The sequence below is a fragment of the Urocampus carinirostris genome, chromosome 20 (genome assembly GCF_059441175.1).
Source record: "Urocampus carinirostris isolate Australia breed hairy pipefish chromosome 20, RoL_Ucar_1.0, whole genome shotgun sequence".
NCBI lineage: Eukaryota > Metazoa > Chordata > Actinopteri > Syngnathiformes > Syngnathidae > Urocampus > Urocampus carinirostris.
The window spans coordinates 1,463,671-1,531,819 of record NC_142368.1 but is presented as its reverse complement, the minus strand read 5'-3'; the positions used below and the strand labels follow the sequence as shown (position 1 = coordinate 1,531,819).

Genomic DNA, 68,149 nt, shown 5'->3' with positions numbered 1-68,149 from the left:
TTCCGCCAAACCCTACTTCAATCTCGGCTATTTTCATTTCTTCTCAACCGTGAAAGCATTTCGCACGATGGTCACGGAACCGGTGGAGCGTAAAGCGGGAAAGAGCTTTCTTTCCGTGCGAGACAATGGCGGCTCACTCACCGGCTTCCCTTTCAATCATTTATGGAGATGAAGCAAGATGGCCGGCAAATGGCAGAAGATGGACACGTTGAGCGCCGAGACTTGACAGGGAGATAATGGATCGGGCCCTCGGAACACAGAGGCACTAAGTGGCCCCCTTGCGAGACAATACTTTTAGCGGCTGAGCAGAAAAGTCAAGATATTTATGTCCCGATTGTGTTTTTGCTCTATCCAGTGCAAAGTGCCCTTCTTTTTTGCAAAACAGATGGCGCTATTTATGGTTGGGATGGGAAAAGGCCATCATAAATATGACTTGATGGTTTGTCTAGGCCACAGGTGCGAAAATGGCGGCCCGCGGGCCAGATCGGGGCCAGCGAGGGTTTAAATCCGGCCCGCAAGACAACAGTGAGAGAAGCGCAAGAGGAAAATGAGCTGTCGTCAGCAAAGCCGGTGAACACTTGCAGAACAATTGTGGTCGTAGTTCTCCGTTTCTCTCTGACTCACTTCTTTTTTATTTATTTCTCCCTCTTTTTCTTTCTCCTGTTCACTCTCTCTACCTCTCTTTCTCTTTCGCTCACTCTCTAACTCTTTCTTTTTCTCTGTCATGCTCTCTTTCTATTTTCTCTCATTTACACTTTCTTTTTCTTTCTTTCTCACCCTCTTTCCCTTTTTTGACCTCTCTCTCACCTCACTTTGTCTCTTTTTCTCCTGCTGACTCTTTTTCTTTCTGTCGTTTCACTTCTCTTATTTTTTTTCTCTTTTTCATCACTTTCTTTTTCTCTCTATATTCATTTCCCCTTTCTTCTCCATTCATATCTCTATTCTGCTCTTTCTCTTTTAAGTGTCTGCTTCTATCTTCGGTGTTTTTCGTCCCGTTCGACAACTACCCTACTTTCTATCCTATGGTTATGGGTTTTAGCGAGCAAAAATGCGTTTATTCCTGGAATCAACTCCTTGCCCTGAAGCTAAGGCTAAGCGGCTAGCGGCATTATAAGTCTTCGGTACCATCTGTAATCATGGTCAGGGTTGGGTAGGGTTACTTGAACTGGATTACTTTCAATGACTTTTGGATGACTCCAATACCGAATATGCTAATAAAAGACAAAAGAAACTGAATAGGAATCAAATGATGACTCACAACACGTGGTAAGCTTTCTCTCCTGGCTTTGATCTCTGGCAAAACGAACATAAAATGCGACAGGAACAAAATGAAAAGAAATCCAAACATCATTTTTGCCGTTCCATGTGTTCCATTACTCCCCACGCCTGCACAAAATTGAGTCATTTGATTCATTTTTAGTTTCTTTTAGTTTTTATTAGCATATTTGGTATTGGAGTCATCCAAAAGTCATTGAAAGTAATCCAGTTAAAGTAACTTTACCCAATCATGGTAAATGTGAACTCTCTACCAAATAAGACTGACAAACTGGCTGTGCTGGTGAAAAACATCAGGGAGTGCCGTTTGCTGTGTTTTACGGAAACGTGGCTCACGTCTAGCATCCCGGACGCTAACGTTGAGCTACCCTTCAGCGCTGTTAGGACAGACAGAGATACGAAAGCCTGCGGGAAGCTGAGAGGAAGCGGACTCGAGGCGGTGTAACCCTGGGCACAAAGATTTCCATCTGCTGCAGGGATGTGGAACTTTTTGGCTTAGCGTGTGACGTCATCCACTCCGCTGTGGCTAAACTACAACACAGCACCCCGAGGCCATCCTGTTCATCTGTTCATAAACAACAAAGGATACTGCTGGAAGTGTGAATAAAGTATCTATCTGTCTAACATGTCATAAAGCTAGGTCGCCGTATCCCATGGGGTCTACTGTACTTGACAGCTGTTGGAAGATGAGCCTCCATGATGTCCACCAGATGCCAGTCCCTTCATGGCGTCCTCATCCGAAATGTAGGACACGCGAAAGAAGACGTCCGTCTCCGGCTCGATTGCCCGTGCTGTCTTTTCACGGCAGCTTGCTTCCGATCATGCGCTCCCGTGGGTCTATTTGCCGAGTGCAGCAAAAGGACAGCCAGTCTTTCCTTTTTTTTCCTTCTCTTTGATGCGGCGAGGTTATTTCCCCGGTCGTGGCCGACTCAGCAGCAAAAGGAGGAGCGGACTCCAGGATTTCCCAGCATGCTCGGGTTCGAATAAACAGGTTTAACCCTTGGATACATGAACTACGAGTTTGCATGTTCTCCCCGTGCTTGCGGGAACTCTGGTTTCCTGCCACACTCCAAAAACATGCATGTCAGGTTAATTAGCCGTTCCAAATTGGCATAATGGCGTACCGGCTCCTCCCGTGGGCGTGCCAAGAAAGCCCCACGGCCTGTAAACAACATTTTTTACAAGGTTCCCCTTACCTCGCACCACAGCCCAGCCAGTGAATATCTTTTTCATTAAATGTAAAATGTATTCAATTGTATAAAATCCTTTATAGTCAAATGTATAAAATCCTTCACTACTTTGCGAGAATTCAATGAATACAGGTGGTTATCAAATAAAGGTAACACAGTTTTCAGCGTCAATAGGTGGGAATGAGCGAGTGAATTGTCTGTCCCTGTGTCCCCTGCCCACTGCCCGAAGATAGCCGGGATGGGCTCCAGCACCCCCGGGACCCTACTGAGGATAAACGGTGCAGGTAATGGATGGATGGCGACATGTCATAAACACGTTTTATGAGGAATACCAGGAGTATGACAATATTACAACTTTTTTTTAAGGTTTTAAAGATTTTGAAGAATAACAACCCATGGGGTCATCCAAGGGTTAAGGCAGGGGTGTCAAACTCCTTTGAACTCGGGGGCCACACGATAGAACAGACATTCTAGTAGATTCAAGAGAAAGAAAAAGAGAGTAAGAAATAAGAGAAAGAGGGGGGGGGAGAGGGCGGGACAAAGAAAGAGGGAGAGAGCGTAAAAAACAAAAGAGATAAAAAGAGAAGTCGTGAGAGAGGGGGAAAGGAAGGGAGCGAAAGAAAGAAATCCAAAGAGAAGTAGAAAGATAGAAGGAGAGAAAAGAAAGCGCGAAGGGTAGGAAGAGAGAAAGAGAAAAGGAAAAAAGGAAGTTAGAGCAAAATAAGTTAAAAAGACAGAGAGAGAGAGACAAAGAGCAACGAAGGAAGAGAAAAAGAGAGACACAGAGAGTGAAAGAGAGGGGGCTTCCCTGGCATGCCCATGGGAGGAGCCGGCACACCAGCTTGCGGAAAAAAACGAGAGAAGGAAGCGAGAGATTGAGAGAGGAGGCTTGACAGAGACTCCAACGACACTAACTCGGCCGTTTTCGATGGAGTACACTTAATTAAATATTTAGGGAAAATAAATAGAATAGAATAGAATATGCCTTTATTGTCATTGTTACAACATGGGATATGCTGTGACAACGAAATTGGACGACTCCAGTTCCACATTTACAGTGTGGATAAGGAAACAAAGAACTAACTGTCTTTGTTGTAAGTAGGCTTTGTTTTCCTTCGGGGGGGGGGGGGGGGGGGGGGTGATGAGCGGGGTGAGGGACAAACAGAGTTGGTGGATACAACCGGAATGTTTGATGTTTGATCTTACATTACACATAGTCCAGTGTTTTTCCCAAATTGCTCAGTCCACATATTGAATGGATTTGGGAATGCCCCTGTGCGGAAATGTCGGCTTTCTTGTTCATCTTTTCCCTCAAGAAACAAGCGCGCATGAATGAATGTAGGTTGTGTTTGGTGAATGGAGTCAGATAACTCATTCCAACAATTTGGTAAACGCTACATTTTGAAATATAATTCCCAACATTTTGGAGCAGATTAACCGCAAAAATTGAGTTTGCGTCAATTATTTATGTCTGTACTACAAGTCCCACGGTGCTTTGCGGCATCAAAATATCACAAATGAGCGAAACTGCGTGTTTGAAGTCGGATATTAAAATGTGTTTACAGGTTCACACACAGGTAAACGGATTGTGTTACGCTATTATGGTTCCTACTGTTGGGAATTAAATATCAAAATGTACCGTTTACCAAATTGTTCGAATTGTTCGTTTAACTAAGTGTACTCCATCGAAAACAGCCGAAGTAGCGACATTGGAGTCCGTGTGAAACCTTCTTCTGAAGTCCTTTATCCCTTTCCTATTGGCCATCTTCTCCCCTCATAATGGCGTGCCAACTCCTCCCATGTGTGTGCCAAGGAAGCCCCCCCTGGGCTTCACCCTCTCGTCGAAGAGCGTCGCGATGTCTGGAATACTCAAAACAACACCGAGCGATTCTACCTAATCAGGGCCTTTCTGGATGTGCTGATTATCTTATCAGCCTTACGTCCCGTTCCCGCCGTTCCTGTAAACAACATTTTCTACCAGGGTGCCCTGACCTCGCACCACAGCCCAGCCACTGAATATCTTTTGTAGTCAATCGTATAAAATCCTTTATAGTCAAATGTATAAAATCCTTCACTACTTTGCGAGAATTCAATGAATACAGGTGGTTATCAAATAAAGGTAACACTGTTTTCAGCGTCAATAAACGCGATTGAAAACCGTGTGGCGGTCATTTTAAAATTCAATTTCTAGCGCAGGGGTGTCAAACTTATTTAAGCTCGGGGGCCACACGATAGAACAAACATTCTCTCGGGGGCCGGTTTAGTAGATTAGAGAGAAAGAAAAAAAAGAGAGAAAGAAATTAGAGAAAGAGGGAGAGAAAGGTAAAGAGGGTGGGACAAAAAAGACAAGGAGAGAGAGAGAGAGAGAGCATGAGAAATAAGAGATAAGAACAGAAATAGTGAGAGAGGGGGAAAGAAAGACAAAGAATGAAATCCAAAGAGAAATAGAAAGAGAAAAAGAGGAAAGAAAAGGGAAAGACTGAGGGGGAAAGAGAGTATAGGAAAAATTAAGAGAGAGCAAAAGAAGGTAAAAAGACAGAGAGAAAGAGACAAAAAAGAACAAAGAGAAAAAGAGACAGGGGGGGTGAAATAGAGAGGGATGGAGAGAGTGAGAGAAAAATGGAGGAAGAGAGAGAGAGAGAGAGAAGTACAAGTGCAGCGTTTATGAGAGGCACCTGGCTCTAGCAACATCAAGTGGACATATTTCAACCCACAGCTCTCTTTCTCTTGCGCTTCTCTGAGCGTTGTCTCGCGGGCCGGATCCAATCTCCTAGCGGGGCTGATCCGGCCCGCGGGCCGCCTATTTGACACCCGTGTTCTCGCGGAAAAGTGAAGCCCGCTGCGGAACTCTACATCGCAGCAAGTGTTGCGAGGGAAGAAATATCAGGGGGCACCGTCGTCCTGGTGCTCCGTTTCCTTCGAAGACTGCAAATCGACTTTTAGCCGTCACGTCGAAGCGGTTCCGCGGAGATCTCCGACCAAAACCCCGCGTCGACTGGAGGGGACGTCGGCGTTGGACGTTTATTCGACGGATAATGACGGCCGCTGCTGCTGGTGAGCTCGCAAGCTAAGCTAGGCTAATGTTGTGCTAGCAACGAGCTAGCTAAAGTTTGAGGAGATTGTTTTAAGTCAAAATCCAAATGGAGGAATTTGAGGGTTCTTGGGGATATTGTATTGAATTCTGTTTAAAAGTATCAACGCGTTACTTTTTTATGTCTTTCTCGCGGGCGACTGAAGCGTCATACCCCGCTGGGAAGGCGCGGCCGTGTTTCTGCACTCTAGCTTTTTTTCCTGTTTTTTAATTTTTGTCATTTTCCAAATGTAGCCATAATGAAATTGTGAATGTATTAAATTGCTGTTAAAAGTGTCGATAAAAACTCACATTGTTGGGATATGATATAATGAAATTGTGTGTTTTATTGCTGTTAAAAATGTCGAAAGAAATGGTTCAAACGTCATATTGTCAGATATAACGAAATTGTGAATATGCTTAATTGCTGCTAAAATTGTCGAGAAAACTTGTTCAAACCTCATATTGTTAGAATATGATATAATGAAATTGTGAATGTATTTAATTGCTGTTAAAAGCGATCGTTATAGGATTAAGGGATCCAAGTTCGAATCCCGGCTCGTCCGTGTAACATGTCGAAGTGTCCTTGGGTAAGACACTGAACCCCCAATACCCCCAATAAGCAGGTTAGCGCCTTACATGGCTGCACAGATCACGGTCACTATTGGGAAATGTGAAGCACAATGTAAAGCGCTTTGGGAAGTCATTGACTTGAAAAGCGCTATAGAAATGCAGATCATTTCATTTCATGTATTTGCAACTGTATATTTTTTTAATGTATTTATTTGTATTTATTTTGGACACTTATTCTGATATTTTTCGGACGGGCGAATTAAAAAGAAGGGGCGTAACAAACGCGGGCTGACAGGAAGAGGGAACCGGTAAAGGTGAGTGTTTGTGGACACGAAATTGTGAATATGCTTAATTGCTGTTAAAAATGTCGAAAAATGAAATGATCTGCATTTCTATAGCGCTTTTCAAGTCAATGACTTCCCAAAGCGCTTTACAGTGTGTTCCACATTTCCCAATAGCAGCCTTGCAGCCATGTAAGGCGCTAACCTGCTTATTGGGGGTATTAGGGGTTCAGTGTCTTACCCAAGGACACTTCGACATGTAACACGGAGGAGCCAGGATTCGAACTGGGATCCCTTGATCCCAAGACGAGCGCTCTACCTTCTGAGCTACTCATTTTTTAAACCCCGCATTGTTTATTTGCTATTAATAGTGTCAATTAAATTATTTAAACCCCCCCAAAAAATGTCTCTCCACAGCGGCTGGGCGGCTGACGTGAGCGATTATGTCGTTAGCATCCAGCGACATGCTCGAGACCCCGCCGGGTTATCCCTTCGAGGAGATTGTTTACGAGGACATCGAAGTCGAGGAGGTATGAGGCCGCTCGGCTGGGTTTCGTTCCTCCCCCGATGACGTCACCAACATCTGTTTTGCAGGTAGTGGGCCGAGGAGCCTTCGGAGTTGTTTGCAAAGCCAAGTGGAAAGGGAAAGATGTTGCAATTAAGACCATTGAGAGTGAATCGGAGAGGAAAGCTTTTGTTGTGGAGGTACGTGTTTACAAATAAAAGCAACATATCTGCCATCTCATGCGCTTTTTCTGCTTGCAGCTCCGGCAGCTTTCCCGTGTAAATCACCCAAATATTGTCAAGTTGTATGGCTCCTGCAGCAATCCCGTAAGTGAACTCGGAACAGTGTTCCCTCTAAGCTGCGCACGTGCGCAATCGCGCACTGCTCGCGCATTCTCAGCGCACAAGAAATCGAGCCAGCGCACAAAAATCAGGGCTGAAAATTGCTAATTAAGAAGCGACTTAAGTCAAAGTTACAGTGCATGAAGGTCAAAATACACGGGTTCCCCTGACGTTGTGTCTGAAATGCGGTATTTTGAAGTCGAGTCGAAGTAGAACAAAGTTAAGTAAAGTCAGTAGAGTTTGTCGAGAACCGGCTTTTTCAGCTCGGCTCACTCAAAGGAACCGGGTCTTTTGGGTTCTAAACGGCTCTTCGGGTTGTTTTTGCTTCTTTAATCCCAACTTGACCACATATTATGTAATTTTTTATGCACAAAATGACTTAAAGGAAGGGGAATAGAACAAAAAAGAAAAAAAATGCCAAAATGAATAAGTAGTGAAAAGCTGAGAAAAAAAGAAACAAAAGGAAGAGGAAAAAAAGAAGAAAAATTCACAAAAAAGCCATAAAAAAAGAAAAAGAAATGAAGGGAAAAAGTAAATAGAGAACAAAAAGAAAAAAGTAACAGCTGGGAAAAAATAAACAATGACATTTAAAAAAAATAATAATTTTAAAAAAGTAGAAAAAAAACCGAAGAAGAAAAAGTTTGTGTTGCATTCAAATAATTTCCAATGATATCAAGTGAATCTTGTTGCCAACATTGTACTTCCACTAAAAAATGTGATTAAGTACAGTTCTGTATCTTACAACCGACTCAATAATCCCCCAAAAATGTTAATATCATGCGACAAAATATATCAGGAAATAAAAAGAAATGGATATCTTGTGAAAGAATTGTAAGAACAAACGAAGTTTGTAGGCATGAGTCAATTCATTCAAAAGAGAAAAATAATTTTGCATTGCCGGAAACAAAATGTAACGCCAAGTCAAGTTTTGAACATGTTTGATCATGATTTAGTTGCCACACTTGGGATTGCCGTTGCTCACTGTTGTTTCAAGCGTTGCTCACCGACTTAGAGTGAACGCTCAGACCCGTAAGGAAAATGACAGGGAACATTGACTAGGAACCATCTACGTTCCTTGTTTCTTCGTTTATCAAAGTCCTAACGGTAGGAACGCCTTGACAACTGGGCTGAGTGATAGTTGCACAAAAATGCTTTCTCAGTGTTAGGGAAAAAAAACTATCATACAAATGTAGCGTTTACCAAATTGTTCGAATGAGTTATCTGACTCCATTAACCAGACACAAACTTTATTCTCCTAACAATGCATGCTCTTTTCTTGATTTTAGGGAAAAAATATTGACAAGAGACAGGCATTTTCACACGGGGGCAGATTTATTTTCTTAAATTATCTATTAAGTGAATTCCATCGAATTTTGCCGAATTATTGTCGAATTAGAATGGAATCGAATAGAATATACCTTTATTGTCATTGTTACAAAATGGGTTAACATATTGTGCGGCGAAATTGCGCATGACACTCCAGGTTCACACATTCACAGTGAGGTGAAAAAGCCAAGAAGATAAAGGAACAGAGAAGATAAGGTTTTAAAACAAGGAGGATAAGGTTATAGTCATAATTTACACAATATTTACACAAGAAATGTACATACAGTATTGTAAGGGTTTGTGCAATATGCATTTGGTGCAAAAAATAGTCAACATATGTATGTAAATCATATAGTATTGTGATTCTAAAGGGTCCATAGTCATTTTAATGACAATTTTGTGTCAAAAAAGTTGCGTCCCGGGGACACACGTTGATTTGAGACTATGCGTCCACAGCAAAAATGATGCGTCTAGGACGCAGGGACGCGGGCAAACCAGCACACTGCTATAATATTGTCCGCATCCAATGTTGAACTCTGAACTCGCCAGCATTTGATGATAAATGTCGCATTTCTAATCGTAGGTCTGTCTTGTCATGGAATACGCGGAAGGAGGGTCACTGTACAACGGTGAGTCTCATTTTCTGTGGTCTTTAATGGAGCATGGATCGCTATCGCGGCAACCTTTTCGTCTCGGTGGTGATGACCAAACTTTGTGGTTTGTAGTTCTTCATGGTGCCGCCCCGCTCCCCGGTTACTCGGCCTCCCACGCCATGAGCTGGTGTTTACAGTGCTCCCAGGGTGTGGCCTACCTCCATGGCATGAAACCAAAGGCTCTGATCCACAGGGACCTCAAGCCACCTAAGTATGCCGACCCTCATCCCATTGGATTGTCTCCTGTACTAGTCTTGTCACACACAAATAGGGAATCGGTTAGAAACCTTGACCTCAAGCTCTGGTCTAAACCAGGCGTGTCCAAAGTCCGGCCCGTCCATCTTCCTCATAGCGTAACCAGGAATATAATGGAGTCCATTTTGGCAGAAAAGTCCTTTTCTTGCTAGTATTCTTTTGTTTATTTTCTTTCGTCGAATCGTTCGCTTCAACACACGTGTTTTCCTTGCCTCCGCGATCTTCCGAAGAATTTCTCCGCCGTTTTTTCGTGCCGGAATAATTGCCGTTGTTACCACTTTCTGTATTATGTTTCGACTTCTTACCGACACTGAAGAAATGACAATTTTTTTTTTGTTGATTTGCACCTAATACCAACTGTTTTTTACGGAGGCATACTTCCCTTTCACTCGACAACCAGCAAAACAATGACGTCATCTCGGAGTAACGAGATCTCGTTTGCCGAGATCGGAGCGAGACCGAAACAACAATGGCGGATCTGCCTGACGAAAAGTTTGGAGTGCGGTAAATCTTTGTTAAAAAAAAAAAAGTAATTGGGTAATAATGACAATTTGGTGTCAAAAACAATGCGTCCCCAGCAAAAATGATGTGTCTAGGACGCAGGGACGCGGGAAAACCAGAAGACCGTAGTCGGCACTCGCACATTTTTAGGCTACCAGATATGTCCCCGCTTTCTGAAAAGTTTGGACCCCCCTGTCTTTGACTCTGGTGCTTACGAGCTGGTTCCTGAAGGGAGTTTGCGTTTCAGTTTGCTGCTGGTGGCCGGGGGCACCGTGCTGAAGATTTGCGACTTTGGAACCGCTTGCGACATTCAGACCCACATGACCAACAACAAAGGGAGCGCGGCGTGGATGGCCCCTGAGGTCTTTGAAGGCGAGTTATTTTGCGTTGCATTTTTAAAAAATGATTTATATCATGAGTTTCTTCCTCACGACTGGCAGGTAGCAACTACAGCGAGAAATGTGACGTCTTTAGCTGGGGAATCATCCTGTGGGAAGTGGTCACACGCAGGAAGCCTTTCGATGAAATCGGAGGACCGGCTTTCCGGATCATGTGGGCTGTGCACAATGGTGAGTCGCATAGAGCTCCCGTTAATTCCGACGTAACCGATTTTAACATCACCCTTCTCGAGGTTTCTTCATTTTCCTCATGTTGAGGTTTTTGAGTTTTTCCTGGCCCTCATGTTGGTTCCAGATCAGGGGATGGTGTCATAATAGTCTGTGCAATAACCTGTGCAGCCCTTTGAGACTCTTTGTGATTAAGGGCGTCACAAATAAAAATGACTTGACATTTAAAAGTACTTTCTCCAACTTCTTTTTCTCATCCAGGCACAAGACCCCCTTTGATCAAAAATTTGCCAAAGCCCATTGAGGATTTGATGACCCGCTGCTGGTCCAAAGACCCCTCGCAGCGGCCCTCCATGGAGGAGATCGTAAAAATCATGACTCAGCTCATGCAGGTAATCTACAAGCAAGTTTTAAATTCTTCCAACAACTGGATTGGCTCTTTCCTACTGTTAAGATTTTAATATTAAAACGTACCGTTTGTTCGAATTAGTATTCTGACTCATTAACCAAACACCACCTAACAATGCGCGCTTGTTTCTTGATGGAAAAGATGGACAAGAGAACGGCGTTTCCACACGGGAGCAGATTTAATTTCTTAAACAATTTAACTAAGTGAACTCCATCGAATATGGCCGAATTTTTGTCACTCGAGTCTCCGTCAAGCCTCCTCTCTCGATCTTCCCGCTTTCTTCTCTCGGCCCAATTTTTTCCGCAAGCTGGTGTTCCGGCTCCTGCCACGGGCGTGCCAGGGAAGCCCCCCCCCCTGGGCTTCACCACCTCCTCGCCGTAAGGTGTCACGATGTCTGTCCTTGTGCGTCTGGCCTTCTCCGTCAGCACTCACAGGAATTCTGTCATCAGAAATATGTCTGATGCATTCCAGACAGCCTAACCTTCTAATGTACCTTGAAGAAAAACAGTCAGTGAATATCTTGCATTAACTCAACTCAATAAATGTAACTTGTATGCAATCGTATAAAATCCTTTATAGTCAAATGTATAAAATCTTTCACTACTCTAATGACTTGACCACATGAACTAAAGTTGGACTCAATTTGGCTTATTTCTTGTTGCAGTATTTTCCAGGATCCGATGACCCCCTGCAAACTCCCTATCAATATTCAGACGATGGACAGAGCAACTCTGCCACCAGCACGGGTATGTGAAAATGGTGCGACCTAGGACTGGGTGATAACTATAATTATCGTGATACTGTTTTTTTCCACGATAAATTATAAAAACGTTCGATAAATTTGAGCTGTAATTACACCAGAGAAAATGGGGTCACTAATGCAAGGAAGAGGACAGGAAGGTGACGGGAACCAGCCAATCATTTTGCAGGAAAATGTGATCAAAATGAGCGAAAAAGCAACTAAGAACACCGGTATACCTACTAAAAGAGTCTGAAACAGGAGAGGCCCTTTTTATTTATTTTTTTGGCGGTATTATGGAAACGCAGAGACCGATTAAAAAAAAACGGGGCAGTAGTGTCTATATTAAACTTTGCCAACCATGTGTAGGCACCCAAGACGATACGACAGATTTATTTCATCCATCCATCAACTGCACTGCTTATCCTCAGTAGGGTCGCAGAGGGTGCTTTAGCCCATCCCAGCTATCTTCGGGCAGTGGGCAGGGGACACCCTCAACTGCTTGCCAGCCAGTTGCAGGGCACACAGGGACAGACAACTCACTCGCCCATACACACCTAGGTACAATTTGGACCAGCCAATTCACCTGACATGCATGTTTTTGGGGAATGTGGGAGGAAAGCGGTGGTCCCGGAGAAAATCCATTGGAAACGGGGAGAACATGCAAACTCCGCACAGGAAGGCTGGTAGCTGGATTTGAACCTATGACCCATCTGTGCCACGCACGCGCTAACCACTGCTCCGCCGTGCCGCCCGGATTTATTCCATATTTAAAACTATCATCTGCTAGAAATAACAACATAGAAAACAATTCAACCCCAAATGAGTGCTAGCGGGCCAACAAACGCTCACTACAGCGTTTTTCAGCAGCGTGCCATTCCTTGTGTCTGTTTTGTAAGACACTTTAAGACTTATTGCACATAAAAGCTTAAACTTGTGAGTTGCTGAGTGTCAATTAAAATGTGTTTATTAATAGTTAATGTTGGTGGATTGCAGATCTACCTCGGGTTATGTGTAATGTTCTGCGTATTGATGACCTTATTTTGTTAACTTTTAATGTTGCGTCATCATCCTCATTTTGTGAAATGGCCTGTTTGTCGCCATATGCCTTTATCCTGACGTTAAAAATGCAAAAAGCAGCGTCTGGTTTTGTCAACTTTTACTCAGGGGCAAAAATGTGAGTTAAAATGTGAAGGAACAAGATGTGATGATTATTTATATCAGTGGTGGCTAACCCGGTTCTGGAGAGCCGCACCTCCTGCATGTTTTGGAGGTTTCTCTGCTCCAATACAGGTGAGGCCAATTTTCAGCTTGTTGGCAAGCTTTGTGCGAGCTTGATAATGATTCAGGTGATTTGAATCTCCTGATCTGTATCATTCAGTGTTCATTTGAGCTGTGAAAAGCGATGGGTCCCGGGGACTCGCATGCTCAAAAATCTATGGGTCCCAACAGAGATCTATGGCTCCCCAAAATTTAGTGTGCTCCATGCCCATCCAAAATGTCATATTTCCCCTTACAAAATACAAAAAATACATTTTTTTTTCAAACATTTTTATTGATGTAGTTTAACATGTTATATTGTACATGTGTTTCCTTATATCATATATATTGTTCATGAACATTTTGTTGTGAGACACTGAGATGCTCGACGTGAATGAGCTTTATTATCAAAAAAAGTTCAAAAATGAAGTCGCTTGGACGTTCACTGTAGAAGGAAAAAATACATGCAAATAGAATTAAGTAGAATACTACATTTTCTTATTCTAATTATGAATTCATTTTCTGCATGAAATTATTGTTGGAAATTTACAGATTAAAAAGGATAACCTCAAACCTGTCTTTTTTCATTTTCTCATTTTATACTTTTCTTAACTTCTTTATACAACATCATCATTCGTAATATAATGCATCGAAGCAAGTGAGCCGATTGAGAGCCAGCTCTTTAAAGAGTTGAGCCGAAAAAGCCGGTTCTTTAAAAAGAGACGGACTACACAACTCGAACTCGAGATCGCCGTGCGGACGAAAACTCGAACCGCGAGACCAAAACAACAATGGCGGATCTGCCTGACGAAAAGTTTGGAGTGCGGTAAATCTTTGTTAAAAAATGATAATGACAATTTCGTGTCAAAAAAGTTCCGTCCCAGGGACGCACGTTGATTTGACATGATGCGTCCCCAGCAAAAATAATGCTTCTAGGACGCAGGTACGCAGGAAAACCAGAACACTGATCATTGGATATAAATTTCATATCGTAATAACAACTGGTGTCCTATCGCCCAGGCCTAGCGCAACCACCGTTTTATCTTCAGCTGCGCCGTCTTTTTCAGAGGACAGCATTTACGAGACAATTTCTGTCCCCTGCTCAGCAGGCTCGTACGTCGACAGCACCGGCACCAGGAGCGAGGCCTACGTGGAGCGCAGCGATTCGCAAGGGAGCAACGACACCATCAAGATCACTCCCCAGTTCCCGCCTCACTTCAAACCAAAGGCAACTCGGATTCAGATCTACTTTATTGTCATTCTTGTACACGTGTATACAGAACGAAATGTCGATACATCTGACCCGCACAGTTTCCTTGAATGTACAGATATAAATAAATGTTGTACTGAGTTAGAGTATTGAAGTACTAATAATATACTAAAAAATTATACTTATGTATAGTACTATACAGTAGTGCAAAGAGTGCAAGAGGAGCAGCTCACCAGATGTGCAAAATGGGCAGTCAGGTCAACAAGTCACTATACAATAACAATAACACTGGAGTACGGTAGTGCAGAGGAGAACAGATGTGCAAAGGAGTGGCTAGGTACAAGAGAACTGAACTCGAACTTGACGTCGTGATTTTGACTTCACGGATGACAGTGAGCGTCCTTTGACTTTGTTTTCAGGGAGAGTCTTTGCGGTCGCTGCCTCTTTCCCGGGGGGGCAGTTTCGAGAGCCTTCCCGCTCGGACGCAGGGATTGCCCTCCTCCGACAACAAGCGCATGAGCGCCGATCTCTCGGATTTGGAGCCCAAGATGGGATTCGCACCTTCGGGTAGGAAATGATCCTTTTCATCTGGCTGAGGAGAAGGGCGGGGGAGGGGACTCTTGTCTGTGGCCGGACGTAGCCCCTCTTTCCAGCATCCGGAAGGAGCGGGGATGCATGTTGCCCTTGCACGGAGTCAAGCCCGCATGCGTCTTGACCCGCCTTTCCGGTCCCGGCCCGGTCCGGCGGTCTTTCCGGTCTGCACGCTTGTTGTGTCGGCAGCAGTACGCATGTGTGATGTTTTTGCAGCACGCCCGCCGTACAAACGAGGACACCGTAAAACGGCGTCCTTTGGCACCATTCTGGATGTCCCCAAGATCGTCGTTACAGGTGACTGCTGGGGGGACTCCTGCTTGACTTGCTTTTCCGGATGTTGGCTTGCTCTGCTTTTGTCCTTTCTTGTGTGGCACTCATTCACCGAGACGGCGAGGTCACCGGATCTTTTCGACCGTCTTTGTTCTGGAGTTGCATACGCTAATGTGCTTTTGGAAAAAAATGAGTTACTGTATTTTCCGCACTATAAGGCGCACCTAAAAGCCTTGATTTTTTTCAAAAGCTGACCATGCGCCCTATAATACAGTGCGCCTTATATAGGGATCAACATTAAGTCGCAAAGTCTCGCAACTAAGGCAAGCAGCCGCCGACTCGATTTTCCCCCGAAGGCGAAGTCGTCCGCGGTGTATGCTGGGATTTTTATACCGGCGTTTCATTGGCTAACCAATGTGTCAATCATCATTTGAATCAGTCACTATTGGCTAAAGTTATTCGGAGGTAAAGGGGGCGGATCCTTTTGATCATTTACAGGCTGGCATAGGCTAAAGGGGTGAAACGAAGCCTGCGATTGGCCGAAAAAGATGAACGTGAATCACAGGTTGGGTTGCACTACGGCATAGAGAAAACATTTTTTACTATTCTGTATTTGTAATTATTTGACTCTCCTGGATTTACTACACTCATGGTTGTAAGAAGACCATGGTTACGTATCCTTATTGAACGTGATGGCTGCAAGAGAACTTAGGTGAGCTATGCGGCTTTATATTTTCCCGGTATCTTGTTTTAGAACGATCTTGATGTATCTGTGATGAGTCCATACCTGCCAAGTACTCCGGTTTTGCCGTAATGAGTACGGTTTTCTTTAACCCACTACGGTGTTACGGTTGGGTCACATAAACTACGGTTTTCCCTTTTAAAAAAATAAAATCGTAAAAACATTCCACCGCAAGATGGAGACAAAGTACCATTTCAAACAACAGCTTTATCAGCACCGCAAGTCGTCTGGCAGTGCTGATATATCACTGCGCGAGGTTTATTTTTAGCTCAATTGTAGCACCATAATTGGCAGCGGGAATAGAGGTCATGGAGTCTACCGGAGAAGTGCAGAAAATTGTGAAACCGAAACGAAAATTACAGTGCTTTCGTGAAGAATATTCCAAAGCTTTCCCTGGAGTAATTATCACATCGAGAAAAGGTGAAAATTACGCCAACTGCACACGGTGTAGACAAGACTTTTCTGTGGGTCATGGAGGTATTAGCGATGTTAAAGACCAAGTGGAAACGAAAAAACACAAATCAAATGCAAATGACAGTAAGTCCAGCGGCAAAATCTTCACTTTTTTTGTCACCCCAACCGATTCTTTGGACGTCATAAATGCTGAAGTGTTATCTACTGAAGCGATCATTGAACATGGTGTTCCAATCGGTATGGCTGACCACATGGGACCGCTATTCAGGAGAATGTTTCCTGATTCTAAGATCGCTAAAAATATACTTGTGGGAGAACGAAACTGCCCTTCAGCGAATAAAAATTTAGTTTGTTTATTGCTTAAATATGTGCTGAAGTCAGTTAAGTGAAATGGAGAATTTCTAAGATGAACAACACCACCCCCCTGACCTGACCCCTAGCGACTAGGCTTTCTCACTTTCAAAAGTTGGCAGGTATGTGAGTCTATTTTTAAACTCAATTCAATTCAAAGTGTTTATTGTCATATGCACAGTAAAGAACCCCGTTTCCTTGCACAATCAAATTCTTACTTTGCTGTCCAAACAGTTGCCAGCAAAAAAATTAAACGGAAACTAAGAAATGTTCGTTTGGTGACATCGTACGGACACCGCATCCGCACGTGTCTGAGACACGTATTTGCTTCTTTGCAAGCTTTGGGAATGTTAAGGGGGCAAGAAGTTGGACTGAACTATCTGACTGTTTTGTCCACGTTCCCATTGTAGCGCCTTATAATCCGGTGCGCCTTATGTATGGAAAACATAGGACCAAAAACTATTTTTTTGGGGGTGCGCCCTATAACCCGGTGCACCTTATAGTGCGGAAAATACGGTACAAGCGGCGCTTTCTCATGTCTGCATTCATGAATGTGCTTCTAACTGGCTTTGCAGGAGCAAGTGTTAATCGCAAGCTTTCATTGGTTTCTGTTATGCACTGGTGAAGACATGGAAAATCGTACCCTGATAAAGCAATGATGGAAACGCTTATTGGACTGTTGACTGTGTGCATCTTGTGTCGTTCCAATCTTTTTGCACGTTTATTATGTTGTTAGTTGCCAAATTGATCATAATAATTGCGTGCCATGCATCTCAAATAAATTGATAGTAATAATCATGATGTATACCAGAGGTCGGGAACATTTTTCAAGAGACATAAAAGCAAAAATATTTTGATTTATACTTTTTTTTTTTTAATTTTGGGGGGCAGAGCCACACCATATATTTTAGGACAAAATCGTAAAACCGGCTCTCCATACAAAAGCCATTCCTTCAGCACTTATCATTTCACTGTGTGATGATCGATAATTCGATCAAATGTATTAAATAATAATGCCAGAGCCTGTATCCCATATCTATAAATCTCATCTCATTAGCTGTACCGCTTATCCTTATCAGGGTCGCGAGGGGGGCTGGAGCCCATCCCAGCCATCTCCGGGCAGTGGGCAGGGGACACCCTGAACTGGTTGCCAGCCAATCGCAGGGCACACGGGGACAGCCAACTCGTTCGCTCATTCACACCTAGGGACAATTTGGACCGGCCAATTCACCTGAAATGCATGTCTTTGGAATGTGGGAGGAAACCCACGCAAGCACGGGGAGAACATACAAACTCCGCAAAGTAAGGCCGGTAGCTGAATTTGAACCCACGCAGGAGGTTCCCACAACCTCAGAACTGTGCCGCACACGCGCTAACCACTGCGCCGTCGTGCTGCCCATCTATAAATCTAATATTTAAAATTTGTCCCTCCCGCAGTTACATTAAAGTGTTGAGGCTCATTTTAACTGTAATTTCTTTCCTAAATAATGGTTTCAAAACAGGGTGCGAGGGAAGTTTATTTGTAAAAATGTCACAAAATACTGCAAACGAGGATACTGGTGTATCACTGGGGAAGGTGGAAGAGTGCCTGTCCCCTGTGTATAGCTCCGCCCAACTGCTGACCCAATCAAATTGCTTTTTCTTTTCTGGGTGTTTAGAGTTTGTTATGTGGATTTATATCATAAAGTTTCTCAGCCATGAACATAAATTGTTTGTTAAACTTTCATTTAGCGAGTTACAGCCAAAACAGGGTCTGTTGGTGTGACACTTTGACTGTAAACAGGGTGCGAAGAAAGTTTTTATGTAAAAATGTCACAAAATACTGCAAACGAGGATACTGGAGTATCACTGGGCGAGTAGGAAGAGTGCTCGTGCCCCGTGTATAGCTCTGCCCGACAGCTCACCCAATCAAATTGCTTTTGTTAGAGCTTCTGGGTGTTTAGAGTTTGTTATGTGGATTTATATAATAAAGTTTCTCAACCATGAACACAAATTGTTTACTAAACACAATTTAGTAAATGTATTTATATATTTTTGTCTTTTATAAGGATATTTGGTATTGGGGTAAACTTATCACTGAGCTATAAGTACTCACGAAAAGAGCTGGTGAGCCGTAGGTTCCCGACCCCTGATCTATGCGATAAAAAAAATAACCAAGATCATCTAATATTTGACTCCAACTTTCCATGTTTTTTTTCTTGATAAATTTGGTTGAATTTGCTCGTCGTTATTTTAAGAATAGCTCGGCAATTAGCGCTGGGCAGTCGATGGCGTATTTTTGTCCAAAATAAAGTCATGTTTTCCCCCTCATACATTTTTGTAGCCACCTGTGAGTCTCAGAGGCGCCGGTCCGTGCAAGACTTGCCGGGAATCGTCAGCGAGTCGGGCCAGGTAAGTTGAGGCGTCCGGTCCGGTCTGTCCACCGTCCGTCCAAAACCGCCAGTCGGATGTCGAGTGACGGACGCGACGGCAAAGCGCTTTTATGGCCGTCATTCCAACCGCCGCCCTCTTGCAGGGAAGCCGCAACAGCAGCCGATCCTCAAGTCCCAGTATAAGGTCGATGCCGGCAGAAAAAGCAAACAGTCGGGGCCACTTCTCCTCGGACGACCCCGCGGGTATTTTTTCACATTTCGAAAACATTTAGCGTGCAAACCATCACCTTGTTTTTCCTTGAAAGACACCAACGGCTCGGACAATTCCATTCCCATGGCTTACCTCACGCTCGACCACCAGTTGCAGGTCTGCTCCTTTTTTTTCTCTTTCTCTCATTTTGCTACTTATTCTCTAATCAGACGAGTTGTAAACACAGCCTCCATTTTGTTGCAGCCCCTCGCTCCTTTCCCCAACTCCAAAGAGTCCATGGCTGTTTTTGAGCAGCACTGCAAAATGGCGCAAGAATATCTGAAAGTCCAAACGGAGATCGCTTTGCTCATCCAGAGGAAGTAAGTCGAGTTGCCCGGCGCTTACTGCTTGGTGATGGCGAAATTGCAGTCCAATCATGTGACCCCTTTTCACTTGGATGACCTCCAATTGACCTATGGCTAAGCCCCGCCCTCAAACGCAATAAGCCAAAAGCAATACGGTCGGACATTCTCGGCTCCTATCGAAATGCGTTGGAGTACGCCAGTTTCCGTTTTTTTTCCTCACATTTTAATCTTTAAAATGGTCAAATGGGGTACATGCAAATATGATATGATCCTGAGAGGCGAGGGGATGATGGGTTGTATTTTTTTTTAATCATTTTCCCAAGTCGCATTTAAATGGAGTCGACCACAGCACCATCTCAATGGATAACGCTAATAGATAGATAGATACTTCCCCGCAGGGAAATTGACATTTCCAGCAGCATCCCTTCGCTGAGAACAATACAATAATAAAGCAAAAGGCATACAATCTACACGTGCTAATACCCACTGTAGCGTGTTGTATAGAGTATTTAAATTGTGCTACATAAAATACACACTGCAATAAAAGTACGGTAATATGCAATGTAGGGGGTGTGGTTTAATGTGGGCCTTTACTCCGCCGGGTGGAGTTCAAGAGCCTCGTGGCATGAGGAAGAAAAGATCTCTTCAGTCTGTCCGTGGTACAAGACAGTGACAGCACTGGATGTCTGCATCCGTTCTGCGGTTAGTCAACATATTATTTGAGGCAACAGATTGTCAATTTGCCGAAAGGAAATATAATGTCATTTATCATGTTAGCTAACGTTAGCTCTTTGCTGCATTGTCCACCACTACACTTTATTTACTAGGAGTTCAGTGGCATGTTATGTGCTAGTTTATGTACTTACGGTAGTTAAAAAATCTAGCTAGGCTAACACGGAGCTTTAAGTTAGGTTAAGATCAGGGGTCTCCGATGTGGTGGCCATGGGAATCAGGGCGCCCCCTAGAGACAGTTGAGGTGCCCGCGGACCTGTACTGGAAATAGCTTACCAGTGCTGTGTCATTGTGATTTTCTAGTAAAATGATTGTTTTGGTGGTTGATTGACACTATTTAAAACTAGTATCAATCGTTAACCTGGTAGAGACATGGTAATAACATCGTAATAACATATTTTAGAAATGCATATGAAACTCGGTGCACATTGTGCTAAGTAATAACAAAAAGTAGCTGTTGGCTTGAAAAAAGGCTGGAGACATCTGGTCTACATTAAAAAAGCTAACAATAACAAAGGCTATTTTACAAGTCGGGTCAAGGTAGGGTAATGAGTTGAAGGTAAATCACATTTCTTACCCTGCAGTGCATGAATAAAGCTGATCCTCCATCTTGTTGTTTAAGATAGTGATGACGACGAGATGAGGTTTATAACATTTACATTGTCACTTATATATTTTGGCTGAAGCTTTTTATCATCCTTCCAATGCATAGTTCAGGCCCTGTTGTTGATTTTGATGCTTCAATTGCCTCCTGCCAAATGTCTTCTACTGTGACACCTGCCATAGTGCTCTCCACAAGGTGTTAAATGTCTGGGTGAATAAAAAGGCAGGAGGCCCAGCCATAGGTCAATTGTATTTAGCGTCCGTCTAATTTGTAGACTATTTGTTTTGCCGCCTAGCTTGGTCTCAGTGCAAATAAGCCTCAAACGACAATTAATAATCCATTTAGCACCGGCATCCGAAATCCTCATTTTGAGTGCCGGTGTTATACCGAGAAATGCATCCCTACCGAGATTTGCATCCCCTAGCTACTATCACCACTTTTACCTCGTTTTATCTCACTTTTATACCACTTTTCGGGAATGTGATGGCGAACATATAAACAAAACGACTTTGTCTTGCATTTGTTGGAAATGTAATACAACTTAAACCATTCCGTCTTTGTATTTGTTGTGAATGTAATCGAACGGTAATGCACACTGTGTTTATTTTGCCTTTTTCTACTCAAATCGCTCGTATTAAAACTGTTATGCACTCTACCATAAAGCTTATTTCAGCATAATAAGCTTCATGGTAGAGTGCATAACAGTTCTCAAAAGTGATTTATACATGGTGTGCATTGCTGTTTGATTACATTCCCAACAAATGCAAGACCAAGTGGTTTAGGTTATTTGTTCGCCATTAGAATAGAATAGAATAGAATATACCTTTATTGTCATTGTTACAAAATGGGTTAACATATTGTGACAACGAAATTGGGCATGACACTCCAGTTTCACACATTCACAGTGAGGTAAAAAACCCAAGAAGATAAAGGAACAGAGAAGATAAGGTTATAAAACAAGGAGGATAAGGTTATAGTTCTAATTTACACAAAATTTACCCAAGAAATGTCGGCATATAGGATGTTACATACAGTTTGGTATCGTAGGGTTTGTGCAATATGCATTTGGTGCAAAAAGAGTCATCATATAAATAGTCATCATTACATTCCTGAAAAGTGATCTAAAAGTGAGATAAAACCAGGTCAAAGTGCTTTTAGTAGCTAGGGGATGCAAATCTCGGCATAACACCGGCAAGTGACCCTGTAACCGGTTTGCGATTCTCCCCTCCACGTGCGAAGGAAAGAACTCATCGCCGAACTGGACCAAGACGAGAAGGACCAGCAGAACACGTCCCGTCTGGTGCAGGAGCACAAAAAGCTCCTGGAGGAGAACAAGAGTCTGTCCACCTACTATCAGAAATGCAAAAAACAGCTGGAGTTGATCCGCGTGCAGCAGCAGAAACGACAAGGCACTCTATGATGAGGAGCTCCCGCCGTCTGTCCCGCGCTATACCCCCCCCCCCCCCCCCCCTGGTCCCCGGTCCGGTCCTATACCGGTTTTCCCCCGCATGTCAAGCCTTCGTCCACTATGCCTGCACCCGGCAAGAGGGCGTCCTGTATATTTGCACAAACGTCCGCACTCGCGGCGTCGCGTGTGTATGTTGTGTGTGTTTCGCGTGCCGTCCTACCCGCGGGGGCTTCGTCCCGGAGACGGACGTGATTTTCGTCCCCGAAGCCGCCCGCGTCGGATCAGACCGGTCGTCGGAGGGTTTTAGTTTCCGGCCTCCTGATGAAAACAAAGGGAGGCCGTTCTTAGCGACGCGTGACGACAATGCCGAGCCTTTCCGCACTTCTCGCTTCTGCGGCGGAGGCTCGGAAAAAGAACCGATGATAGGCTTGACCAAGACACCCGGGACTAAGAAGCAACAAGCCTCGAATGTTGAACTTTTTCTGAAAAGCGGGGAGCCAGCCCCGTCTCGTTCCACCCGACACGTCGTCTGTCCCGCTCGGTGGCCTCGCCCGGCGAATTCTGAGTTCACGAGATGCCTTTAAAGGCTCCTGCCTGCATTTGAAGTGCTTGAATTGTTTTGTTTTTTTTCGGGGACGAGCCGCGGTCGGCTCACGCGACGGAATCGTACTCCAAAGTTGAACACGTTCATATGGCATCACTATTTTTGTACTGTTTTATCTGTGAAGGACACTTAGTAATCATGATTTTAAGACCATGCTTCTATAGGAATGTCAAATGCTTTTAGTTCTCGTCTGTGCATTCGTTTGACATCCGGTCAGCAATTTACAATGAGCACTTTTGGTGACAGTGTGACAACATCAGGAATAAAAATGTCTCTAAGGAAAAGAAAAGCTTTCTTTTCTTTTTTCTTTATTTGCGGAATACATGTAATGGTGTGACAGAATCAAAAAAAATGTAATTGTATTCTGTTACGGAAAAGACGTAATCAAATTACAGGTACATTTAGTTAAAAATAAGTACAGTGGAACCTGGGTTCTCGACCATAATCCGTTCCAGAACCCTGTTCGAAAACCGATCTGTTCGATCACCGAAATCATTTTTCCCATTAAAAATCATATAAATCGTTTTAATCCGTTCCGACACCCTGAATGTTTACCATGAATGTTTAACGTAAACATGAAGCTAACCCAGGCTAATCGTGCGTTAGCGTCATCTTCCGTACGAAAGATGACGCTATCATGAACGTGTAAAAATAAAATAATCAGGTTGTTTACAAGTCATTTAGCACCCGGGTCTCTACAACAAGTGGTGAGCGGTTCATTGGAAAGGGGGCTGCATTCCAACACTCTGAATGTTGGGCTCCGTTCCAACACCCCGAATGTTTAACGTAAACATAAAGCTTACCCAGGCTAATCGTACGTCCGCGTTATCGTAATCTTCCGTACGAAAGATGACGTTAACATGAACGTGTAAAAATTTTTAAAAAGGCTGAAGAAAAGAATTATGAATAGGATTTCTTACCTTTGTGGTGGTCAGCAGAAGGCGCTCGCACACCTCCTTCATATTTTGCTCTTATTTCTTTCTTAAATGCAATAGTTGTACGTACTACTTTTCTTTTTTCACCTGTAGCAACTTTGCTGCTTGCACTGACTCTTCGGAGGCATAATTAGGGGCTAAAACACTTCCTACACCTATATTAAAAGCGAAAGCAAAACAATAACTGTTGGTCAGGAAAAGAGCGATCTACACCCTTACACTGCTCAGCATGGCACCCTAGCGTACGCACTCACGCATTACCGGCGTTCGAACTCCGATTTTTTGACCGACCAGCGAAGCAAGAATTTCTCGACATTTTTGGTCGGACTCCGATTTGTTCCAACTGAGAGGCGTTCGAAAACTGAGGTTCCACTGTATTTGCGGAATACATGTAATGGTGTGACGTAATCCAAAAAATGGATTTTAAATCTAGGCTTCTTACACAGGGTATTAAATAAGAATCCAATGATGACTCCCAACACGCAGTAAGCTTTCTCTCCTGGCTTTGATCTCCGGCAAAACTAACATAAAATGCGACCTGGGTTGGGTAGGGTTACTTTGACTGGATTACTTTCAATTACTTTTGGATTACTCCAATACCAAATATGCTAATAAAAGACAAAAGAAACTAAATAGGAATAAAATGATGACTCACAACACGTGGTAAGCTTTCTCTCCTGGCTTTGATCTCTTTGATTTCCGGCAAAACGAATATAAAATGCCACAGAAACAAAATGAAAATAAATCCAAACAGCTTGCCGACATCATTTTTGCCGTTCCACGTATTCCAAGCCTGCACAAAATGAAGTCATTTTATCCATATTTAGTTTATTTTGTCTTTTATTAGCATATTTGGTATTGGAGTAATCCAAAAGTCATTGAAAGTAATCCAGTTCAAGTAACCCTATCCAACCCTGATTATAGTGTTCGAATTACGTTACGGATTACATTTTTCAACGGGTAACTGTATCAGATTACATTTTCAAAGTAATCCTCCCAACCCTGTTTATTTGTAGGAGTGTGTCAGAATGGCGCAATGTGTGAAGTGCATCACCTAGTGGAAATACGCGGTACTGAAGGTGGGTTGCCCTCAATTTTGTAATCCCACCGCACCCTCCATCTTACAAATTGGAACCCGTGGCCCGGTTTTAGTACCCAGCTCAAGTTCATTGTATTCAAATAATCAAATGGGCTCTGTTTTGTAAGCTCGGAAAATTCCGATAAACAACCCCCCACCCCCTTTTCCGACTGCGCTTTTCAAGAATGTTACTATTGCAAGGTTGCCATGGAAACTGGATGACATAAATAGGTTGGCTATAGGCACATGGAGATGAAGTCATCTCCAAGCGGACAGAATTGAGGTCACCCTCGTTTTCTCGTCTCTCGGGCCTGTCATTGTTGAAATATATGGCGCCGTGTGAGAAAAATGGCTGTTTTGGTTCCGAATCAGAATCAAGTGGAACTTGAGATTCTGACGTAACCTCTGAGGGAGAATCTCCACCTAAAGGCTATTGGAACACTTGATGCAAACGACATGTATAGGGGATCGGCTATTGTCAAAAACGAAACATGATTTGCCTTCTGATGCACTTTCAGGGTTGGGTAGGGTTACTTGAACTGGATTACTTTCAATGACTTTTGGATTACTTCAATACCAAATATGCTAATAAAAGACAAAAGAAACTCAATAGGAATAAAATGATGACTCACAACACGTGGTAAGCTTTCTCTCCTGGCTTTGATCTCCGGCAAAACTAACAAAATGTGACAGAAACAAAATGAAAATCAATCCAAACATCATTTTTGCCGTTCCATGTATTCTGTTACTCCCTCAGCCTGCACAAAATTGAGTCATTTTATTCATATTTAGTTTCTTTTGTTTTTTATGAGCATATTTGGTATTGGAGTCATCCAAAAGTCATTGAAAGTAATCCACTTAAAGTAACCCTACCCAACCCTGTGCACTTTCTAGACCAGGGGTGTCACACTCAATTTTCTTGGGGGCCGCCGAAGCTAGGGTCTGGATGAGACGGGGCCGATTTTGGCATTCCGAAAGAAAGTCTAAACCATATTATGGCTCTCAAAGAACAGTGTGGTTTGCTCAAGGGCAGTTGGAAACAGATTAGATTTATATATATATATATATATATATATATATATTGCCATTTATATCAACGTTGTGAAGCATTGTACGCAACACAATTAGCCATGGCACTCCGGGGTATTTGTAAAAGTAACTGAGGAGCCATTAGCTGCGGCACTCGTGCGCGCCGCCATCTTGATGGCCAAGGCCACGTTCAATCGAATACAACAGGGGTGTCGAACTCATTTGCGCTGGGGGCCACATACTAGAAAGGAAAAACTCACGGGGGCCGGACTAGTAGGTTTTAGAGAAAGAAGAAATAAGGAGAGAGCAGATGAAAAGAAAGAGAAGAAGGGAGACCAAGTAAGAGAGACATAAAAAGGGAGAAAGTGAGAAAAATAGAGAAAGCACAATAGAAAGAGGGGGGAGGAGAGAAAGAGACAAAAAAAGAAAGATACATAAAAAATTGAGATAAAAAGAGAAAGAGATGGTGAAAAATCAGAAGAATGAGAGAAAAATAAGGCTGTTTTGTACAGTATTGGGTGGTAAAATAATTGTTCAACATAACCACTGTATAACATACCCTCAGGGTAAAACACCAGGGACTCCCCTGCTATGCCGCAAGTGACGCTAACCGAGTGAAATAGGAGTGTGAAGGGGGGCCAGAGTGGTGCTAGGAATCAAATGGACTGAATCATTTCAAGGCAGTGAAGTGTTTCTGGCGCTCTGTTGTTCACAGTCACATCAGGAAAAAAACACTTTTCACGGAGTTTTGTTGAACTTTTTTCATTTTTATCTAGCGTTCTTCCATCATATTTGAGGCCGAAAGGTCTCGCAAACCCTAGTTATAGGGTCACTAAATGTGAGAGGATGTGAAAGTAAAGCGACTGAGTGGAAGAAAGCGGAGATCGGAAGGATGATGACTAAAAGGAAGGTTGATGTGTTGGCCTTGAGTAGATAGATCCTGTCCTTTAAAGGAGAGTTTTGAAATGTTATATTTGGGGGTGCCTAGGTTGAATTTGGGGCGCTCGAGCACCCCTTCAAAAACGGGCTGGTTATCCCCATGCATAAATGTAAGCCATTTATTTGGATTGCTCCAGGAATGCAGTATTTCTTTCCAATTTGATTGCCAGGCCACCCCTGTCGCTTTTCCTGGAACGCCCCCTGCCTTGCCACCTTCAAGATGGCGACTCCGTCGACGCGCCACCCCGCCCCATAGAAGTACGGACGCCCTCCCGACAGGCGCCATTGTTGTAACCGACGATGTTGTGAATGAACGACGGCGAGTGACGTCGGCGGCTGCTGTCAACAATGCGGCGGCGGACGAGAAGCGCTCCATTGGACTGCGACGAGCTCAGCGGAACCGCCGCCAATGTACGGCAAGAACTACACTAGAACCAAATCGGGTTTGTTTTTTTGTGTACCCTCGCCGAATCGGATCGCGTTGTGGACGAGGAGCACAAGAAGAAAAAGACATTTTCTGTCCTTTCGCTCGAACGATCATGTGAGAGAACTTGCACGGGAAACGATCGAGAAGAAAACGGTGAGTTGCTGTTTTCTTTGTGCTACTCGGACCTCGATCTGCTTTTTTCTATATTTCATTGTTTTGCATCTTTACTAAAATGGAACCGCGATTCGGTTTTAGAGGGTTGAACAAGGGGTTTTGGTACTTTGCAAAGGGGGGTGGAGGGGCTTTGCGGTTATCCGCTTGGCGACCCGATTAGCCTTCAACTTGTGGGTCTCGAACGCGGGAAGGAAAAGGCGAGCCGGACCGCATCCGTTTTGGGGCGTGTTGGCTGTCAGCCTTTTGGACCGCACGTTGTGCTGCCGGAGTGTGTTTACTCCAGCCGATCGATCCCACCCCTCGTGACGCAACCACGCCTCGGCCACCATTGAGGGGGGGGATCGAATCGAAGCATCAACGCCAGAGGTCAACAAGACTCCTTGCCTCCCCATCCAACAACCAGCCTTTGTTCTCCCTTTTTCCCCCCTGCCATCCATGTTTTCATGCAAAGATCAGAACCCGGTCCTCAAAAGAATCGAAGCTGAATGAAAAAGCAACAGGGACGAAAACAAACGCGAGCCGAGTTGTGAAGCGCTCTTGTGTCAGCACAAAGGAATGCGGGCCTGGACCGCCGCCAAACTGGGCTGTGGACTGAACAGCGCCGCTGAAAGACAATTCTTGACGTCACCCCCGAGGACTTTGCGCTTCGTCAGACCAGTTCCAGTGGCTACTTTCGGCGGACCTTGCTGAAATCTTTCCCGTTCATGCTCACAAAGTAAGAGGGAAGTCGGCGCTGAGCAAAAACCCCAGTCGGGTTTGCAAGTTGCTCTGTTTTCCCAAAGAATCCCGCATAGGGGTCTGGGCTTGGGCCGGCCCACCTTGACTGACTTGCAGTTTTTCGCGATTTTAAACATTGCCTAGACCCAGAGGCTGCCTCAGGGTTCTCCCAAGGTATCAAAAACTTGAAAAAGTCTTACATTTGAGAACTGCAAAGTAAGGCTGAGGTGCCGGGTACGAAATACCTTTCCCGCTCCCTCGGCGCAGGGCTTTAAAGTCCTCTAAGCCCGAACAGGTCAAGTCAAGTCATTTTTATTTGTGACGCCCTTAATCACAAAGAGTCTCAAAGGGCTTCACAGGTTATTACACAGACTATTATGACACCATCCCCTGATCTGGAACCAACATGAGGGCAAGGAAAAACTCAAAAAACCTCAACATGAGGCAAATGAAGAAACCATGAGAAGGGACCGCACATGTGGTATCCCCCTTCCAGGATTACCAGACAGCAAAGGAATAGGTGCAAGATTGCTTTAAAATTTCATAGAATGTGGTCTTGAAAAGGTCTTAAATGGAAAAAAAACTGGGGGAACACTGAGCATACAACAGGCTCTCATTATCTATCCATCCACTTATGGAAGGTCAGCAACCTCAGGAAGGAACTCTGTCCTCCCTGTCCCCAGCCACTTCATCCAGTCAATCCGACAAAATCCTGAAGCAAACCCAGAACATTCTAGAGTAGGGGTCTCCAACCCTTATTTAATCCAAAAGCTACTTTTTGTGACTATCCTATCCATCTATCTATCTATCTAGACATCTATCTGGACATCTATCTATCTATCTAGACATCTATTTATCTATCTAGACATCTATCTATCTAGACATCTATCTATCTATCTAGACATCTATCTATCTATCTAGACATCGATCTATCTAGACATCTATCTAGACATCGATCTATCTAGACATCTATCTAGACATCTATCTATCTAGACATCTATCTACACAACACATCTATCTATGTAGACTACTATCTATCTAGACATCCATCTATCTATCTATCTAGACATCGATCTATCTATCTAGACATCTATCCATCTATCTATCTATCTATCTATCTATCTATCTAGACATCGATCTATCTAGACATCTATCTAGACATCGATCTATCTAGACATCTATTTAGACATCTATCTATCTATTTATCTATCTACACAACACATCTATCTATGTAGACTACTATCTATCTAGACATCCATCTATCTATCTATCTAGACATCGATCTATCTAGACATCTATCTATCTATCTAGACATCGATCTATCTAGACATCTATCTAGACATCGATCTATCTAGACATCTATTTAGACATCTATCTATCTATTTATCTATCTACACAACACATCTATCTATGTAGACATCTATCTATCTAGACATCTATCTATCTATCTAGACATCTATCCATCTATCTAGACATCAAGACATCTATCTATCCCTACCTACCTACCTTGGTCATATCCCTCAAGAGGGGTGACCAACAGCAAGACAAACACATACAATAACAAAGAAATTAAAAAAGGGAAAAAAATAGCAAAAAACACACACAAATATTTTGGGACCATGGCCAACCCAATTGGCCAAACACCCAAACAAGTTAGGCACCTAAGTCGGTCATGCTTTCGTCCCTCCAGATGAAACGGGACACAAGAAAGCGGCCATGTCGCTCGGGTCAGGGTGACGCAACACACTCTTGAACAGCAGGGCCCGAAAGCTTTCACTGGTTTACCCCTGCCGTATCATAGAACACGTCCAAACATCCCAATATCCTTTTAAAACACCTCTCCACTCATCACCAACAACCTAGTTAGCGCAAAGAGCACCCAGTTTGACACGCATTTCTAAAATAAAAACATGTTATTACAAAGTTAATGGAAATACGGTTAAATAAACTCAGTCAACCAGCACTTTTGTTCTACTAGAAATAACAATGACCCAGCACTGGTGTGCCATTTTCGGAACAGGTCCACACACACCTTCACTGTTCTTAGGCGGCACTCTGGTGCCCGCGAACACCAAGTTGGAGACCCCTGCTCTATCATCTCTCTAGCGCACAGGTGTCAAACAGGTGGCCCGCGGGCCAGAACGGGCCCGCTAAGGGATTGATTCCAGCCCGTGAGACAACACTCAGAGAAGCGCAAGGGAAAAACAAGCTGCAGGTTGAAATATGTCAACTTGATGTTGCCAAAGCCAGGTGCCTCAAACAAAGACACGTTACATGTTTTTATTTCTCTCTCTCTCTCTCTCACTTTCTTTTCAACCCCTTTTCTTCCACTCTGTCTCTTTCACTTGTGTCTTTTAACCTCTTTTGCTCTAACTTCCTTTTTTTCCTTTTCTCTCTCTTCTCTTTTTCTCTTCCTACCCTTTGCGCTTTCTTTTCTCTTTTCTCTCCTCCTGTCTTTCTATTTCTCTTTGGATTTCTTTCTTCCTCTCCCTTTCTTTTCCCCCTCTCTCACGACTTTTTATCTTTTGTTTCTCACACTCTCACCCTCTCTCTTCTTTTTCTTTCTTTGTCCCGCCCTCTCTCCTTTTCCCTCCCTCTTTCTCTTATTTCTTGATCTCTCTTTTTCTTTCTCTTGAATCTACTAGTCCGGCCCCCGACAGAATGTCAATCGTGTGGCCCTCGAGTTCAAATGAGTTTGACACCCCTGCTCTAGCGTGTCCTGGGTTGTCCCGGGGGCTTCCTTTCAATGGGGCAAGCCCGGAACTTCTCTCTAAGGAGGCGTCCAGGAGACATCCTTACCACTCTTCATCAACCGGTCCTCAGGTTCACAAACGTACAAGCGTGCACCTGCATAGGAAGTCGGTGGGAAGTGGCATTTCCTTTTGCGTCACACACACCAAAGTGCATTCAAATGAGAAATGTCATGACCAATCTTCCCTCTAGGCTGCGTGGGTGCGCAATTGCGCACCGCCCAGAGCTTTTCCGCGCACAAGAAAATCTAGCCGGCTCACAAAAATCAGGGCTCCAAATTGCTCATTAAGAAGCGAACTAAGTCAAAGTTACAGTGCATGAAGTTAAAAATACACGGGTTCCCCCGACACTGTGTTCTAAATGCGGTATTTTGATGTCAAGGACGAAGTCGAACGAAGTTGAGTAAAGTCAGTAGAGTTTTTCCAGAACCGGCTTTTTTGGCTCGGCTCACTAAAAAGAACTGGCTCTTTTGGTTCCCAAAAGGCTCTTCAGGTTGTTTTTACTTCTTTAATCCCTTCACAACCAAATATGTAAAATTGTGCACAAAATGACTTAAAGGAAAGGGGGGGAAATAGAACAAAAAAGAAAAAAAATACCAAAATGAAAAAGTAGTGAAAGCTGAGAAAAAAACGGAACAAAAGGAGAGAAAAAGAGAAAAAAAGAGCAGGAAAAATTCTGAAATTTAGAAGAAAAGAAAGAAGCAAATAAAAGGGAAACAAGGTAATAGAGAACAAAAAAGTAACAGCTAGGGAAAATAAACACAATGAGATTTTTTTTAAAAAGGAATTTAAAAAAAAAAAGGAGAAAAAAACAGGGAAAAAGAGGAAAAAGTTTGTGTTGCTTTCAAATAATTTCCAATGATATCAAGTGAATCTTGTTGCCAACATTGTACTTCCACTCAAAAAATGTAATTAAATACAGTTGTGTATCGTGCTACCGACTAAATAAGCCCCCAAAAATGGTAGTATTTTTGCGACAAAAGATACCAGGAATAAAAGAAATGGAAATCTTGTGAAAGAATTGTAAAAACAAATGACGTTTGTAGTCAATTCATTCAAAAGCGAAAAATAATTTTGCATTGCCGGAAACTGATGTCAAGTTTTGGACATGTTTGATAATGATTTAGTTGCCACACTTGGGATTGCCGTTGCTCACTGTCGTTTCAAGCGTTGCTCACCGACTTTGTGTGAACGCTCAGACCCGTAAGGAAAATGACAGGGAACATTGGTCGTGACTATAAAGGCAAGAAGGCAACGTGTCGAACTCCTCGATGTTCACAATTTCCAGCTGACGAGCGTGTGTTTCTTCTGTTTCTATTCGGAGGAGCTCCCATATGGAGATGATATTTGCTGAGATGATTATGACTCAGTAAACGAACTTCTTAAGTAATTAACTTGAAGCTCATGAGTTGATTCCTTCATAGTTTTTTATGTCCTGAAGTTGGAGCTAGCCGAGGTAGCGTTGGACAAAGTTTGGGTGCTATAATAGGCTAGGATAGACATGGGTATCTATTGAGTTCCTCAATACTTTTGTGACTATTAACTGTAGTTTTTAGGTAGTCATCGGGAACTTTACAATGGCTTTATTCAAAGGCAGGAAAACCGAACAATTCCAGTCAACCCTCAAGCTTTTTATAAACAAACTGCATCGGTTATCGTCCAGGGAGCCTCAAGATATATTGTTCTGTTTGGTTCTTTGCTTGACTCTGGAATATTTGAAATTCTGACTTCTCTTCTTCCAGGCCACTTCCAATCCTGAGACTGCAGCTCCGAGGCTTCCTGCTCCAATGACGGTGTCTTCAGGCACCCCATCACTCAATGGTGAGCTTCATTTCTTTCCAAACGGCACTCCCCGGTTATGTTGTTGTTGTTGAGTCACTCAAGGCGCCTAAGGTAATCCTTAGTAGCGCTAGACTCGCTCGTGGGGGGCTCCGTAGTTCTCCGAAGGAGAGGGGGCTGCGACGGTCCTGTGCCGCCAGGCCTGACGGGGTGTGACCCAAGCAAACCAAGCAGACGAAGCCTCTGAAGTCCTCGGTACGTTCGGACAGGCCGGTGCATGATTCATGGAAGCCCCGTGGGCAGGTAGTACAGGTGATTGGGGTGTGGTCGCAGCGAACGGTTCGAAAGCACCACTAGCATTTGGACCGGGGGCCAGGGTTGCTCTCGAAGTCGCCCGCCCTAAGAAGAACAGAGAGAGGAGAGTAGAAGAAAGAGAAAGGGAGGGACAGAGAGAAAGACAGACAGACAGAGTAAAATGCAAAAAAAGGGGAAAAGAGAGTGAGAGAAGTGGGGAGAGAGTAGGAAAGAGAGGGATAGAGAAAATGAGAGACAAGAGTGTAAAGGGGGAAGAGAGAAAAGGAGAGACAAAGAAGGAGAGAGGACCAAGAAAGAAAGAGAGAGCGAGTCCGAGTGGATCGAGTTGGATTCGTAAGGCTCCCCTGGGAGTGAGACCTTCGCAGGACACCACGGGAAGGTGTCCTGCCCCCGGTTATGTCTTTGGGGGAATGCACAGTATTGAATAGCTCTGGCAGAAGTTCACCAAGGAAGGAGTCGGCTTTTAACCAGCATATCGATTGAGACCAAAGCTGGAGTTTCTAGTGCCTGGCTCTAAGTGCAGGAACCAAGATATGGCCAAAACGGAAGGGGAGGTGTGGGGTGGGGGGGGGGGTCACACTAATTCAAATATTTGCTCACTGGCATAGCACAAGCGACGAGCAAAGCCAACAGCAATGGCACAGGTTGGATGAGGAGCAAACTATCAATGGCATAGCCAGTGTTCCCTCTAAGGTGCGCACATTCTCAGCGCACAAGAAAATCGAGCCAGCGCACAAAAATCAGGGCTCAAGATTGCTAATTAAGAAGCGGAATAAGTCAAAGTTACAGTGCATGAAGGTCAAAATACACAGGGGTTCCCCTGACATTGTGTCTTAAATGCAATATTTTGAAGTAGAACGAAGTTGAGTAAAGTTAGTAGCGTTTGTCGAGAACCGGCTTCTTCGGCTCGGCTCACTAAAAGGAGCCGTGTTTTGTGTCCTAAACGGCTCTTCGGGTTGTTTTTGCTTCTTTAATCCCAACATGGCCAAATATTATGTAAAATTATGTACAAAATGACTTAAATGAATGGGGAATAGAACAAAAAAGAAAAAAATACCAAAATGAAAAAGTAGTGAAAAGCTGAGAAAAAAAGAAACAAAAGGAAGAGAAAAAAAAGAAGGAAACATTTAGAAAAAAGCCAGAAAAAAAGAAAAAGAAACGTAGGAAAAAAGTAAATAGAGAACAAAAAGAAAAAAGTAACAGCTTGGAAAAAATAAACACAATGAGATTTTTTTAAAGGAATTTTTAAAAAAGTAAAAAAAAAAACTGTTCTGTATCTCGCAACCGAGTCAATAAGTCCCCCAAAATGTTCGTATTATGCGACAAAATATATCAGGAAAAAAAAGAAATGGAGATCTTGTAAAAGGATTGTTGTAAGAACAAACGACGTTTGTAGGCCGTACAACCTTTGCAATAGTTCATGAGTCAATTCATTCAAAAGAGAAAAACAATTTTGCATTGCCGGAAGTTTTGGACATGTTTGATAATTACCGTATTTTCCGCACTATAAGGCGCACCTAAAAGCCTTTATTTTTTTCAAAAGCTGACCATGCGCCTTATTATACAGTGCGCCTTATATATGGATCAATATTAAGTCGCAAGGTCTCGCAACTAAGGCAAGCAGCCGCCGACTAGATTTTTCCTCGTAGGCGATGTGGTCCGCGGTGTATGCTGGGATACATATGCCGACGTTTCATTTCCCAGCCAATGTGTCAATCATCATTTGAATCGATCACTATTGGATAAAGTTATTCGGAGGTAAAGGGGGCGGATCCTTTTTATCATTTACAGGTTCGCATAGGCTAAAGGGGCGAAACAAAGCCTGCGATTGGCCGAAAAAGATGAATGTGAATAGCAAGTTTGGTTGTCTACGGCATAGAGTAAACATGATTTACCATTCTGTATTTGTAAATATTTTACTCTCCTGGATTGACTACACTCACGGATATAAGAGGACCACGGTTGCACATTATTATTGAACGCAACGACTTCGGTGAGCTACTCCGGCTATATATTTTCCCACTATCTTGTTTCAGAGTGATCTTGATGTTTCTGTGATGGGTCTTTTTTAGAATTCAACTCAATTCCAAGTGTTTATTGTCATATGCACAGTAAAGTTGCGAGCGAAAAAGAAAATAGAAACTAAGGAATGGTTGGCATTTCTTGAATCCCAAGACTTTAACCTTCCGAATGATATTCGGAACGATGCGTTTGAGTGACATCGTACGGACACCGCATCCGCACGTGTTCTCGACACGTATTTGCTTCTTTGCAAGCTTTGGGAATGTTAAGGGGGTAAGAAGTTGGACTGAACCATCTGACTGTTTTGTCCACGTTCCCATTGTAGCGCCTTGTAATCCGGTGCGCCTTATGTATGGAAGATATAGGACCAAAAACTATTTTTCCGGGGTGCGCCCTATAACCCGGTGCGCCTTATAGTGCGGAAAATACGGTCATTATCTTGCCTCACTTGGGATTTTGGTTGCTCACTGTTGTTTCAAGCGTTGCTCACCGACTTTGTGTAAACGCTCAGAACCCCTAAGGAAAATGACAGGGATTATTGGTCATAGCTGCATGTTGGAGTGGTAGTTTGTTTGAATGTTGTGGGATTTTCATCCCATGCCGTCACAAAGTTCCTTTCTGAACCCTCAGTGTGTTTTTGTTCCAAGGCAACAGGGGGGCAAGTGACGACGCCACGCTGACCTCCCCTTCTTTTTCCTGCAAGCAGCATACTTGAACACCCTCTTAAGCCCCTCCCCCCAATTCCTCAAAGAGCGGTCTGGAAATGTCGACGCGCGAGTAGAGAGCAGCCCCGCAAATTGTGGGAATCCCCCCACCGCCGAGATGTCGGGCGGGAGAATGAGTCGGCGCCTCGGAATGCGCCCCGAAGACTCGGTCACTCGTTGACTGAACCGGCTGAACCTTTCGAGCTCCTCCCCTTCCACAACAGTCGGGTAGTTTGTCCCTTTTTGCTCTCTTGTATGCGCCCCCTGGCTGCGTGGGATGGAACAACAGGCGTTATTGTTTCCGGTGCGACTTGCTCAAACAAAGGCTCTCAAAAAGCGACTCACGCGAGAGCAATTGCATCGTCATCTGCGCGTTATGAGCACCCGAGCAGACTCTTTGAGTCTCAGGATGTTCCTGGGGTCCAATGTTCCCTGTCATTTTCCAGGGGTCTGAGCGTTCACACAAATTTGGTGAGCAACGCTTGAAACAACAGTGAGCAACCATAATCCCAAGTGTGGCAAGATAATTCATTATCAAACATGTCCAAAACTTGACATCAAGTTACATTTTGCTTAGTTTCCGCCAATGCAAAATTATTCTTCACTTTTGAATAAATTGACTCATGTACGATTGCCTACAAACATCATTTATTTTTACAATTATTTCACAAGATTTTCATTTCTTTTTTTTCCCGGTATCTTTTGTTGCATAATACTAACATTTTTGGGGGCTTATTGAGTCGGTTGCATGATACAAAACTGTATTAATTCACATTTTTTTCTCTGTTTTTTTAATTCCTTTAAACAAATCATATTGTGTTTATTTTTCCTAGCTGTTACTTTTTTCCTTTTGTTCTCTATTTTTTTTTTTTACTTTGTTTCTTTCTTTTCTTTTTTTCTGGCCTTTTCTGAATTTTTCCTTCTTTTTTTCTCTTCCTTTTGTTTATTTTTTCTCAGCTTTTCACTACTTTTTCATTTTGGTATATTTTTCTTTTTTGTTCTACTTCCCCCGCTTCCTTGAAGTCATTTTTTGCACAATTTTACATCATATTTGGTCGTGTAAGGTTGAAAGAAGCAAAAACAACCTAAAGAGCCGTTTGGGACCCAAAAGAGCTGTTTCTCTTTAGTGAGCCAAGCTCGAAAAACTCTACTGACTTTACTCAACTTCGTTTTACTTCGACATTGATTTAAAAATACCGCATTTAGAACACAACGTCAGGGGAACCCTTGTATTTTTACCTTCATGCACTGTAACTTTGACTTAAGTCGCTTCTTAATTTGCAATTTCGAGCCCTGATTTTTGTGCGCCGGCTAGATTTTCTTGTGCGCTGAGAATTGCGCACGCGCGCAGCTTAGAGAGAACATTGTTGGGGTCCAAGACATGGGCGGGCCTCTTATTATTACCATATTTTTTTTCGAAACCTGATTATGTGCCCTTTGCAATATATATTGATTTGGATTGATAGCCCGGCGCTACTGCTTGTGTTTTATCCCTTCCCAAAATCAGATAAGCACCCCAATTTTTGGGTCCAAACAAATGTTAACAAAGAAGCTCAAAAATGGTTTACGCCACAAGGCTAAATTCTGCCATTGTGCATTGTTGAGCGGTCAAGTTGTGTTCAAACAAGAAAGCTTTTGTTGTCAATGAGATCGGCAACGAGAAATTGCCTGCGGACATTCAAGTCCAGGCAGACGGGCAATCCTGGCTACTTCTGTGTATTCCGCCAGTATGTCGCTAACTACCAACTAAATCCCTGAAATCCGTCACGGTGTGATGTTGACTTTACGAGCTCAATAGTCCTCACTGTCAGTGTCATGACATTCCTTGCCGCCAAGTGTCAATCCGACCCGTGTCCTTTTCAAAAGAAAAGCCAACCGGTACTGTCGGCCCGCTGACTCATCACCACTCGACTGCAGACAGGTAAAATTGACAAATGAAATGAAATGATTTATATAGCGCTTTTCAAGTCAAGACTTCCCAAAGCGCTTTACAGTGTGCTTCACATTTCCCAATAGCGGCCGTGCAGCCATGTAAGGCGCTAACCTGCTTATTGGGGGCATTAGGGGTTCAGTGTCTTACCCAAGGACACTTCCACATGTAACTCGGAGGAGCCGGGATTCCGACTGCGATCTCTTGATCCCAAGACGAGCGCTCTACCTCCTGAGCCGCTAAATCTTAAGAGTACAATCCCATTGAAAAGAGTGGTCCCGATTGGTGTCCATTTATGGGAGGAGCATATTTTTAAGTACATTAAGATAAGACAGATGGATAGATACTTTATTCATCCCTGTAGGGAAATTCACACTTCCAGCAGTATCCTTGTGTTGAAAATAAAACAATAATAAAGTTAAAGGAATATAATACAGAAATACCCAATGTAACGTGTTGATATAGAGTATTTAAATAGTGCTACATAAAATACACACCGTCATAAAAATAGGGTAATATGCAAATGTGGGGTTGGGGTTTGATGTGGGCTTTTACTCCCCCGGGTGGAGTTAAAGAGCCTCATGGCATGAGGAAGAAATGATCTCCTCAGTCTGTCCGTGGAACAAGACCGCGATAGCAGTCTGTCACTGAAGGTGTTCTTCCGTTTGGAGATGATGCTGTGTAGTTGATGTGATGAATTGTCCACGATTGACCGCAGCTTTTTCAGTGCCCGTCTCTCAGCTCCAGTTGTCAGGCTGTCCAGCTCTGTGCCCACAACAGAGGCATCCTTCTTCTTGGCGCTGTGCCGCATAGAAGAGGGCGCTTGCCACAACAGTCTCGTAGAACATTTGCAGGAGCTTTTTGCAGATGTTGAAGGACGCCAGCCTTCTGAGGTCGGCTTTGACCTTACAGATGGCTATTAAGTCGTTTCTACTCGTTATTCTTGCATTACTCTTGTTTCACAAATGCTGGTATTTGTCCTAAGACATCACAATATACATGCTTTGTGTTATCCAGCCAATATTGCTTTCATACTTGAGAAGTTAAATCCGTCAACCAAAAGCACGCCCAAAAACCAAGGAAGCAGGAAAGCAAAGTGAAAATATGAATCGTCTTAATTTAAGTTCAAAGCATGACCCTCTGTCCTTAATCCAATGAGCAGTGGGTGGGCTTTGTTGACAGAGCGTTGAATTTGACAAGTAACGCCGGGCAGATATTCGAAACGCCGAGCGCAGTCTATAGATAACCCTCCGTAGGGATCACATGAGCAACGTTACCATATAAGACGGCAGCAACATGACTCACCCGGCCGACCGGATGACTGACCTACTACTATGTGGGAAGTCATGATTCATGCGAGCTGCATTTAAACCAGCAGGGGCTGAAAATAATCCGCCGGCCGTGCCGTCATGCAAACGCACGCGCGAGACGGCCGCCCTCGTAGGCTGCGCCGCTAGCGACCGTTTCACCGAACGAAAAGGGAATATTGCCATGACTGGATCTGCAAGTACACCTGTCTGAGGTAACCTTTGCAGCCAGCATCTTAGTGACTCGAGTGATTTGGGCAAATGGTGGTCATAGTATCCGCGGTGTGCGCGACTTCTCGGGCAAAAGAATGCAGGCTGAAAATTGAAGCCTTCTCTGCTTTAGGTCTTTGTTTTAACAGTGCTTCTGGAAAAAAAAGCATGATTTTTCTCAACTGGTTATTTTCTGACGTGATTATGCTCAAAGACACCCTAAAATGCCATTTACCGTATTTTCCGCACTATAAGGCGCACCGGGTTATAGGGCGCACCCCGAAAAAATAGTTTTTGGTCCTATTTTTGACATACATAAGATGCACCGGATTATAAAGCGCTACAATGGGAACGTGGACAAAACAGTCAGATAGTTCAGTCCAACTTCTTACCCCCTTAACATTCCGAAAGCTTGCAAAGACGCAAATACGTGTCGAGAACACGTGCGGATGCGGTGTCTGTACTATGTCACTCAAATGCATCCTTCCAAATATCATTCGGAAGGTTAAAGTCTTGGGATTCAAGAAATGCCAACCATTCCTTAGTTTCTATTTTCTTTTTCGCTCGCAACTTTACTGTGCATATGACAATAAACACTTGGAATTGAGTTCAATTTAAAAATAGACACTCCATTCCATCCGTTATATGCACCGCTTATCACAGAAACATTGAGTTCAGTCTGAAACGTGAGGGTAGTAAATCCAGGAGAATAAAATATTTACAAATACAGAATAGAAAAAAATGCTTTCTCTATGCCGTCAGCCACGTGCAATACACATTCATCTTTTTCGGCCAATTGCAGGCTTTGTTTTGCCGTTTAAGCCAATGCCAGCCTCTAAATGATAAAAAGTATCCGCCCCTTGACCTCCGAATATTTTTAGCCAATAGTGATCGATTCAAATGATGATTGACACATTGGTTAGCCAATGAAACGCCGGTAAATAAATCCCAGCATACACCACGTACTACTTGGCGTTCGGGGGAAAATCGAGTCGGCGGCTGCAAGTTAGTTGGAAAACTTTGCGATTTAATATTGATCCATAAATAAGGCGCACTGTATTATAAGGCGCATGGTCAGCTTTTGAAAAAAATAAAGGCTTTTAGGTGCGCCTTATAGTGCGGAAAATACGGTAACCATCATTTAATCAAACAATCTCACCTCATCCCTTGCACCTGGAAGTCCATTTGCTTGCGCAGTGTCCAATATTACATCAAAGAGAAAGAAACCCGTCTTTGCTCCAAAGGGTCCAAGCATGGCTGAATTGTGACAAGTTGCCTGTTAAAAATTACAATATTATAGCAGCATATTTTAGCAAAGGGGTCAGGAACCTTTTTGTCCCAAAGAGCCATAAAAGCAAAAAATGTTTTGAAAAGAAATTGAGAGCGCCACATCCTATATTTACATACAAAATTTAAAAAACTGCCAAACACGCTCTCTAGACAAAAGCTAATTCTTCGGCGCATTTTATTTCACTGTGTGTCATTTGATGATTTCATCAAATGTATGAAACGATAATAATGCCAAATCCTGTGTCCCAAATCAATGTCAATATACCATTTACATTTTGTCTTCCACCTTCAGAAAAGAGAGTTGAGGCCATTTTTTTCCATGAAATATGTCCTTAATAACGGTTTCAAAACTAAGTGCATGCAAAGTTATTTTGTAAAAATGTCACAAATAACTGCAAACCATAAGCATATCGCCATATTCACTGCACTGAGCGGGAGAGAGAGAAGGAAGTGCCTTGCCAGCGTTTTTATTCATCAGTTGAAATGGTTTCTTATCCAACTTCTGCATGAAGTCGCTTCGGCTGTCTATGGACCAAAATTGGGATGAAATCACTTGACTTTGGAACGCCACAGAGAGATGTGCAATAGTTGCATTTTATTTCGGAGCCATACGTACTCATGAAAAGAGCCATATGTGGCTCCCGAGCCATAGCTTCCCTACCCCTGTTTTAGCAAGTTATTGATTCATTGATGTGTATTTGCAAGGTGTTTGTTGTGGGACCACGCTCTATCAAGCAAAACATCTTAGTAGACGAGTTCGGAGAAGCTAAACGTCCAATCAGTTTAACTTTGGTTCTTATCGAGTCCAATCCGCTCTTCTTCCAGATTGCCAGCGGCGGAATGTCGGCGGACGAGGAGCCCCGAGCGCCCATGTACGTGTATGAGTCGACGGTCCATTGCAGCAACGTCCTCGGATCCCTCAACCGTCAGCGCCAGCAGGACATTCTATGCGACGTGAGCGTCCTGGTGGAGGGCGAGGAGTTTCGCGGCCATCGCGCCGTGCTCGCCGCCTGCAGCGAGTATTTCCTGCAGGTGCTGGTGGGCCGGCCGGAAGATGGCTTCACAATCAGCCTTCCCCAGCAGGTGAGTCCCTCACGCTTTATCTTGTGCTGTTGGCTCGGTGCGTCTGCGTGTGAGTGGCAGCTGATTCTGTTTCATGCTTTGTCCGTTGTATTTTTTTGATATAGCAACTCTTTTGTGCAGCCAAACAGTAATTGCGCACTGCTCGCACATTTTCAGCGCACAAGAAAATTTTGCCAGCAAACAAAAATGAGGGCTCAAAATTACTAATTAAGAAGCGACTTAAGTCAAAGTGACAGTGCATGAAGGTCAAAATACACGGGTCCCCCTGACGTTGTGTCCTAAATGCGGTATTTTGAAGTCGAGTCGAAGTAGAACCAAGTTGAGTCAAGTTAGTAGAGTTTGTCGAGAACCGGCTTCTTCGGCTCGGCTCACTAAAAGGACCCGGCTCTTTCGGGTCCTAAACGGCTCTTTAGGTTGTTTTTGCTTCTTTAATCCCAATATGGCCAAATATGATGTAAAATTATGCACAAAATGACTTCAAGGAAGGGGGGAATAGAAGAAAAAAGGAAAAAAATACCAAAATGAAAAGTAGTGAAAAGCTGAGAAAAAACAAAAGAAAGAGAAAAAAGGAAGGAAAAATTGAGAAAAAAGCCAGAAAAATTAGAAAAGAAAGAAATGTAGGAAAAAGGTAAATAGAGAACAAAAAGAAAAAAGTAGCAGTAACAGAAAAAATAAACACAAGTAGAAAAAACACAGAATAAAAAGTTTGTGTTGCATTCAAATAATTTCCAATGATATCAAGTGAATCTTGTTGCCAACATTGTACTTCCACTCAAAAATGTGATGAAGTACAGTTCTGTATCTTACAATCGATTCAATAAGCCCCCAAAAATGTTAATATTATGCGACAAAAGATATCAGGAAATAAAAAGAAATGGATATCTTGTGAAAGACGTTTGTAGGCTGTACAACTTTTGCAATAGTACATGAGTTAAAGTCATTCAAAAGAGAAAAATAATTTTGCATTGCTGGAAACTCAGCAAAATGTAACTTTATGTCAAGTTTTGAACATGTTTGATCATGAATTATCTTGCCACACTTGGGATTATGGTTGCTCACTGTTGTTTCAAGCGTTGCTCACCCACTTTGTGTGAACATTGCTTGTGACAAATCTGACGTTGAATGTTGCCTGAAACCACTTTAAAGTGAGACGAGGCGAGGACGTCCCAGTTCTGGAACTGTCTTGTCACGGGAGCATGAAGTGAAAAAAAGATTGCGATGACTAAAGCAGTTGGGCTGCTTGTAAACATTGTAGACGTGAGTTCACGGCCTCCTGACTGTCTGCCTCTCAACTGCACCGTGAGCCGATTACCAGACAGCGTCCGATTTAATCCTCCGTGTGTACGTCTATTAATGCGCTGCTTTACTGCTCCGCTCCAGCAAATAAACGTGCAATCGCTCTGTACAATTACAGGGGTTATATTGCATTCGCTGTCGGAGTAGTTCGAGTTGTCCATGTAGCGGTAAAATGCTACATTTGTAATATCGTTTTTTCCCTAACACCGAGAAAGCATTTTCGTGCAACTATCACTCAGCCCAGTTGTCAAGGCGTTCCTACCATTAGGACTTTGATAAACAAAGAAACAAGGAACGTAGGATAGTTCCTAGTCAATGTTCCCTGTCATTTTCCTTACGGGTCTGAGCGTTCACTCTAAGTCGGTGAGCAACGCTTGAAACAACAGTGAGCAACGGCAATCCCAAGTGTGGCAACTAACTCATAATCAAACATGTCCAAAACTTGACATCACGTTACATTTTGCTGAGTTTCCGGAAATGCAAAATTATTTTTCTCTTTTGAATGAATTGACTACAAACGTCATTTGTTTTTACAATTCTTTCACAAGATTTCCATTTCTTTTATTCCTGGTATCTTTTGTCGCATAATACGAACATTTTTGTGGCTTATTGAGTCGGTTGCATGATACAGAACTGTATTTAGTTACATTTTTTAGTGGAAGTACAATGTTGGCAACAAGATTCACTTGATATCATTGGAAATTATTTGAATGTAACACAAACTTCTTCCTCTTTTTCCCTGTTTTTTCTCCTTTTTTAAAAAAATCCTTTTTAAAAAAATCTCATTGTGTTTATTTTTTCCTAGCTGTTACTTTTTTCTTGCTTTTTTGTTCTCTATTACCTTTTTCCCTTTAATTGCTTCTTTCTTTTCTTCTGAATTTCTGAATTTTTCCAGCTCTTTTTTTCCCTTTTTCTCTTCATTTTTTCTCAGCTTTTCACTACTTTTTTTGTTCTATTTACCCCCCTTCCTTTAAGACATTTTGTGCACAATCATATTTGGTCGCGTAGGGATTAAAGAAGCAAAAACAACCTGAAAAGCCGTTTAGGACCCGAAAGAGCCGGTTATCTTTAGTGAGCTGAGCCGAAGAAGCCGGTTCTCAAAAAACTCTCCTGACTTTACTCCACTTCGTTGTACTTCGACATTGACTTCAAAATACCGCACTTAGAACACAGCGTCAGGGGAACCCGTGTATTTTTACCTTCATGCACTGTAACTTTATTCGCTTTTTAATGAGCAATTTGGAGCCCTGATTTTTGTGAGCTGGCTAGATTTTCTTGTGCGCGGAAAAGCTCTGGGTAGTGCGCAATTACGCACACACGCAGCTTAGAGGGAACATTACCTACAACCATAGTGGTTAAGGGATCCAAACGACCAAATATGGAGCCGAACGAATACTGTTCTGCAAATACAAAGTCAGTGTGATTGGTTTCTTGTTAGCTTGTGGTCGGGCTGCTGTGGCTAGCGGTTGTTTTATCCTGGCATGTGTGCAGCAAGGGCACACAAGATCTCAACCTGCAGATGGCAGCTGATGACGCTACCTGAAAATAGAGGCGTCGCTATGCCGAGATCTGGTCCTTATTGGGGCTTACTATAAATACGCTCCCTTGCTCGGCTGCAGCGGGTCAGCCGACGCCCCCTGGCCCACGGTTTGATTGAAGTCGAGAGGTTTGCGGCGAGCTAGCTATTGGTGCGCAATGAGCATCCGTGCAGTGTAGGCGTCAAGGGAATCTTAGCTGGCTGGCTGGTCTGCTTTGATGGTTTGCAATTTAGCTGCTCTGGCCACTGCACTTGTGGGAGTCAAGCCAAAGCCTCAGCCCTCACTCGAAGGGTTATACTCGGACACAAACAGCCACTCCCCCAACGACTCGCTAGCGGCAGGCAGCTCCTGCCTTGACGTCTAGTAGCGACACAAGCGGCATACTGACGGACAAAAGACGATTAAATAGATTTAAGGGACTTGAAACAGCCATATTCAAATGTGCTATTCTTCTTGACAAAATCTACTATCCCACTAAAGAGTTAATTGAGTTGAAGCCAAGTCCTGGCCACTGAGCTTTAGCTAATGAAGCGCTTCGAGGTGGGAGCGGAAAGGCCTCTCAGGGGGAACGAGCATCAACGGCCACAACAGACATAATCTGGTGTCTTACACACCATTAGGCTCGTAAGCTTTAAGCCGCAGACGCTTGACCCGAGGACACGCATTGTGTCATTGACGCTCCGCCTCCAGAAAAACAAGACTTGAGGAAAAAAAAGTGGTGTCAAGTGGAGAAGACACTTTCCAGAAGGAACAAGGAACAAGTACTGCTCAAAATAAGCCATGGTTGAAAAAGACAAAACACTAAACTGATGACAAAAGACAGACTACATTTCTTGGTGGTGTCTGGACCTCAAGCAATCCATTATTTGTCCATAAAGTGGAAACCAGTTTCTGAGAAAAAGTAAACGAGGGGTGTTTAATACAGTCTTTATGAAAATCTGCCTGCTTTTTTTTTTTTTTTTTTTTTGCAGGTTACGGTCAGAGGATTTGTGCCATTGTTGCAGTTTGCCTACACGGCCAAGCTGTTACTCAGCAAGGAGAACATTCAAGAGGTTATCCGCTGTGCCCAATTTTTGCGCATGCACAACCTGGAGGACTCCTGCTTTCGTTTTCTGGAAGCGCAGCTGCGGAGCGAGGGCGAGAGTGTCGACTCCGAGGACGAAAGCAGGCGGTCCGAGGCACTGTGGACCCCTTCCCCGGGGACGGAGCCTGCTGATGATCGCTGCATCACAGAGGACGACGCGCCAGCCAAGACCGCCCGAGGCAGCTTCGTGGACGGCACTTTGGACTCGGATCGACGCAGGGGATCAGACCTGCCTCGATGCCCCAAGTACAGGAAGTACCAGTGGGCTTGCGACAAGCAAGCCAACACCTTGAGGACCTCGGGTTTTCCTCATGAAATAAAAGAGAGCACAGACGGAGGGCCAGTCGCCGGTGCTATCACGTCGCCTTTGGCGCAGATCAAGGTCGAGCCGCCGGCAGAGGAAGAGGCTGCCTCGTTAGGCGTCTGGGGGGATTTACGTGATTTCGGCGAGGAAGATGGCGTGTCGGCCATGGAGATGGATCATCCCGTGTCTACGGAAATATTAGGGGCAGCTGAGTCGGCGTCCTGCGTCCGATCATTATTAAAAAAAGGTCCGGACAGCCCCCGGCAGCTATTAACCAGCAGACTCGACTATCCCCAGGACAAAGTTGACTCTCAGGGAGATCTCATATCATCACAAGACTTTGCCGGAGAACTGAGCTTGTCCTTCATGTCCCCAGGGAGCAACGCCAGTTTTGCCGCAGGTCTGGCCCTCAAGTCTGCGTCCTGTGACGCCATCTGCAAGCAGGAAATTGAGCTGGATCGACGAAGTGTGATCTTTTCCTCAGGAGCCCGCAATCACGCGGGAAACCCGGCGCATTCCTACCCAGGTTGCGCCCCCTTTGAGATGGAGCTTTGCGAGCACACATCGAAGGGAACCTTTCCGGGAGGGAGTCAGTCTCTTCCCACCTCTCAGGCCTACTCCCCTGGCCCTGTGTCCACTGAGCCCCAAGTGCCGTGCCGCCCACGGGCCAACACCAGCTGCCCGCTTCCGATTAAAGTTTGCCCACGCTCGCCACCCTGTGAGACGCGCACCAGGACCTCCAGCTCCTGTTCTTCCTACTCGTACGCAGAGGACGGCAGCGGCGGTTCTCCGTGCAGCCTGCCTCAGTTTGAGTTCTCTTCCTCACCTTGCTCCGGCCTGGCCCGCTGCCTCAACGTGGAGCAGCAGGAACGTGCTTTCAACCGGAGACAAGCCAAGATCAAATGTGAGCAGTCCTACAGCATCAATTCCAGTGACGAGTCTGGTTCCTTTTCGGAGGGAGACAGCGAGTCCTGCGTCACACAAGAAGAACGCAGGCCAGAGGTGAGTTTTTTTCCCCCCCTGGAATATATGGCCAACCACTAAGACCGATTGGCAATCAGTCAAAAAGTAGCATAGCACATAGAAAATAAGGACCAAATAAACTCTTAATGCTCTTCATCTCTGTTTGTGAATTTTCAGGTGAAGCTTCCTTTCCCCGTCGATCAAATCATAAATCTTCCACGGAACGACTTCCAAACATTGGTGAAAACGCACAAACTGAGCTCGGAGCAGCTGGAGTTCATTCACGACGTGAGAAGAAGGAGTAAGAATCGCATCGCCGCCCAACGCTGCCGCAAAAGAAAGCTGGACTGCATCTTGAACCTGGAATGCGAGATCCGCAAACTGGTAAGCCGGGGCCGATACATGACGACAAATCCTGCCGCTGACTGAATAATCTTGGAACAATCATGGAATATGTTCTGTGCACGTTTACAACTGTAGGTATGTGAGAAGGAGAAGCTGCTCACGGAGAGGAACCAGCTCAAGGCTTGTATGGGGGAACTGTGGGAGAACTTCTCATGCCTGTCCCAGGAGGTGTGCAGGGAAGTCCAGCTGAGCCCTGAGCAGATTCAGTCTTTGCACCGGTCTTGCCCGGTGCTACGTCCTGCTGACGCCAACACCGGGCATCGCCAGCCCAAGCCACCTTCTTCCGGACTACCACACAACACCTGCACTAGTAGCAGCAACTTCCATCGCGCTGCCTTTTTGGACTCCACCATGCCTGACAGTAACACTCTGGCTTCCGCCCGCCCTTCAGAGAGCCATTCGCTGGCCAACGGAGAAGACGGCCAATGCCTGAGCTCGGATTCCAGCTCGAACGGGCATAATTGCAGTCATCAGACGGTAACCGTGGATTTCTGCCAGGAAATGACGGAAAAATGTACGACCGGTGAGCAGCCGCTCAAGGACCCCTGATCGAGACCACTCGCTTTTGTCTCGTTTGGTGTTGTCGTGGTTCTTTTTTTGTATTTAACGATACTCGGTTTGACAAAGTCTCTCCTTGGTTGTAGAGGTGCGCAGTTTGTGCCAGTGTTGACGAAAAAAATGTTTCTATCGGTTGGTTTTATAAGATTTTTTTCGGCGACACTAAAGTTGTCTTAAACGCAGAGGTGCTACTCCTATAGAATTCTCTTAGGGAATGTGGGAGCTCCTCACTAAATCCTTCACATGGTGCTAAGGCCTAGCAGCAGCTTCTGGGACTGGGGGGGGATCATGTTTTTAACTGTGTCACATGCAGCACAAGGAGGAACCTCAGTGGACAGAAACCAGCACAGTTTGTATCTGCGGCTTTTTACCTTTGACGGCACGCCAGCCGTCTCTCCACAACTCGGACTCTCGTCTGTCTAGTCTACCTCTCGGACTATTTTCTCGTGCCGGAAGCGAGGCCTTTCGGTCGCCAGCCCTTCAAACCTCAGGAAATCACAATACAAACCCGCTGAATGTTCAACATCATTCATAAAATGTTCAAGATGCCAACGTTCTCAGAAAAGAAATGGCTGTAAAGTGTGGATGAGAAAAAATGTGTACAGGCAGGTAAACGGACAACATTCCTTTTTTTTTCTTCGACGCAAAGGCTTTGAGAAGGATTCGCTTGCCATTTTGTGCTTGTTTGGCAAATGTAAATAATGTCTTTCTGGGACGTCCCACATGCAGGCCTACGTGTTTATTTTTTTTCTATCTTGTCGAGTGATTGATGAAATGAAACCCATTTCTCAGGAAATTAGCGAACCACTAGTGCCCAAAACGTTTCATGTTCAAGGTTTTTTTTTTGTAATAATGTACAGTGAACCAGGGCACTGTATTAAAAATGGATGGGGAAGAAAATCGCACACCGCCTGAATCCTACCTAAGTAACGCTTAAAAAGGAATTGCCACCGCTCGTCAAACACTAATTGGAAACTGTCGGCCAGCTAGCTAGCTGCTTAATATCTTTGGGTTATTGCAGATGCGATAACACTGATGTAACGAAACAAAAATGAAAATAATTACCGGCAGAGTTTGACATTTTTCTCTCCATGTTCACATGAGCAGCGTGTGTATGTGCTGCTCTGATTGATAGCTACTGACAGAGCTAGCAGTTAGCTCCCGAGCTAGCAGCTAGCTATAGAAGCCGGCAGGTTGCTTGCGAGCTAGCAGCTGCTGGTGCCTTTGTTATAAAGTTACATAAATGAAAATAATAACCAGCAGATTCTTCTCCATGAGCAGGGTCTGTAAATACTCCTCTGAATGATGACTAATTACAGGGCTAGCAGTTAAGTGACCAAGCTGGTGGCTAAGCTATTGAGCTTACTAGGGTAGTAGCTAAGCTACCGAGCTAGCAGCTAAATTGGCATGCTACCAACCGAGCTAGCAGCTAAGTTACAGAGCTAGCGGCTCAACTCCAGAGCTATCTGCTGAGCTAGTAGCTAATCTACTGAGCTCACGGCTAAGTGATCAAGCTGGTGGCTGTGCTACAGAACTAGCAGCTAAACTGCCGAGGTAGCTGCTGAGCTAGCTGCTAAGCTACCGAGCTCGTGACTTAGCTAGGGGTTAAGCTACTGAGCTAGCTGCTAAGCTCCCAAACTATCTGCTGAGCTACTAGCTAATCTAATAACCTAGTGGCTATGTGTATGAGCTGGCTAAGCTACAGAACTAGCAGCCAAACTGCTGAGTTAGCTATAGCTGCCACATATTTTCCTTTTTATTGTGACTCTTTTATTTTTTTTTAGTTCATATTGCTCATTTTATTCTTCATGTTGATGATGTCTGTGTATTGTCTGTACAGCCCTTTGAGTCATCTTGTGATTAAGGGCTATACAAATAAATGACTTGAATAGGCCACGAGCTAATGATTGAGCTAGCGGCTAAGCCACTGAGCTAGTGGCTAAGCTCCAGGGATAGCAGCTAAGCTGCCAAGCTAGTGGGTCAGCAACTGAGCTGGCAGCTAGCTTCCGTGATAGCAGCAAAGTGAACGAGATGGCGGCTAAGCTAGCTGCTAAGTAACCGGCTAGCCGCTAAGCTACTGGAATAGCAGCCATGCTACAAAGCCAACAGCTAAACTGCCGAGCTAGCGGCTAAGCTACAGAGCTAATGGCTTAGCTACCTCGCGAGTAGCAAACTGCTGACCTAGCAGCAAAGTTAAGGCTAGCAGCCATGCTACTAAGCCAACAGATAAACTGCCGTGCCAACTGCAGGGTAAGCTGCTAAGCTACCGAGCTACGAACCGAGCTAGCGGCTAAGCTAAAGAGCTAATGGCTAAGCTACCTAGCAAGCAGCAAACTGATGACATGGCAGCAAAGCTACCGGGCTAGCGGCTAAGCTACCAAGGTAGCGGCTAAGCTACCAAGCTAGTGTAAGATTAAATTGGAAAAAACAAGTCAAAACCTGCCTGTTTTAATTTTTTATTTGTAATGTTACACGAGTGTAATCGCATTTGGCAATGAAAATTCAACGAAGGTTAGTAATGTGCGCTAGCGCCCCCCTAAAAAGCAACGAACGAAGAATGACCGGCACCCAAAACAAGAGCAGCGCTTACCTGGTTTCTTCCATCAGGTGGCACAATTCGGCTAATTGCTTCCATTAGGACAGAAGAACACGCAGTTTCTTTTGTTTTTTTTAAGGACAAAACACAAAGACAACTTTATCGGCCATCGCCTTCCTCCCCACGTCACTCACGTAAGACATTTCTTTTCGAGATACGCACATCAGCCGCTTTTTGTTCAACAAGTTTGCTTCTTATTTAGTCTGTGGGACATTTTTTACCTTATACAATCTAGTCATAGTTTGGCCGCTTTCACAAAGTCCGAAACTTCAGATATTTTCAGGGATCAATTTAAATGTGCACTATCAAGAAAATTTCAATTGAATTCAGTTTTCGTTTGACAGGGGAATTTGTCATTTAACCCTGGCAATCATTTTATTTTATCAGTAATAAAAGAGCAATCTCATGCAAGACACCAGGAAAATATAATACACGTTTTTATTCCTTGTGCTTTATACTTTAACTTGATTACCTTCAATTACTTTTGGATGACTCCAATACCAAATATGCTAATGAAAGACAAAAGGAAACTAAATATGAATAAAATGACTACATTTTGTGCAGGCTTGGGGAGGAACGGAATACATGGAAAGGCAAAAATGATGTTGGCAAGCTGTTTGGATTGATTTTCATTTTGTTTCTGTCGCATTTTATGTTTTGCCAGAGATCAAAGCCAGGAATGAAAGCTTACCGCGTGTTCTGAGTCATCATTTTATCATATTTAGCTTCTTTTGTCTTTTATTAGCATATTTGGTATTGGAGTCATCCAAAAGTCATTGAAAGTAATCAAGTTAAAGTAAGCCTACCCAACCCTGTTTAAGTGTAGCCCTAATGTTCATCGGTTCAATTGATATACAATTACTAATTTGCAGCCAATTATGCGTAGCATTTTTTTTTTGTTTTTCCCCACTACTGTAACTCAGAATAAGCATCCTGACTGTAATTTTGCTACCGTTCACAGTCAGGTCATCAGCAATTTTGAAAACTAAATGTATGCACTTCAAAAGATGTCTTGTGACTTTTACATTTTTTGAATAAGAAACAGACTTTTCGGAGGATTCCCTCTTTAAGCACATATCGACAGGAATGACGATCAGGTTTCTGCAGACTTTGCTAATGAATCAAAGGTAAGCTCCAAAGAGCTATGTACTTTTCCTTACTCAGTTTGATATAGCTGAATTAAAGGAACAGTGTGTTGAATCTGTGCCATCAAGTGGAGAAGTGATGTACTGAAATATTTGAGCCACGCTAATCAAACTGGTAGACATTGCAAACCAAACTATTACTACGCCTGCTTATAGATTCCAAAAATTGACGTTGTTGGAAATGTTACATTGAACGATTAAGAAATCCCGTACACTGTCTCTTTGATGTGCATGTATTTTGCAAAAATTGCGTGTTTTCATTTGACGCACATGTGCCTGTATGTTTTGCGTCTTTGACGTGGCTACGTGACTTAAAGTAGTCCCACCTGGCAGCTCGATCAAATCTTCTAGATCCGATTGGCGTGACTCGGGGGTCTCCAACGTGGTGTCCGCGGGTCCCAAGGTGCCCCCTAAGGGCAGCTAGGATGCCCGCAGACCTTCTCACCAGTGCTTATTGTGATTTTGTCGTCAAATTATTTTTTATCGGACCCTCTACCGGTCCGTCGTGGTGAAGAGGGAGCTGAGCTGAAAGGCAAAGCTCTCGATCTACCGATCGATCTACGTTCCTACCCTCACCTATGGTCATGAACTTTGGGTTATGACCAAAAGAACACGATCCCGGATACAAGTGGCCCAAATGAGTTTCCTCCGTCGGGTGTTTGGGTTTTCCCTTAGAGATAAAGTGAGAAGCTCAGTAATCCGGGAGGGACTTTGTGTAGAGCCGCTGCTCCTCCGCATTGAGAAGAGCCAGTTGAGGTGTCTCAGGCATCTGATAAGGATGCCTCCTGGACGCCTCCCTCGTGGGGTGTTCCGGGCATGTCCCACCGGCAGGAAGCCCCGGGGGCGACCCAGGACACGCTGGAGAGACTATTTCTCTCGGCTGGCCTGGGTTATGACCGAAACAACACGATCCCGGATACAAGTGGCCGAAATGAGGTTCCTCCGTAGGGTGTCTGGGTTTTCCCTTAGAGATAAGGTGAGAAGCATTGAGAGGAGCCAGTTGAGGTGGCTTGGGCATCTGATAAGGATGCCTCCTGGACGCCTCCCTCGGGAGGTGTTCTGGGCATGTCCCACTGGCAGGAGGCCCCGGGGGCGACCCATGACACGCTGGAGAGACTATTTCTCTCGGCTGGCCTGGGTTATGACCGAAACAACACGATCCCGGATACAAGTGGCCGAAATGAGTTTCCTCCGTAGGGTGTCTGGTTTTCCCTTAGAGATAAGGTGAGAAGCATTGAGAGGAGCCAGTTGAGGTGGCTTGGGCATCTGATAAGGATGCCTCCTGGACGCCTCCCTCGGGAGGTGTCCCGGGCATGTCCCACCAGCAGGAGGCCCCACGGGCGACCCAGGACAAGCTGGAGAGACTAAGTCTCTCGGTTGGCTTGGGAACGCCTCGGGATCCTGTCGGATGAGCCGGAGGAGGTGGCTGGGGATAGGGACGTCTTGGCTTCCCTTTTAAGGCTGCTGCCCCCGCGACCCGACCCCGGATAAGCGGGAAAAATAACGGATGGCTTATTTATTTATTTTAGTGGTTGGCTGAGTCTAACCTTACTTCCAATAATAAACCTACTAAAAACAGAAGTTATATTAGAAATACATATCAAACTGTGTTCTATTTGCGCTAATTAGTAACAAAAAATAGCTCTCGGCTTGAAAATGGTTGGAGACCTCTGGGGTAACTCAACTTTTCTTCGGACGCTTACACTCAACTCACTGTGCCGACAAGGCGTCTTCTTGTGCTAGCTAACGAAAAAAATGACACGACCACCATGTCACCTGTGCCAGTTTTTTGCAACCTGATCTACCTGTGAAATAAGTCAGGCCTTTCCCAGGTCTTTGTCTTTTGATCCGGTTTTTACTCCCCTGATATGGACAGTTATTTACTAGGAAAGTTTTCATGAAATAATTTGGAATTGAACTGATTTTCATTTTTGTAGTTTTGTGTTTCTATTAAAAAAATAATGTCATGTGCTTCTTGTCAATAGAATATTGGAATGCTGTCACATTTGGAGAGTATTGTAAATAAATTGCAGAAAACTTGTCAGCTTTATTGTAATTGGCAGTGTATTGCAGCTTTTTGGGTTAAACTTCCTTTGGGGTATTTTCCCGGAATGAAATAAACATGCACAGCAATGTTGTAAATCCACATTTTGACACGTTTCCGTCATCAGGTTGTTTTCTGTGAAAGCCCGATGACATCATAACACTGCCCGAGTGTTGAGTTCTTTCTGAAACGGGTCAGTCCAATACCTCCTTATTCGGTTCTTGACGGCTGCCCAAGGCCCTGTATTGATGACCCTATTCCAACGAATCCTTCCAGCACCCTTTGAATCAAATTCATGATTCCGGCCATTTTCTTACTTTCCAATCTTGGTTTAAAAAAAGTGCAATCTAATGCTGTGGACTCGATGCGGTGTGTCCTTTTAGGGTCCAGTTGACGGGCGCCATCTTGTTGATTTCTAGTTGACATTGGTGTTGATGTTGAATGGATGCAAAACACATGAAAAGCTAATTCCTTCTCCCACTAAAATTGACATTAAATGCCAGTGGGAGGGCTCCGAGTCCTGTTCCACAAAGACTTGGATTTCCAAATTCACTTTTTCATGATTGAGGAGAGTTCCAGCAACATGGTCTGAAATAAGCAACAAAAACAGAAAAACATTAAAGCTATTAAACCTCTAGTTCACAGGTGTCAAAGAGGCGGCCCGCGGGCCAGATCAGGCCCGCTAAGGGATTGAATCCTGTCAGACAACACTCAAAGAAGCGCAAGAGGAAAACAAGCTGCAGGTTGGAATATGTCAACTTGATGTTGCCGAAGCCAGGTGCCTTGAACAGAGACACTGTACTTGTATTTATTTTTCTCTCTCTCTCTCTCTCTCTTCCACCCTTTTTTCTCCCACTCTCTCTCTCTCTTCCACCCCTTTTTCTCCCATTCTCTCTCTCTCTCTGTCCCTCTCTCTTCCACCCTTTTTCTCCCACTCTCTCTCTCTTCCACCCCTTTTCTCCCTCTCTCTCTCTCTTCCACCCCTTTTTTCCCTCTCTCTCTCTTCCACCCCTTTTCTCCCACTCTCTCTCTCTCTTCCACCCCTTTTCTCCCACTCTCTCTCTCTTCCACCCCTTTTCTCCCACTCTCTCTCTCTCTTCCACCCCTTTTTTCTCCCACTCTCTCTCTCTCTCTGTCCCTCTTTCTTCCACCCCTTTTCTCCCACTCTTTCTCTTCCACCCCTTTTCTCCCACTCTCTCTCTCTCTTCCACCCCTTTTCTCCCACTCTCTCTCTTCCACCCCTTTTCTCCCTCTCTCTCTCTCTCTCTCTTCCACCCCTTTTATCCCACTCTCTCTCTCTCTTCCACCCCTTTTCACCCATTTTCTCTCTCTCTCTCTCTCTCTCTCATGACTTTTTATCTTTTGTTTCTCACGCTCTCTCTTTTTCTTTATCCCTCTTTTTTCTTTTCTCTTGAATCTACTAGTCTGGCCCCCGACAGAATGTTTGTTTCATCGCGTGGCCCCTGAGTTGAAATGAGTTTGACACCCCTGCTCTAGTTCATCATGAATTCATAGTTTAAAAGCTTTATTGTGTTCTGGCAATCAGAGTCGAACTGCCTTTTTCAAATTTCGCCAGGCCGATTCTATTTCACGCCACTGTGGCTCACCAAGACTGCTTTTGTTTTTCTGATCCTAAATCCTGGGTATAAAAATTGTTTTATTTTTGCCAAAATGAAATTTGCTAGCTTGCTTTGTTCGGCGTTGGTGACACCTGCAGGTTTGACCCCGCCAACATCTGCGTTGTGAATATAAATTGGGTATGAGAATTTACAGTGTATAATGTTTCTCACCATGGACATTCTTCTCCCACTAGTTTGAGGCGGTGGAGTCAATGCCAGACTCTGTTCTTTGTCAAAGTCGGGTCCTTCGGCGCCTGTGGCGTTGATGGAATACAGACTGCTGTCCGATGGACTGTCTTGCCTCCCGTCGGACATTCCTCTGGACATGAAACTGCTTTTCCGGGCTGTGGGGAAGCGTTGATCGTCTGGAGATTCGCTGGTGTCACTCAGTTCCTTATAGGCGGCGGTGACGCCTTGTTCTCGCTGTCCATAGCCGCGGGCCACTGGGTTCTCCGTTTGGCCGGCCAATAAGGGCGGCTCGCCAGGGTTCAGAGGTGCGTCTGAGTCGTCACTGGTGGATGCCCCGAGGTCCGGATTGCGAGAGCCCTCGGCAGCCAGCAGATGCAGACCCTGGACTCCCAATCGGTGAGACTGCACAGAGAAAAGCTCTCCGTCTTGAGAAGTAGCGGGTAACAGGGAGCAGAGCGTTTGCGGAAGTTGCGTCAGTCTTTGCGGGGATGAACTTGGTAGGACGCAGACCTGTGGCACCACGGAGCTTTTCTTGGACCTACAGACGCTGTCGTTATCTCCGAATTTGTAACTGTACAAAGCCTGTTTGATTTTTTTCACGCCCAGGTGAAAGATCTCCAGAAGGTTGAGGAACAAAGAAACTCCAGATATTACCAGCATGAAGATCATGAAGATGTTTTTCTCGGTCGGTCGCGACACAAAACAGTCCACGCTGTTGGGGCAAGGCAAGCGCTCACATTTGAAGAGAGGCGACAGGCTCAGGCCGTGGAGAGCACATTGACCTACCATGAAAACCACTTCTAGGACAGACCTGGTCAGGATATGCCAAACGTACGTTCGCAGCAGGGAGCCACGGAGGGGAGCTTTCCTGACTTTTTTCTGTTCCTCCAGTTTCCTTAGCTCCCGCTCGATTCGCTTGTGATCGAGCGCCGGCTCCGTGGCCTCCAGTTCGGCTTTCAGGCAGGCTTTTCTCCGGTGCCGCTCCTTCTCCAGGCTTCTTAAACGGTACAAAGCGTGGCCCATGTACACCAGCGAGGGGCAGGACACAAAGATGATCTGAAGGACCCAGTAGCGGATGAGGGAGACGGGGAAGGCTTGGTCGTAGCAAACGTTCTTACAGCCCGGTTGCTCAGTGTTGCAAACAAATTCGCTCTGTTCGTCGTCCCAGACGTCCTCTGCCGCCACGCCCAGGACCAGCATACGGAAGACAAACAGGATGGTCAGCCAAATTTTGCCCACCATGGTAGAGTGGATGTGGACTTCCTCCAAAATGCTCCCTAACAAGTTCCAGTCCCCCATAACGCCTTACATTCTTAAGGTAACCGACAAATCCCGATGGAGATCGGTTTCCAAACGGAGACGCAAGTCCTGGCAAGTGGGTGCTCAGTCATTGCGGTTCTCTCGCAAATGGAAGCGAAATGTTTTGTCCAGTGCAGCTGTTGGGAACTAGGTCTCCGCTTTACCATTGATCCATCGGGGTGCGAGATGGCCTGAGGTCGGATTCACTCGGATACTTTAAACAGGTCACCAGACTGGAAAGAGGAACAACGGACCTGTCGATATTTACAGACCCTGCAACTTCAAATGGAAATTCTCATTTCCCCCAAATTACCTTTGTGAGTTTGTACAAAAGCGTAGGCGATCATTCGGTAATTTGTGCTCGTCACAAGACTTATTTTTAATCACATTTCCATCCATGATGTCATAACTTTTGACTTTTAACCTGATCATTAGTAGTTTTGGGGATTTTCCATTATATTCAATTGTTTTGATAGTCAGGGTTGGGTAGGGTTACTTTAACTTGATTACTTTCAATCACTTTTGGATTACTCCAATAGCAAATATGCTAATAAAAGACAAAAGAAACCAAATATGAATGAAATTACTAAATTTTGTGCAGGCTTGGGGAGTGACGGAATACATGGAACGGCAAAAATGATGTTGGCAAGCTGTTTGGATTTATTTTCATTTTGTTTGTCACATTTGATGTTCGTTTTGCCGGAGATCAAAGAGATCAAAGCCAGGAGAGAAAGCTTACCACGTGTTGTCAGTCATCATTTTATTCATATTTAGTTTTTGTCATTTATTAACATATTTGGTATTGGAGTAATCCAAAAGTCATTGAAAGTAATCCAGTTAAAGTAACCCTACCCAACCCTGTTGATAGCTTACTGTTTGCGCATACTTGTAACAATACATCAAATTGGTCAACAGGCACGAAAATAAATACAACTTTATTTCCATCTAAGAACTGTACAAATGTTTCAAAAACACTGATATAAGTCAAATATGTCAGCCCTGTATTGCGGTTCTCCCGTCCTTCCCAAAAAAAAAATCAAAATCTTATACTAGGTAAAAAAGACAAAAATCTTATAACAGATTCCTGAAGGATTGCACCGTTTTTTTCCCCATTTTGCGATATGTCAAAAGGGGCCGACAAAGCAGCCGTGGGTTTCTGAATGGCTAAAAAAAAAAGTCGTGGCAGGAAACAAAAAGCAGGTTGGGTGATCAGGCCTTGTCCTTGCCCTGCTTCTTGAAGAGTTTCATGAGCTGGTGAAATCTTTGAGCAATCTGTCAGACAAAAAAAACAAGAAAATCAGTTATTCGAAAAAAGTCATTATTGAGTGACAATTCTGCTTCCAATTACCGCATTTGCCGCACTATAAGGCGCACCGGATTATAAGGCGCTACAATGGGAACGTGGACAAAACAGTCAGATAGTTCAGTCCAACTCCTTACCCCCTTAACATTCCCAAAGCTTGCAAAGAAGCAAATACGTGTCACCAATCTCTCAAATGCGTCGTTCCACATATCATTCGGAAGGTTAAACTCTTGGGATTCAAGAAATGCCAAACATTTCTTAGTTTCTATTTTATTTTTTGCTGGCAACTGTGTGGACAGCAAAGTAAGAATTTCATTGTGCAGGGAAACGGGGTTCTTTACTGTGCATATGACAATAAACACTTTGAATCGAATTGAGTTTAAAAATGGACTCATCGCAGAAACATCAAGATGGTTCTAAAACAAGATACCGGGAAAATATAAAGCCGCATAGCTCACCTAAGTTCTCTTGCAGCCATCACGTTCAATAATGATACGTAACCATGGTCTTCTTACAACCGTGAGTGTAGTAAATCCAGAAGAGTCAAATATTTACAAATACAGAATAGTGAAAAATGTTTTCTCTATGCCGTAGTGCAACCCAACGTGCGATTCACGTTCATCTTTTTCAGCCAATCGCAGGCTTTGTTTCTCCCCTTTAGCCTATGCGAGCCTGTAAACGATAAAAAGGATCCGCCCCCTTTACCTCCGAATAACTTTAGCCAATAGTGACTGATTCGAATGATGATTGACACATTGGTTAGGAAATGAAACGCCGGTATAAAAATCCCAGCATACAACGCGGACTACTTTGCCTTCGGGGGAAAATCGAGTCGGCGGTTGCTTGCCTTAGTTGCGAGACTTCGCGACTTAATATTGATCCATATATAAGGCACACTGGATTATAAGGCGCATGGTCAGCTTTTGAAAAAAGTAAAGACTTTTAAGTGCGCCTTATAGTGCGGAAAATACGGTAATCCAAACGTCATCCAAAAAAGACAAATTAACCCGACCTGTTCTGAGGGTTTCTCCAGTTTGTCCGACAAGGCAGCGAAGGTTTTGCGTGAAGCCCCCTTTGTTTTTAGCTCGACCAGAATGGCTCGATCTTCATCTCTTGAATGTCAAAAACAAATGACGCATTTATAGCTTTATGTAAACATGATTTGTAAATTCCTGCCAGGGACGAAGCAGGTACTGACCTGGTCCACGCCATCACCATGGTTCCTTTTTTCTTGATGACGTTCCTGGCAGACAAACTATTTGGAGATGGTGGAACAGATGTAGGGTCCTTGTGACTTTTGGAGTCTTTCTTCTCATCCTGTGTGTCCTTCTTTGAGCGCTTGGCTTTAGACGACCTATGATGCTTTTTTCTTTTCTTACTCTTGCGGCCTCCCTTCATTTTTTCCTCGGGGATACTCGCCTCTGCTGCATTTTTGTCTGAGCATGACCCTGGATGTTCACAGCGCATGTCTGAAACGTTTGCCACCGGTTGGCAGGTGGGATTCGTCTCTGGGCTTTGGCAAAGGCCTGTAACGGTAGTTTTTGAAGGACACTCGCTTATCTGGGAATCAGAAAGAATGGTTTCTAAAGGATTAGGAATTGGTTTCTCTTCACGGGATGTGAGATTCTCATTTCCAACACTGTCAGAATGAGCGTTTCTGTCCTGGTCCGGAGAACGATGGTGACCTTCAATGATAGTTTCCTCAGAAGCTGTTGATTTCAAAACTGCCTTTGGAGAAATGGCGTGATCTGTTGAGGTAGTCAACTCACGGTCTGCTCGTGGAGGCACTTCATTTTTCGCAATATCGCTAGGCACATTGTGACTTATTAGAGTATCTTCAGAGATTTCAGAGAGACCTGACTTTGAAGGCATCACATTGCCAGTGTCACTTTCCAAACGTTTAACCTGGCCTTGTTGATCTGCCACATCCTCTTTCGGTGTTTGACTCTCATCCATCTGCAAGCTACTCTGGCGTATCTTCACAATGAAATGGTCGTTGGACTTCTCCATGACCAGGGCCTGCATGGGCCTTTCAGGCTTGAACACAAAAGTGTTGATGGCTGCTTGCGAGGCCGCGCTGTTGCTCGAGCCCAAGCTGGAGTTGTCGGTGTCGAGGGACAGGTGGATGTCTTGCTCGGTGGCGTCTTCTCCTTCAAGAAGCGCGTCCTCGCTGATGTGAGCGCTGATGACGCTGTCTGGGGTGGACAAAACAGGCGCGCCAGTGGGTTGGAGAAAGCTCAGGTGGCTGTCGGATTTCAGGGGCGACGGGATCGTGAGGGAAACCGCCAAATCTTCAGCTAGAATCGAGTAAGTCCTTTGCATTGTGGATTGAGTCTCAGACGGAAGCTCCAGCAGGCAGCTTTCATCAAATAAGGCCGGAGGCGCTCTGACCTGATCCTTGAAACGGGGTGAAATGCTTGCCCATGTAGCAAGGAGTTTATTGGGTGTGTCAAATTTGGTTGGGGAAAGAAATCTGGATGGAGATTCAGATTTATTTGGAGTGGTAATGCTGAGAATTCGTTCTCCGTTCTTCTTTGGAGTACCCAAAGACCAGGACGTGCTTTCTGTGCTAATTACACTGTTTTCAAGTAAGTCAGATCCTTGCAGGAGACACTTGAAGATTTCTCCCATTTGGGAATCTCTTACGAGTTTGAAAGTTAGGCTGCTAGCTTGCTGCTCGGTCAGTAGTTCAAAGTCACTTTTGTCTAACGTGGACGCGCTTTGGCAGGCTACCGAGGAAGCAGTTGGTTTCACCGGAAGACTGGAAAACTTTGCAGGAGAAAGACTGTTGCTTGGAAGATCCTTGCCGTCACTGAAGCTTTTTTCACTTCGCATCGGAGTGATTCTTATGTCTTTGCCTCTGCTACCGAGACCCGTTTTATGAGGAGCGACGAATGCTTTCATTTGCTTCAGGGAACATTCTGTACTTTTTAAATCTTCTTGAGGTTGTTTTTTCAAATCCGGCAATGCGAGGTCGGGTTCGGGCAGGGCTATTGCTGGTGTGCACAGGCTCCTGAGTGTCTCGTGGACATCCTTGAACAAGAAGTCCACTTGCTTGTCAACAAAGACCCACAACTTATGTTTGAGGTCCACAGCTTGCTGGTCAAAGATGCGCTTGACGATGCCATTGTCAGCGACTTTGTTGAACACGGACACAATCAGAGTTTTCAGCTTGGATTTTAGCTCCTTGGCTTGACAGCATATTTGACTAAATTGCGCTCCATCCACAAGTTCCACAAATGACTCCTTAAAATTCTCCATGACACCAAAGAAACTCTTCTTTGGAAAGGTTTTGTGCAGCTTCATGTATTTTTTACGGATTTCCGAGCGGACCGATTTAAACACCTTCATGACTTCCTCCACCGTTGAAAACGAAGCCGCGGCCGCTGGCGGGCACGCCGTTTTAAAACGGCTCTTGTTTGCGGGACTTTGTGAGGATCCGCTTTCCGTTGGAGTCTTTTCTTTCGATGCAGACGTTTGTTGCGATAGATTTTCTTTGTTTTTTCGTTTTTCTGCCACCTTAATCCTCTTGGAGGTCTCGCATGGCGATCGCGGCTCCTCGCTTCGACTTGAAACCGCGCCTTCCTCGGCCTCGCTGCCAGAATGTGATGAAGGCAGTTCGGACAATTCGTAATCCAAGTCCTGCTTGTCATCTCTCACAGGACAAATCGGGTATTTGTTCTTTTTGTTCAGAGCAATTTTCGGGGCGTTGTCATCATGAGCCGTCTTTGCAAAATCTGCACATGTGAACGAAAATACAACAGGTTAGAAAAGAGCATAGAAAGTGACACAACCAGATGACATGCAACATTACCTTTGTGCAGGCTTTTGACGTGGCCCGGCTTCCCATGAACAAAGTGCCGGCTCGTCTTGACCAGCTGGACTGGACTCCTCAAAGGGCTGATGGCATCCGGGATTCTCTTGAGGTGGCCCAGAGTCCGCATCATGGAGTCCTCATCATGAAGGAAGGACATCCAACTAGGAGCCTCCGCAAGACAGGTCGTTTTTTCTTCATTTTTGGCTGCAGCGGTCCTTTTCTTGGGGGTGGCAGTTAGATCGCAGTTTGTTTTATGGAGAGACATTTCTTCTGTGGTGCTGCTGACTTTGGACACGCCAACACAGTTTGGTGTGCTCGGGTCAGTTCTGCAGCCTGAAGCTCCACTGTTGTCCTGCGCCGAATGGCGAATTGCTTCAGGTGAAGGAAGCGACTCTTGAGGAATCAACTCCACACCTATTGTACTGGATACAGCATCCGTCTCCATCAAATCCTCCCGAGCACAAAGCGCATCCTTGCCTATGAGATGAGAAAAAGGAGGACTGGCTCCTGGTCCGGTCTTCTGACTTCCCGGATTAGTCTTGGGGAGGTCTTCCAGGAGAATTCCATCATTTGGTGTTAGTGAAGATTCCCCAAGTGGAGCTTTTTTGGAAATGTTTGAATCCGCTTTCTGTGGGAAAACACAACTGGGATTTTTCTTACTTTGACTGTTGATTTTTTGTAAAGGACCTACTTTGCGACCGTCGTCAGCAGTTTCATCTGGCCGCTGGTGCCGTTCTTTGTTTGTGTGCGGCCTGGATTTTTCCTTCGCCTCGTTTTCGCCATCCTTTTCCATGAGTGTATGAGGACCTAGTGGTTTTGATATGCGACTTTCATTTGAGTGTCTGGATGGAATTAGTTTTACGTGCGTGCTTTCACCATTATCAGTCGCCGAAACAACGTGACTTGTATTTTTTTCCTGGATTTTTTTGACCGGCAACTTCTCTTTATCAACGGGATGCTCAGGTGAGACTTTTGTTGAGCTCGCTTCGGTTGGCAAAGCATTTTCCAACCTCACCGTTTGTCCTTCTTGGCCGCTATTGTCGGCCGCTGGCTGTTTAATTGGCGAGAGAGTCAGATTGAGGGTTTCCATGAAAGACAGTTTTGTGTTTTGGCTCGTTTGCACCACAAGTTCCTTTGCTGATGCGACGTTACCGTCATGCCTTTCCTTAAGAACGCTTTGTTGGGTGTCTTCCAACAGACGTTTTTTAGGGAGTCCGATTCCTTCCGCCGCAGAACTTCTCGGATGCCGAACGTACCCATCTTTGTGTTCCCGGTGTCTGTCCCGCCGGTCATCTTTTAAAAGTCGATCCCGTCGCAGTTCTTTGGTGGAATCGGTCGAGTTTTCCGCTTGGCGGTTTGTAGAAGACGTTTTGCGGCCTTTTGAGTGCGAACGTTCCGTCTGCGAGGCGTGACGTTTATCGCCGGGGTTGCTTTTCGTATGATGTCGATTGTATTCCGCTGAAACGCCATGATGGGTTGAAAGTTGAGAATCTGAGTCCGTTATTTTGTGTCTCCTTTCTCGACTTCTTTCTCCGTGGCCACCCGAGGAACCCGGATGACTTTTTCTTAATGAAGGACTTTTGCTCCTGTCTGATCTGTGACGGTTGTCACCACTTTTGCCGTCTTTGCTTTTATATTTCCTGGAGTCATGCCTTCTCCCGGTGTCATCCTTCATTTGATGAGATATTTCTTTGTCAACAAAGTTACTTTCTCTCTTGGTAGCTGAGCTACTTCTGGACTTCTGGTCTGCGGTATCAAAAGGTTTCTCTCGGTTTCGGTTTTTGTGTTCATCTGAGCTGTGATGGCGAGTCGAACTCCTGGCAGAATTGCTATTAGATTGTCCACTTGGTTGATCGGCCACCAGACCGTGTCGACGTGGAGAACCTTTGGAACGAGGACAAGAAGAAGTTGTCTCGCTGACGGAGGCACTGGCCTTGTTGTGGGGGCTACGACTTTCTCTTCTGGGTTCTGGATGAAGTGCGTTGGGAAGATGACTAGTTCTTGACGACGGGAAGGAACTCGTCGATGTAGATTTCGGAGTCTCACTTGAGATGTCCTTTGAGGGGTTCGGATCATTAAGAATTTTCTCCCTTGGATGACGATGATTTCTTCCATCTGACCTGTTGACAAATATCTTGGTTAAATCCAGGTGACTTCATGTTTTCTTTAGGTCACTAATTTGAAAATTTCGGCCCCCGAAAATTCATTTCAATTGATTGCATGTTTGCTAAATGTCACAACGATCCGGCTACGCTGTATCAGATTGAATTTGCAGAGATTTGAGTCTTTTTATGATGTGTTTCGTGTGACACTCACGACTTTTGCAGCCTTTGAATCTCGCCATCCTTTCTCATAATCTCTTGTTTGGCTGTCCGTAAAAGTGCAGATATATTCTTTTTCAGGGACTTGTTCTCGGTGTCTAAGGCCGTGTTCTATTCAAACAAACAATAGCAGAACATTTTGATGATCGATTTGGTACAAGCTTTAACAGCAAGACAAATTTGACCCAAGTGGTTTCACGATAACAAACCAAAAATAACATACCTTTTTCTCCATCTGCTCCAGTCTTTGGTGTAACTCTTTGATTTGAAGTTGAGCTGCTTGAAATCGAGATTTCAACTGGAAACATAAGAAAAAGTCATTTGTGGCACATTTGCTGAGAAAAGAACATCACATGGTCTGATACATGGTCATGTTCTGGTGATAATAATTAATTAATAAGAAAATAATGGAATGTTTATTCAAAATTAAGCACTACAGTTGTTTTTATTCTGCTTGCTTGAAACGAAGAATGCTTCTAACGCCATGGTAGTTCTATTTTGATTATTGAAAACTTGCAAAAAAATGACCGTTTATAATGCTGTGAATTTAATTATCGAACGCTTGCGCACTGTCGTTCTCCATTTGACTACTGAACAATTGCAAACAAGATTGCAAAATTATCTCACCTCGGTAAAAGACGATTGTCTGTCCCGTTGTTCTTCTGTGACGAGCTCTTCATAAAGATCCATCGATTCTTTCAGATGTAGGGTATTTGAACACATCTTCTCTGTAGAAAAATACCAGACATACCATCATGTAATTCTGGACTTCCGTATAAGTATTTATACTATGATAATCCAATGAGATCAACTTTGAAATATCAAAGAGCAGACCAAAAGTCATTTTTACCTGAACTGCTGCAGCGAGAGGAATCCAGGCCCTCGTAGATATCCATGGAATCTTCACTAGCAACTTCAGGGGCTACTGCGGATGTTTACACAAAGAATCATTATCGCTCCGGCTGCAAGTGAGGATTTCTGGTCACTTGAATATGTGAAATTACTCTTGCTGTTAGACCAATGGAAACATCTCATATCAAGGCCGGAAATAAACAAGAAGCCACTACTATTTTTAATGCAAAATTTGTAATTTGCTCATTTTAGCTTTACTTCTATTTAACTTTAATTTGAAGGGGAAAAAAACAGACGAACAATAATATTTTTAAAGTTTAATGACACCCCTGTTTTTGTGTTCCCAGGGATTAACCTGTAGGGGAAAAAATGCTCCCCAAAGTTAACACTTTTTTTTAAATGCTCCTCAATAAAATCAATAACCTTGTATAATCTATTGTCATCTAAAGGTACAAACACATTGCTGACTGAATATAAATACTGTAAGATGCTGTGCTAGAATTGTCAGCATTGAGCAAGGCTTTCTTTCCAAGACATCCTGATTTAAATACATACCAGTAGTACAGAGAGCCACGTCACTGATACTAGTCATCTTTTCCGCTACCTGCGTCATATAGCCTGAAAAGAGAGGGGCAAAATTTTTTTATTAATCTGAATTGCCATTAAGTACGTTTTCTTCCACAGACCTATTGCCAACTGGAACGAGCACACAAGACTGAGCTGTTGAGATTGTCAAAATTGTTTTCTGTTATTAGTGTCAATAAATTTGTTCAAACCATACAAGACTGAGGAAAAATACCTGGTCTATGTGTAAAAAATATTTTATTTGATTTTTCTTATTGTGGCAAATGTTGCTGCTCACGTCATTGTTTTTTATTAACGCACTAATTCTCTAACGCATGTACAACAAAGGTGAGTCTAAAGGGTTCCTATTTTTTAAGGCATGGTAAATTCAATAATTTAATACCAATTAAGGCCTTGTTTTTAAAATAATGAATGTAATGCCTTTTAAGACTTTAAAGATCCGCAAGAACTCTGCTTATGGGGTAAGTGTTGCTTATCCATCCTAATATTCTTTGTATCTCATTTTTAATTATCTATAGTCATTTCTGACGTGTTCATCCTGTAATCCCACTTCTGATTTTGTTCTAAGCATTGTTTCACTACGTTGTGATCAATAACAATAAAGTCAATTCTTATTCAACAGAATATGAGGTTCATTGTTACACATACTCTAAAGTGTTCATGTGCAGATAGAGAATGCGTTGTGTAAAATTTAGGACACATCAACGAACAGATATACTATAGTGACTCAAAACAGAGCACAACCTTAACTGCCAGGCAAAAATAAGCCGCAACGAGTCCACCGTTTGTTGCCATTCTAGACCTTAACGACGTTTCTTTTTTTAAGTTTTTATCGTAACAGCAAACAGTTACTACTCATAAATACAACAATAACGTGCGGCTAAGATAATTATTGTGTCATTATGGCGAGACTTACTTATTTGGATCGTGTAAGAGCAGTCCAGTACAACTCAAGTAGAATGTCGCGCCAATAGCACTTCATACCGGAAGTCGGCACACATTTCCCGCGAAAGGACTACACCACGTCGCTGTCCATATCTCGAATTACAACCACTATAAATTGTTTTCACTTACTATCCGCTTCTGTGGGAATCCTTCATGCGTTTCCGAATCAAAATGCCACGACAATGCCTTAAAGTTGTTCTTTTGAACAGCAAATTTCCTCTCCTGGTGTGAAGCCGCTAACTTCGTCGTGTTTGAGTGACGTCATAACCGGTCCGTCGAACATGACTTGAATGCGACGCCATATTGGGGGTGTCGGATCCAAAATCAAGGCTTTATTGCAGAAATACGTGAGCAAGACGCCATATTGGATGTGTCAGTTTTGCAACTAAACTCATTGTATGATATCTGATAGTAAATTTCCTTTAAAATAATTCACAGGATTTACCCCTCCACAGTGCATATCGCCAAGAGGTTTAAATATATATATGTATATAGTTGTACATGTGCTTTTTGTCCTGGCTACCCTACAACTGTGATACATTTATTTTGGTGACAAATATGTGGTTTGAAATGGGTCATTTTAATGCTAAGATTGACAAAGGGTTCAAATTAGTTAGGAAAGTTATGTTTGGAATTAATGACCCTGAGAAATTTTAATCAAAGTAAAAAATCTGTTGTCAATCATATCATTTCAGCTAAATCCCTCGTTCATGAGTGCAAATAAAACATTATTTCATCAGTTTTATCTCAAATGGCTGCACAGAACACAGAATATTGCAAACTACAAACTATTATGACACCATCACCTAATCTAAAACCTATATGAGGGCAAGGAAAATCTAAAAAACCTCAGTGTGAGAAAGATGAAGAAACCTTGATAAAACAAAGTATGTTGTCCATCAGTTTGCATGCTCTCCCCGTGCTTGCGTGGGTTTCCTCCGTGCGCTCTGGATTCCTCCAACATTCCCAAAATATGCACGTCAGGTGAATTGGCCGGTCCAAAATGTCCCTAGGTGTGAATGAGCGAGTGAGTTGTCTGTCCCTGCTCTGCGACTGTCTGGCAACCAGTTCAGGGTGTCCCTTGCCCACTGCCCGATGATTGCTGGGATGGGTTCCAGCACCCCCACGACCCTACTGAGGATTAGCACTGCAGATAATGAATTAATGAATGACTATGTATATATGTCGCGGCACGGTGTCTGAGTGGTTAGCGCGTCTGCGTTACAGCTCTGAGGTCATTGGATCAAATCCATCTACCAGCCTTCCTTTCTGGAGTTTGCATGTTCTCCCCGTGCTTGTGTGGGTTTCCTCCAGGCACTCTGGGTTCCTCCCACATTCCAAAAACATGCATGTCAGGTTAATTGGCGAATTGTCTGTCTCTGTGTGCCCTGCGACTGGTTTGCAACCAGTTCAGGGTGTCCCCTGCCCACTGCCCGAAGATAGCTGGGATGGGCTCCAGCACCCCCGCGACCCTACTGAGGATAAGCTGTGTAGATAATGGATGGATCTTGTCCATTAAGCTTTCCCCAAACCAAAAATCCATTAAAACTATTGATATTTGTGAACATTTTGGTATTTTTATGTCACTCATGTTTTATCCTCCGGCATGATTATTTATTTTCATCGATATTTGTTTTAGTGTGAGGTTGTTCATGTTACAAAGTGTTACAATGCAACTTTTGTATGGAAGTGTGTACGCCATATTGGATGTGTCAGATCCGAAATGAACTTTTAAAATCATAAAGGGAAAAGATGCCATTAGAGAAATGGAGGTAGCTAACACAAGCAGCGACCAAG

General features: G+C 44.0%; 4 protein-coding genes and 1 long non-coding RNA gene across 9 annotated transcripts; 2 read left to right on the top strand and 3 right to left on the bottom strand.

Moving 5' to 3' along the window:
* Positions 1-5,315: 5,315 nt before the first annotated feature.
* Positions 5,316-22,250, top strand: map3k7 (mitogen-activated protein kinase kinase kinase 7). Of its 4 annotated transcripts, none has more exons than XM_088325036.1 (18): positions 5,316-5,519; positions 6,807-6,919; positions 6,984-7,094; positions 7,155-7,220; positions 9,145-9,190; positions 9,287-9,425; positions 10,218-10,342; positions 10,411-10,539; positions 10,798-10,928; positions 11,610-11,691; positions 14,054-14,172; positions 14,574-14,721; positions 14,962-15,042; positions 18,849-18,916; positions 19,041-19,140; positions 19,203-19,264; positions 19,352-19,467; positions 22,028-22,250. In XM_088325036.1, the coding sequence occupies exons 2-18, from the start codon at positions 6,833-6,835 to the stop codon at positions 22,206-22,208; spliced, it is 1,791 nt and encodes a 596-aa protein (XP_088181162.1). In that variant the 5' UTR covers positions 5,316-5,519; positions 6,807-6,832; the 3' UTR covers positions 22,209-22,250. The 4 variants fall into 4 exon arrangements, with proteins under 4 accessions (XP_088181162.1, XP_088181161.1, XP_088181164.1 ...); XM_088325035.1 differs by having other exon boundaries at positions 14,051-14,172; XM_088325038.1 differs by lacking the exon at positions 14,962-15,042.
* A 4,751-nt stretch (positions 22,251-27,001) lies between these two features.
* bach2b (BACH transcriptional regulator 2b) lies at positions 27,002-48,542 on the top strand. 2 transcript variants are annotated; one of them, XM_088325569.1, is made up of 6 exons: positions 27,002-27,361; positions 32,592-32,670; positions 41,232-41,489; positions 45,295-46,713; positions 46,852-47,058; positions 47,155-48,542. In XM_088325569.1, exons 2-6 carry the CDS (start codon positions 32,668-32,670, stop codon positions 47,626-47,628), a joined length of 2,361 nt encoding a protein of 786 aa, XP_088181695.1. In that variant the 5' UTR covers positions 27,002-27,361; positions 32,592-32,667; the 3' UTR covers positions 47,629-48,542. The 2 variants fall into 2 exon arrangements, with proteins under 2 accessions (XP_088181695.1, XP_088181696.1); XM_088325570.1 differs by lacking the exon at positions 27,002-27,361 and adding an exon at positions 28,058-28,097.
* On the bottom strand, positions 38,016-50,357 carry LOC148345946 (uncharacterized). The gene is made up of 3 exons (XR_015848333.1): positions 50,228-50,357; positions 40,276-40,392; positions 38,016-39,270 (listed from the first exon to the last, which is right to left on the bottom strand). It is a non-coding gene; the product is annotated as an uncharacterized LOC148345946 (long non-coding RNA).
* Positions 50,358-53,347: 2,990 nt separating this feature from the next.
* gja10b (gap junction protein alpha 10 b) lies at positions 53,348-56,638 on the bottom strand. The gene is made up of 2 exons (XM_088325571.1): positions 55,213-56,638; positions 53,348-54,010 (listed from the first exon to the last, which is right to left on the bottom strand). Exons 1-2 carry the CDS (start codon positions 56,527-56,529, stop codon positions 53,972-53,974), a joined length of 1,356 nt encoding a protein of 451 aa, XP_088181697.1. The 5' UTR covers positions 56,530-56,638; the 3' UTR covers positions 53,348-53,971.
* An 805-nt stretch (positions 56,639-57,443) lies between these two features.
* On the bottom strand, positions 57,444-65,434 carry casp8ap2 (caspase 8 associated protein 2). The gene is made up of 9 exons (XM_088325425.1): positions 65,378-65,434; positions 64,821-64,895; positions 64,598-64,698; positions 64,194-64,268; positions 63,966-64,081; positions 61,647-63,769; positions 59,031-61,569; positions 58,845-58,944; positions 57,444-57,801 (listed from the first exon to the last, which is right to left on the bottom strand). The coding sequence occupies exons 1-9, from the start codon at positions 65,412-65,414 to the stop codon at positions 57,739-57,741; spliced, it is 5,229 nt and encodes a 1,742-aa protein (XP_088181551.1). The 5' UTR covers positions 65,415-65,434; the 3' UTR covers positions 57,444-57,738.
* Positions 65,435-68,149: the final 2,715 nt, after the last annotated feature.

Bases quoted from the DNA above. Each gene is read 5' to 3' on its own strand.
- map3k7 (XM_088325035.1), top strand. From the start codon at position 6,833: ATGTCGTTAGCATCCAGCGACATGCTCGAGACCCCGCCGGGTTATCCC. The intron at 6,920-6,983 runs GTATGAGGCCGC...TCTGTTTTGCAG, and splicing joins AGGACATCGAAGTCGAGGAG to GTAGTGGGCCGAGGAGCCTT. The intron at 19,265-19,351 runs GTCTGCTCCTTT...ATTTTGTTGCAG, and splicing joins CGCTCGACCACCAGTTGCAG to CCCCTCGCTCCTTTCCCCAA.
- bach2b (XM_088325569.1), top strand. The intron at 46,714-46,851 runs GTGAGTTTTTTT...GTGAATTTTCAG, and splicing joins AAGAAGAACGCAGGCCAGAG to GTGAAGCTTCCTTTCCCCGT. The intron at 47,059-47,154 runs GTAAGCCGGGGC...TTACAACTGTAG, and splicing joins AATGCGAGATCCGCAAACTG to GTATGTGAGAAGGAGAAGCT.
- gja10b (XM_088325571.1), bottom strand. From the start codon at position 56,529: ATGGGGGACTGGAACTTGTTAGGGAGCATTTTGGAGGAAGTCCACATC. The intron at 54,011-55,212 runs GTGAGAAACATT...TGCTTATTTCAG, and splicing joins GTGGGAGAAGAATGTCCATG to ACCATGTTGCTGGAACTCTC.
- casp8ap2 (XM_088325425.1), bottom strand. From the start codon at position 65,414: ATGACTAGTATCAGTGACGTGGCTCTCTGTACTACTG. The intron at 64,699-64,820 runs GTAAAAATGACT...ATTTTTCTACAG, and splicing joins CTCTCGCTGCAGCAGTTCAG to AGAAGATGTGTTCAAATACC. The intron at 61,570-61,646 runs GTAATGTTGCAT...TCACATGTGCAG, and splicing joins CGTCAAAAGCCTGCACAAAG to ATTTTGCAAAGACGGCTCAT.